The following is a 72,089-nucleotide window of genomic DNA, read 5'->3' as shown; positions in this document are numbered from 1 at the left end:
TCCAAAGTCCCAGTATCACAGTTCTCTGACTTAACCTTCAGCCTTGCATTCCCCACAGGCCTTGTCTCCTGAAGGTTCCTGTAAGACACCACTGTTCAAATGCTCCTATCTAGGCTGAGCAAGCAACACTAGCAGGTTTCTTCTTCCCTTGCCTAATCCTCAGCTACCTTCCACAAAGCTTCTGTATGTACCCTCTCAGGCTCGGTTGATTTCTGAAGGCTACATTCCTGTACTCTATTTTTAATAGCTCTGCTTTTGTCTTGATCCCCATTTACCACCTCACTGCTTCATGTTCAGATTCTCCCTTTCTATCCAGTCCCAGAGTGACACATAGATAACATTTCATGGAAATTCAATTAGTTTTGACTGCTTGGAACACCATGTTGGAAGTATTATGTGGCTCTATCTGGGCTTGGTGGGAGAGTACTATGACTGATTAGTACAGTATATCATAAGAGAGTGGATTGATGGGGAATTGTTAATGACAGTATATGGTCTGTATATTTGTTGGCTGGGATGAGCCACTTTGGATAAATGTTTTGAGAGCACATTTGGCTTTAATTTTGGTTTATTTGAGATTGAGATTTGGTTTATTTGAGATTTGGTTTATTTGAGACTTTTAGATCAATTCCAAGCTTCACCCTCAGCCTAACTTGTCTCACTCACTTTGGGACAGCCTGTAAGAAAGTATTCTTGAATACTGACTATGCTCTCAGGACTCCATGATGTAGTCAGTACTAGGACTTTGGGCTTCTGTCTAGGAAACAGAAGTTGGGAGAACAGGGAGGAAGTGCAGGATGCAGACAGTAGGAAAGTTCAACCACTCTGTATTTTCTGGCTTGTGTGTGCCCAGTCCAGTGTCAGGACATGACTGATAGGATAAAGAGAACACAAAGATGCTGCCTTATGCAAACTCTTGGTCTACATGCCTGGGCTCAAATACCTGTTGGACCATTATCAGAGCTCATCATTCCAGCAATACGTTTTTTTTTTTCCTTTATCAGCATCTTAGAGGGAAGGAAACTCCTAAGAAATAATTTATTTTACATTTTTCACAATCAAGCCTGACAATCCCGCCCCAATTTTCAAATAAGCACTTCATATTCCTCAGGAAAATCCTTTTTTTCCCCAAGTGTCCAGAAAAAGATATGGATTTCTTCTTGCCCTGTCTATTATGGCCATCCCCAAGGAGCCCTGATAGTTATCTAAATTAAACATTGTATTTACCTGTGAATAACAGAAAACAGTAGTTTTTATTATGGGTTTTATTTTTCTCACATAGTGATAAGTCCATTGTAGGTGACTCCTTGATTTTCTGAGAAATCTAATATGCTCTGGTCTTCCACTCAGCCTGGACTGCCACATTTGGTTGTGAAAATTTTCACTCTCCACTGATGCCCAGTGATGCCCAGTGAAGTGGTAAGTGAAAGCTGAAATTGACCCTGAATTTGTGTGGAGGTAATACCTTTTTCTCTTTCTCACAAACATGCTATACGGTTTGGCTATGGTTAGCCATATCGTCTCAAGACAATAAAATGACTACTCTACTTCCTGTATCATATACATTTAAAGATAAGAAGAAATGAAAAGGCAGAGAGTGAAAGAAATATATAATATGAGTCATCCTGACTTAGCATTCCTAGAAGCCCGATCTGGAGCCTTGCATCTCAATGACCTGAACTCTGTTACAAGCCCACTCCTAATTGCATACCAGGCTGGGAAATCTATGTCTTTTTTCAACTGGAATAACTGTCACACAAGAACTCAGAGTATTCTTACTAAGAAAGAAATGTTGAATAATGCACAGATGGAATGTATTATTCACAATAATCATGAGTCAATAATTTTTTAAAAATTGGGGGGAGTTACTATTACCAGATACTGTTCTACACAATGAGGATACAGCAGTGACTAGGACAAGAATGTTCTCTATTTTAGATGACCCACCTAAGCTCTATGAACCTAACTTTTCTTACTTAAGAGTGATGATAATACCTAACTTGCATGATTGTTGTAAATATTACAGATACAATAGACAAAAGGCCTAACACATAGCATATGCTCAACAAACTATAGCCATATATATGTATACATATATATATATATATAACGAATAAATGTCTTAGTACCATTTGTTCAGTAATCTATACATTCCCTATTGATATGGAAACTGCCTAATTCCACACTAAATCACAATATATTATCTTTTTTACCCAGTTTTATTGAGATGTAATTGACATAAAACATTGCATTAAGATTAAGGTATATAGCATAATGATTTGATAAATGAATATATAGCAAAATGATAACCACAATAACTTTGGTTAATATTTATTATCTCACATAGATACATTTTTTTCTTGTGATGAGAACTTTTTATATCTACTCTTAGAAACTTCCAAATATACAATGCAGCATTGTTGACTATAGCCACTATGCTGCGTATATCCCTGTAACTTTATCTCATAACTGTAATGTGTGCATTTTCACTTCCTTCATCCATTTTCCTCACCCCCATCCTCAACTCTGGCAACCATCAATCGGTTCTCTGTTTCTATGCGTTTAGGTTTTTTAGTCCCATATATAAGTGAGATCATGAAAAATTTGTCTTTGTTTGACTTATTTCACTTAGCATAATGCCTTCAAGATCCTTCATGTTATCACAAGTGGCAAGATTTCCTTCTTTTTATGGCTGAATAATCTTTCATTCTCTATATATACACCACATTTTCTTTATCCATTCATCTGTCAATGGACACTTAGGTTATTTCCATGTCTTGGCTACAATAAATAATAAGGCAATAAACATGGGGGTGCAAATATCTCAAGATAGTGATTTTATTTCCTTCAAATATACACCCAGAAGTGGAATTGCTGTATCATATAATAGCTCTATTTTTAATTTTTGAGAAACCTCTATACTTTATTTCCACTGTGGATATACCAATTTATGGTCCTACAAACAGTGCCATATAGTTTTTTTTTGCATCCTCACCAACACTTGTTATCGCTTGTTTTTTTGATAATAGCCATTCTAACAGGTGTGAGGTGATATTTCATTGTAGTTTTGATTTTCATTTTCCTGATACTTAGTGAGGTTGAGTACCTTTTCATGTACCTCTTGGCAATTTGAATACCTTATTTGGAGAAATGACTATTCAGGCCCTAGGCCCATCATTGAATAGATGATGATGATGATGATGATGATGATGATGATGATGATGATTTTGCTATTATATGAATTCCATATGAATTTTGGATATTAACCCTTTATCACATATTTGGTTTGCAAATATTTCTCCCATTCCATAGGTTGCCTCTTCATTCTGTTGATTGTTTCTTTTGCTGTGCAAAAAAAAAAAGAAAAATCTTTTCACTTTGATGTAGCCATGCTTATTTATTTTTGCTTTTATTGCTTGTACATATATAATTGAATCATTTTTCTTTACATCTGAAATAACATAGTGTCATATGCAAAAAATCACTGCCAAGACCAATGTCAAGGATATTTTCCCCTATTTTTTTCTAGGAGTTCTATAATTTCAGGTTGTACGTATAAGCCCTTAATCCATTTTGGGATAATTTTTGAGTGGTGTAAACTAGTTTCATTCATTCATGTTTAAATATCCAATTTTCTCTAGACCATTTATTGAAGAAGCTATCTTCTGCATTAAATATTATTGGATTCCTTGTCAAATATTAGTTGAACATATATGCACAGGTTTATGTCTGGGCTCTTGATTATTTTCCATTGTTATATGTGCTTATGCCAATACTATATTTTTAAAATTACTATAGCTTTGTAATATAGTTTAAAATTAGGAAGTGTGATGCTTCCTGCTTTGTTCTTCTTTTCAGTATTGATTTGACTGTTCAGGATCTTCTGTGGTTCCATACAAATTTTTGGATTATTTTTTCTATTTCTATAAAAATTTCACTGGAATCTTGATAGGGATTCCATTGAATCTGTAGATGACTTTGGGTAACATAGATATTTTAACAATATTAATTCTCAAAGCCATGAATATGAGACATCTTTTGCTTCAGTTGTGTCTCATTCAATTTCTTTCATCAATGTCTTATAGTTTTCAGTGTAGAGATCTTTCACCTCCATGGTTAAATTTATTCCTAAATACGTTTATTGTTTTTGATGCTATTGTAAATGGGATTGTTTTCTTTATTCTTTTTCTGATATTTCCTGTTAATGTAAAGAAACACTGCTCATTTTTATGTTGATTTTATATCCTGCAACTTTACTGAAATTCATTGATTATATCTAAAAGTTTTTGGTGGAATCTTTAAATTTTCTGTATATAAAATAGTAAAATAGTGTCATCTTCAAACAAAGACAATTTTACTTCTTCCTCTTTGATTCAGATGCCTCTTATTTCATTTTCTTGTCTAGTTGCTCTGGCTAGGACATCCAGTACTATGTGGAATAGGAGTGGTGAGAGTAGACATCCGTGTCTTATTCCTGAATTTTTAAAAATAAAAGTTTTCAATCTTTCATCTTAAGTATGATGCTAACTTTGGGTTTGTCATATATGATCTTTATATGTTGAGGTAATTCCTTTTTTTAATAGAACTATAGTTGATTTACAATATTATGTTATTTCAGATGTAAAGAAAATGATTCAATTATATATGTACATATATATTTTTCAGATTATTTTCCATTATAGGTTATTACAAGAAATTGAATATAATTCCCTGTGCTATACAGTAAAACTTTGTTGCATATCTATTTCATGTATAGTAGTTTGTATCTCTTAATCCCATACTCCTCATTTGTCCCTCCCCCAATTCCCTTTCCCCTTGATAAACAAGTTTTTTTTCCTATGTTTGTGAGTATGTTTTTGTTTTGCATATACATTCATATGTATTATTTTTTAGAGACCATATACAAGTGATATCATATAATATTTCTCTTTCTCTGTCTGACTTACTTCATTAAGTATAATATCGTCTATGTGAATCCATGATGCTGAAAATGGCAATATCTCATTCTTTTTTTATGGTTGAGTAATATTCCATTGTCTATATATACCACAAGTTAAACCAGTCATCTCTTGATGGGCACTTAAGTTGTTTCCTTGTCTTGGCTATTGTAAATTGTGTTGCTATGAATATTGGGGTGCATGTATCTTTTCATTTAGAGATTTTATTTTCTTTCCAAATATATACCCAGGAATGGGATTGCTCAATCATATAGTGGCTCTATTTTTAGTTTTAAGGAACTGCCATACCTTTTTCAAAAGTAGCTGCACCAATTTACATTTCCAGCAACAGTGGACAAGGGTTCCCTTTACAACATCTCCAGCATTTATTAGTTGCAGATTTTCTGATGATAGCCATTCTGACAGGTGTGAGGTGATACCTCATTGTGGTTTTGAGTTCCATTTCTCTAATAATTAGCAATTCTGAGCATGTTTTCATGTGCTTGTTGGCCATCTGTAAGTCTTCTTTGGAAAAATGTCTATGTAGGTCTTCTGCACATTTTTTGATTGGGTTGATCTCTTTTCTTTGATAATGAGTTGTATGAGCTGTTTATATATTTTAGATATTAAGTTCTTGTCAATAGCATAAATTGCAAATATTTTCTCCCATTCCATAGGTTGTCTTTTCATTTTGTTGATGGTCTTCTTTGCTGTGCAAAAGGCTGTAAGTTTAATTAGGTCCCATTTGTTTATTTTTGCTTTTATTTCTTTTGCCTTGGGAGATTGATCTAAGAAAATGTTGCTGTGATTTATGTCAGAAAATACTTTGCCTATGTTCTCTTTTGGACGTTTTATGGTGTCATGTCTTATATTTAGGTCTTTAAACCATTTTGAGGGTATTTTTGTATATGGTGTGAAGGAATGTTCTAATTTCATTGATATACATGTAGCTGTTCAGCTTTCCCAACACCACTTGTTGAAGAGAACTGACTTTTCTCCATTGTATATTCTTGCCTCCTTTGTCATAGATTAATTGACCATGAGTGTGTGGATTTGTTTCTGGGCTCTCTATTGTGTTTCATTGATCTATACATCTGTTTTTGTGCTAATACCATGCTGTTTTGATTACCGTAGCATTGTAGTATTGTCTGAAGTTTGGGAGATTTATGCCTCTGGCTTTGTTCTTTTCCCTCAGAAGAGTTTAGGCAATTCTGGGTCTTTTGTGGTTCCATATAAATTTTAGGATTATCTTTTCTAGTTTTGTAGAAAATGTCATGGGAAATTGATAGGGACTGCATTAAATCTGTAGGTTGCTTTGGATGGTATTGCCATTATAAAAATAATAACTCATACAACACAAGGACATGGATATATTTTCATTTCTTTAAATCATCTTCACTTTCCTTGATCCATGTTTATAGCTTTCAGTGGATAGGTCTTTCACCTCCTTGGTTAAGTTCATTCCTAGGTATTTTATATTCTGTCATGATCTTAAACAGGATATTTTCTTTCCTTTCTGATATTTCATTTTAATATGAAGAAATGCAGCATATTTCTGTATATTAATCTTGTATCCTGTTACATTGTCAAATTCACGTATTAGTTCTAATAATTTTGTGTGGATCCTTAGGGTCCTCTGTATAGCATATCATATCATCTGCAAATGGTGACAGTTTTAATTCTTCCTTTCCAATTTGGATACATTTTATTTCTTTTTCTTGTTTGCCTGCTGTGGCTAGGACTTCCAATACTATGTTGAATATATGTGGTGAGACTGGGCATCCTTGTCTTGTTCCTGAATTTGGCAGAAAGCCTTTCATCTTTTCACCACTGAGTATTATGTTGGCTGTGGGTTTGTCATATGTGACTTTAATTATGTTGAGATATGTTCGCTCTATATCCACTTTGGTGAGAGTTTTTGTAATAAATGGATGCTGAATTGTGTCAAATGCATTTCCTGCATCTACTGAAATGATCATGTGATTTTCGTCTTTCCTCTTGTTAATGTGGTGTATCACATTAATTGATCTCATATGTTGAATCATCTTTATGACACTGGATTGAATCTCACTTGATCATGGTGTATGATCCTTATTATGTATTGTTGAATTCAGCTTGCTAGTATTTTGAGGATTTTTGCCTCTATATTCATCAAAGATATTGGCCTGTAATTTTCTTTTTTTTCAGTGTCTTTGTCTGGTTTTGGTATCAGGTTGATGGTGGCTTCACAGAATGAACTTGAGAGTGTTCTCATCTCTTCAATTTTTGGAACAGTTTGAACAGGATAGGTATAAGTTCTTTTTTGTGTGTTTGGTTGAATTCCCCAGTGAAGTTATCTTGTCCTGGATTTTTGTTTGGAGGGAGTTTTAAAACTACAGACTCTATTTTACTTCGAGTAATTGATCTGTTTCAATTATCTGTTACTTCTTCACTCAGTCTTGACAGTTTGTATATTTCTAGAAACTTGTCCATTTCTTCTAGGTGGTCCAATTTGTTGGCATATAACCATTTATAGTATTCTTTTATGATTCTTTGTATTCTGTGGTATCGGTTGGTTGTTATTTCTCCTCTTTCATTTCTTATTTTATTTATTTGGGTCTTCTCACTTTTCTTCTTGGTGAGCCTAGCTAGAGATTTACCAATTTTGTTTATCTTTTCAAAAACCCAGCTCTTCTTTATATTGATCTTTTCTATTTTATTTATTTCCTCTCTGATCTTTATTATTTCCTTCCTTCTGATGACTTTGGGTTTTCTTTGTTCTACTTTTCCCTATTTCTTTAGGTAGTAGGTTAGGTTGGTTATTTGAGATTTTTCTTCTTTTTGAGGTAGGTCTGTATGGCTATAAACTTTTATCTTAGAACTGCTTATGCTGTATCCCATAGATTTTATAAGGTTGTGTTTTCATTTTCGTTTGTGTTGAGATATTTTCTGATTTCTTCTTTGATTTTGTCATTGACCCATTGCTTTCTAATAGTAGGCTGTTTTGTCTCCATGTGTTCATTCTTTTCCCATTTTCCTTTCTGTGGCTTATTTCTAGGTTCATACCATGTGTCCAGAAAAAATGCTTGAAATAATTTCTGTCCTCTTAAATTTGTTAAGGCTAATTTTTGTGTGTGACCTAGTTTGTGGTCTATCCTGGAGAACATCCCATGTGCTCTTCAAAACATTGTGTATTCTGGGTTTTTTTTTCAGATATAGTGTCTGGTAGGTATCAGTGAAGTCCAACTGCTCTACTGAGTCAGTTAGGATCTCTGTTGCCTTATTGATTTTCTGTTTGCATGATCTTTTCATTGATGTCAGTGGATTGTTAAAATCTCCAAATATTATTGTCCATTTCTCCCTTTAGATCTGTTAGTGTATGTTTTATACATTTAGGTGTTCCTATTTTGAGTGTATTATTTGGGTATTAATGAGTGTAATATCTTCTCCTTGTATTGATCTATTTACCATTATATAATGCCTGTCTTTTTCTTCCTTTATGGCATTTGTTTTAAAGTCTATTTTGTCTGATATGAGTATTGCTATCTCCACTTTTTTGTCCATTCTATTTGCATGAAATATCTTTTTCCATCCCCTCACTTTCAGTCTGTGTGTGTCTTTCTCCCTGAAGTGAGTCTCTTGTAGGCAGCATATTGTAGGTTCTTTTTTTTAAATCCAATCTGCCACTCTGTATCTTTTGATCAGAGCAGTTAGTTCATTGACATTTCAAGTAATCACTGATAAGTATGTACTTATTGCCATTTTAATCCTTGTTTTCTAGTTGTTTTTGTAGTTCTTCTTTGTTCATTTCTTCTTCTTTTTGTTTTTCCCTGTGTAGTTTGTTGATTTTCTTTTGTAGTATGCTTGAGTTCCTTTCTTTTTGATTTTTGTGAATCTATTTTATGTCTGTGACTCATGGTTACCATGGAGTTCAAGTATATTAACCCATAACTATATCTACTTGCTTTAAACTGATAGTCATACAAATTCAAACACATTCTAAATGACCTATATTTTTATACTCCACTCCCTCATATTTTGTGATTTTCATGTCATATTTCATTTTCATGCTTATCTTTTGCAGTTAATTGTAATTATAATCACTTTTACAATTTTATTATTTTTTTAAGTCTATGTACTGGCTTTTAAAGTGATCTTCAATCTTTTTACGTATTTGCCTTTCCTATTGCGATTTTCCCTTTCCTATAGATTCCTGCTTCTTTTCTATTTAGAGAAGACCCATTAATATTTCTTGTAGAGTAGGTTTAGTATTGCCAAATTCTTTTTGTTTTTGCTTGTCTGAAAAATTCTTTATCTTTCCTTCTATTCTAAATTACAATCTTGCTGGATAGAGTATCGTAGGTTGCAGGTTTTTCCCTTTAATTGTTTGAATATATCATGCCACTCCCTTCTGGCCTGCAAATTTTTCACAGAGAAATCAGCTGATAGCCTATGGGGATTCCCTCATAATTGATTCTTTTTGTTTTCTCTTGCTGCCTTTAGAATCATCTTTTTACCTTTTGCCATTTTAATTATATCTTGGTGTAGGTCTCTTTTGCTTCATTGTGTTTGGGACCCTCCCTCTGTGCTTCCTGTACCTGGATATCTGTTTCCCACTTTAGGTTTCTGAAGTTTTCAGACATAATGTTTTCAAATACATTTTGATCCCCTTCTCTCTCTCTTATCCTCCTGGAACCCCTATTACGCATAGGTTGGTATGCTTTATATTATCCCATAGATCTCATATGCTGCTTTCATTTTTTTTTCATTTGTCTTTCTGTCTGCTATTCTGATTGGGTGATTTCCATTTTTCTATCTTTCAGACCACTTATTCATTCTGTGCCATTAATCTGCTATTCAGTGTTTCTAGATTGGTTTTTATCTCAGCAATTGAATTGTCTATTTTTTATTGGTTCATCTTTATAATTTCTAATTCCTTGTTACAGTAATCTGTACTTCTATCAATAATCATTCTTAATTAAGTTAACATTTTTAATACCTCATTTTTTAATTTGTTATTTATTTTTTGTGGTGTGCGGGCCTCTCACTGTTGTGGCCTCTCACTGTTGTGGCCTCTCCCGTTGCAGAGCACAGGCTCTGGACGCGCAGGCCCAGCAGCCATGGCTCATGGGCCCAGCTGCTCTGCAGCATGTGGGATCTTCCCAGACCGGGGCATGAACCCGTGTCCCCTGCATCAGCAGGTGGACTCTCAACCACTGTGCCACCAGGGAACCCCCAATACTTCATTTTTGAACTCAGAGTCTAGGAGAATGGTGAGGTCTGTTTCATTATTTTTTTCTTTCAGGGGATTTCTTTTGTCCTTGTAATTGGGAGTAGTTCCTCTGCCTTTTCCATTTTACTTAAATTTCTCTGTCTCTGTGATGTTATGAATAAAAGTTATCTACTGTGGTCTTAAAGGGGCGTTTTTGTGTTGGGGTGCCCCTGTGTATACTGTCTATGTCCAATGTTTTTGGTTTGAGATCCTGTTCTGATATGGATGTCAGCCACGTCTTTCCTCAGAGTGTGCTGGCAGTTATCCCATTGATAGGGAGTGTGGTTGGTGTTGTAGTATCTAGACCTGTGCTGGATATGAGGTGGGGCTGTTTCTTTGCTCCATGGCTGTCACCAACCTGTCAGGGGTGGGTCTGCTCCCTAGTTGTTGGAGTAGAAGTCTTGAAGGTCGTGTTTGATCAGGCTTCATTGCCCTTGAGTGTGTGCCCTGCCCCAAAGATGTGATTGCTGAAGCAAGTGAAGCCTGTGGGGTCACAACAAACCTACACACCACCTGTGTAGGGATTCACATTTCTGCTCAGAAGCAGCTCAAGGTTATATCCTTTTCTCTCTTTTATTCTTCCCAGATGTAGTGCAAGGCTGTGGTGTGGAGTAGGCTGGGGCTGGGAGTCAGGGTATTGTACCTGCAGGAATTGAGGTGGCTGTGTTTCTGTCTGAGATCTGGGCTGCCTTTTGGAAGACTTCTCTCAGGACCTGTCTGTCCCAGATCTAGCACTAAGCTGCAGTGTAGAGTGGGCAGAGTTGGGGCACTCTCGCTGGGAAATGAACCACTGCATACTCCTGGCTGAGGACTGTCTGCCCAAGATTTAGCATTTAGATGCCACGTGTTCTTGTAGTGCAGCCTGCTGTGAGTACTAACAACGTCTCCTGTGGCTAAACCCTCTGCCACCATGTGTGTGCTGGCAATGGGCACCGCAACTCCATCTGGATCACACCCAGGGCCTTCTGGACTGTCCTGCATAGATAGATCAAGTTCTCTCCTATGGCCTGTCTGCCTGATATTCAGCTCGTAGCCTCTACATATTCTTGTGGCGCCACCCAGTGCACATGGTGACAATGGTTTATGCAGCTCCTTTTGGATCACACACCAGGTGACCCAGTCTGTCTCTGTGTAGCTAGACAGAACCTTTACCCTGATCTCATGCCAGGCTGTGGTGTGGAATGAGTGGGTCCAGGATGTTAGTCTCTTCATGTTGAGAAGTGCAGCAAGGCAGAAGGTGTCAGTGCAAGGCTCTCTCTGTCCTGATTGTTAGCATGTCAACATGCGTGTACTCTTCAAGAGTAGATTCTAGGCTTCTTCAGCCCTTATCTCTGTCTCAGCAGATTTTCCAGCAGGCTAAGGGGTATGTCTCCTCCATGCAGGACCCCAGGACTGGAATTTCCAGATTATGAGTTGATCTGCTCATTCCCCAGGATGAGGCTCCACCTGTGTGGACCTTCTCTCCCTTACAGATCCCTCCCAGGGGCACATGTCCTGACTGATGCTTTTTTTTCCATCTTACCCTGTTATGTGGTGATCTTTTTTGTAGTGTTGGTTGTATAGGAGCTCTTCTGTCAGTTTCCACTCAGTTTTCTGTGAGAATTGTTCCATAAATAGATGTATTTTTGATGTGTTTCTGGGGGGAGGTGAGCTCCACATTCTCCTACTCTACCATCTTCATCCCCCCAAAGGTAATTATTTTTAAACCGAGTTTGTTGAGAGTTTTTTTTTTAATTATGAATGAATGTTGAATTTTGTCAAATGGTCTTTCTGCATCTATTGAAATGATAATTTGATTTTTATCTTTTATTCTATAAATGTGATATATCACATTTATTGCTTTGGTTATGTTGAACCATCTTTGCATCCTAGGTATGAATACCACTTGATCAAGCAGTATGACCCTTTTAATGTGCTGTTGAATTCAGTTTATTAGTATTTTGTTGGTGATTTTTTACATCTATATTATCAGGGATATTAGCATACCTTTCTCATATTGTCTCTTCTGCTTTGGTGTAAGGGTAATGCTGGCCTTGTAAAATGAGTTTTGGAGAGTTTTCTCATTTTCAATATTTTGGAAGAGTTTAAGAAGAATTGGCATTAATTTTTATTTGAATGTCTATTAAAATTCACAAGTGAAGCCACCTATTCCTAAGGTTTTCTATGTTGGGAGGTTTTTGTTTACTGATTCAATATTATTAATATTTGTTGGTCTGTTTAGAGTTTTAATCTCCTTACTCATTACTGTTCTGTTCAGAGATTTTATTTCTTCACTAATCAGTTTTGGAATCTTGCATGTTTCCAGGAATTTATCCATTTCTTCTAGGTTTTCCATTTTGCTGGTAAATGATATTCCAAAGTAATTTCTTATGATTCTTTGAATTTCTGTGTTTTCAGTTGTAATAACTTCTCTTTCATTTCTGCTTTTATTTATTAAATTGCTCTCTTTTTCTTAGTCTAGCTAAAGGTTTTCAAATATGTTTATTTTTTTCAAAAAAAGCCTTTACTTTTGGTGATGTTTAGTATTGTTTTCCTTCTCTATTTTATTTACTTCTGCCCTAAGTTTGCTATTTTATTACTTCTGCTAGCTCTGGGCTAAGTTCCTTATTTTTCTAGTTCTTGAAGTGTAAAGTTAGATTGTTTATTTGAAATCTTTCTTTTCTCTTGATGTATGCAATTATTGCTATAAAATTTCCTCTTCCGGTATCTCCTGGAGGCGAGCTTGTACACACCACTTGTGCCTTGTTTTTTATACCTGGTGCTATGGTTTTTGTGTCTGCCACGCAATGGGACTCCCCTGTTTGCTGCTCTGGTGGCCAACAGGGCTAGTTTGTGGGCCCCATGGGAATACAGCAAATGGAGAGGCAGTTCTTGTCTGGCTACCACCCACAGGGCACAGCACAAACAGCAGAGTGAAACACAACACTGTTTTTCTGTGAAAGAGACATATTTGCTGGCCGTGGAGTTTTGACCTGAAGGGAAGGCTACTGGTTTGGTATACATCTAGGGACCTACTAAGGTGCTTTCTGGGGACAGAGGCCAGTGGATGCCATATTTGCTTATCCCTCTTCCTTGCTTCAAGTCACTGGTATCTTCCAGAAAGGAACTTCTGAATTTATCTGCCACCCTAATTTTTGCAGCTCCTGCCCAGGGGACAACTCTATATCTTCTGGATCTGGTGGCCAGCAGGGATTATGCTCACAGTCCCACAACACTGTGCATATTTCCATACTTTAAAAGCAGCTGCCTGGGGGTCTGGATTCCAGTCTTCCTGAATCTCAGTGTTGACTCAGATCCTCCCTATTGGGACATTGACTGGTCTTGGCACATCCTAAACTACTGGCAGCCACTAAAAATAAAGTAGTCTGCTTGTATAATCATGAAGGTTTGAGAGACAACGCAAGGCTTGGGCAGGGTTGAACAATAACGTTCATCTCCAACATAAAGCCACTCCTTCAAGACTGGGAGCAGTGGGTGTTTTATTCAATTCATGGAAACCAAGACAGAAGGTCAAGGAAAAAGGAGAAACAGACAGATGATTTCCAAACTAAAAATAAATATGAAACCTCAGAAAAATAACTTGATGAAAGATAGGTAATTTACCTGACTAAGAGTTTAAAATAATGGTCATAAAGATGTTACTGAGCTCAGGAAGAAAAATGGATGAACAAAGTGAGAATTTCAACAGAGACAGAAGATATAAGAAAATACCAACTAGAAGTCACAGAGCTGAAGAATATAACTGAACTTAAAAATACAATAGAGGGGTTCAACAGCAGGCCAGATGAAGCAGAAGAAAGAATCAGTTAACTCCAAGACAGGGCAGTACTCACCCAATCAGAGTAGCAAAAAGAAGCAAAAAGAAGCAAGAATGAATAGAGCTTAAGGGGCTTTTGGGATAACATCCCCATTATATGGGTCCTAGAATGAGAAGAGAGAGAGAGAAAGAGGCAGAAAACATATTTGGAGAAATAATGGTTGAAAACTTTCTTAACATGAGGAAAGAAACAGATATACAGATCCAGGAAGTCCAGAGAGTTCCAAATAAGATGAAACCAGAGACCTACACACAGACATATTATAATTAAAGTGTCAAAAGTTAAACACAAGGAGATAATCTTAAAAGCAGCAAGAGCAAAGAGAGGTAGTGACAGTGAGAGGCCGGTGCACTGCAATGAAGAGTGGCCCATGCTCGCCACAACTAGAGAAAGCCCTCACACAGAAACAAAACAAAACATCGAAATGTTGGATTCATTGGAGGAGGCTCTCAATCCTACTCTGTGATCCTAGGATGTCTGACAACTACTCTGGGTGTGGATGGAATGAGATTGGGAAGGGTGGGTCCTCAGAGTAGATTATCTTAGAATCAGGGGACACATATATGAGACTACCCAACATGAGCTACCCAGGACAGGGGCAGGATGGGCACAGTGAGGATGGGAAGTAAGGAGTGACTGCACCTGGACAATGGGGAGCCCTTGGGTCCACCCTTCCCCCATATTCTAACCCTAACTCACTTCCAGAGTCTATGGCATGAGCTCAGGTGGACAGACCACATGTGGAATGGGACAGTCACAGAGCTCAGGGTCAGAAAAGAACGTTCGTGGGACTTAATCCTTCCCCTCAAACCCCTTCCTGGAGAAGGTGGGCATGATTGCTGCCCAGGCCTCTGACTGTATTCCTAGGATGTACCCAGTGCCCCACACAGCCTGTACCAGGCTTATGTTCTAGCTTCTCTTGCTCTGGCACTGCTCCCCACTGAGCTGAGGCTGTTACCAATGAGTGTGTGTGCACTTCGAGGAAACAGAGCTAGCTTAGTACTTGGGCCTGCCTCTGACCAGTAGAGAGAGTCATTCCAGGTCATGGGTCCCTGCAGACACTCTTGAGAGAGTGAAGCTAACTACAAGCTGGAGACCGCCATCACAGGAACTCGCTTCCCAGTGCACACTATGGAGGGTATGGGACCAGCTCAGTGGTATGGCACCAACCCCTCCGGCCTGAACCCCTCTGGCTCAGAACCCAATCCCTCCAGCCTCTAACCACAGTGTGCCCACTGGGGAAAAAGTGAAACCAGCACAGAAATACTGCCCCAAGCCCTCAGGACCCGGCTATATCCCAGACCAATGTGGAGACTGCCATCACACCGGGGAGAAACTCAACTTCCTCAGGGCTCTTACTCTAGCCCCTCAGGACCCAATCCCACACTTGAAAGGGCAGTGATGGCCATTAAGCATAGAAGAAGCCCCAGCTCACACCTTGTTCTGGCTCTAGCCCCTTCAACTCCAGACCTGTTTCCCACCCGGGCAGTGACTGCCACCACACCCTAGGAGAAGATGCAGTGCATGCTCACTTGATATCTAGCTCTCCCTCCAGAGCCACTGGGCACATGCAGACTGAACAGGGATGGTCCCACACAAGAACACACCCACAAGACTGGGATAGATAACTGTCTCACCTAATTTCATAGAGACAGAGAAAGTTTTTTAAAAAATGAGTAGACAGGGGAACATGTTTCAAATTAAAGACAAGAAAAAATGCTGAAAAAAACCCTAAGGAAACTGATAAATAATTTAACTGATGGAGAGTTCAAAGCAATTGTAATATGAATGCTAACTGAACTGGGGAAAAGAATAGATGAACACAGTGAGAATTTTAAACAAAGAACTAGAAAATATAAAAAGGACCAGTCAGAGCCGAATATAATAACTGAAATTATAAATACACTAGAGGGAATTAACAGCAGATTAGGTGACAGAGAAGAACACATAAGCAGTCTGGAAAGTAGAATAATGGAAGTCATTCAATCATAAGTGCAAAAAAAATTTTTTTAAATGAGAATAGTTTAAGGGACCTGTGGGACAACATCAAGCATGCTCACAATTGCATTATAGGGGTCCCAGAGGAGAAGAGAGAGAGAAAGGGGTTGAAAATGTATTTAATGAAATTATGGCTAAAAGCTTCCCTAATCTGAAGAAAGAAACACAGAGGAAGCACAGAGAGTCCCAAACAAAATGAACCCATACACACCCACATCAAGACATATAATTAAAAGGGCAAAAGTTAAAGAGAGAATTCTAAAGGTAGCAAGAGGAAAACAAGAGTCACATACAAGGGAAGCCCCATAAGCCTATCAGCTAATTTTTCTGCATACACTTTGCATGTCAGAAGGGAGTGGCATGATAAGATTTAAAGTGCTGAGAGGGAAAACCCTACAACCTAGGATACTTTACCCAGCAAGGTTATCATTCAGAATTGAAGGAGAGATAAAGGCTTCTCAGACAAGCAAAAATTAAAAGAGTTCATCAATACTAAACCAACCTTACAAGAAGGGTTAAAAGGTCTTCTTGAAGTAAAAAAACAAACAAACACTGGCTACAACAGGAAATAAGAAATGAAAGGACGGGGAAAATATACTGGTGAAGCAATTATATCATAAAGGCTGGGTATTTGCCAGTTAAATAAGCTAGTACAAAGGTTAAAAGACAAAAATTGTAAAATCAACTGTAACTACAATAAACAGTTAAATGATAGACATGAAGATGTGAAATATGACATCAAAAATACAAAATGCTGGGAGATAAGTAAAAAATGTGGAGCTTTCAGAATGTGTTTGAACTTATATGACTATTGGTTTATATCAAAGAGTTATAGGTAAACATAAATGAACTCCATGGTAATCATAAATCAAAGACCTACTATAGTTATACCAAAACTAGAGAGAAAGGAACACAAACATAACACTGAAGAAAATCATCAAACCACAAGAGAGACACTAAAAGAAGAAAGCATCCTCCTGACTTCAAACTGCAAGTTGCAGAACAATGGCCTCAGATACACATTACTAAATGTTTTTAAATCCCAAATGAATCCTACCTAATATGTGATAACCTTTGGGTGTATGTTTCAATGTCTGAAAGACAGTTTTCACTAGATGTTAAAGTTGTGGGATAGCTTCTAACAGGACCCAATAGGTTTATAGAACAAATTTATGACCTTGGATCTCCCCAGATTGGTTAGGAAGGTGTACAATTGGTTTCCTTTAGGCTCAATGTCACCTACAGGTAGCCTTGAAAACAGCCGCTGTCATCCTGCTTTCAATGTGGGCATGTTGGGTTCAATCAGTTTTCCAATGGTATGATTATTTGGCTGAAATATTTATTCCTTCACTTGGAATAGAAGATATCATTACTCATATAGAGGCTTTAACAAAATTCACCCAGCAAGCCTTAAATGATAGTAACCAAGACGTGTGCTTGCTCAGTTCAGAAATTTCCATGATGAGAAAAGCAGTCCTACAGAATTACATGGCCCTCAATATTCTAACAGCTTCCCAAGGGGGAGCTTATGTTGTAATACATAGTGAATGTTTTGCTTTTATACCTGGTGAGTCTTCTAATGCAACCCCCGCTTATGATGCGTATGAAAAATTGGATTTCCACTCTGAATGATCGTCTTCCCAGTTTAAGGGAAATGTTAGGAAAATGGTATGGTTCAAGAGGATATTGGCTTAAATCTTTACTAATGATATTGTTGCTCCTATTTCCAACTTTGATTACAGTTTGTGTAACTTATAAAGTTTTAGTTTCTTGTTTTTTTGCACTGTGTATCACCTGCTCTTACTAAGATAATGATATCTAAACAACTGGAAACTATTGATCACATCTATAGTTCTCTATAAAATAATGGACATGCACAATGCACATGCAATGTAAAATTGGTGCAAGTCCTATTGGACAATGTGGAATTGGCCGTTAGTCCTTGCCAGACATCTTACTAGTACCACCCCCTAAAAGGAAAGAAAGAACCGGGCTATTAGGACCCAGCATCGAGGGACATGATGGACCCAAGGCACGTAAAGAACCACCCTAGCATTTAGGGACCAAATACTTGATCACCTAATGCCTTCTATTGAAAGATTAATGAACAAAAGTGGAATTAATGAAACAAAATTATTTTCAGGCAGGACAAGAAACATTTTAAGCATAAAATTCTCTCTCTGCCCATTTGAGCCACTACCCCCTCCCCTTTAGTGTGATTTGTGCATCACATTATACATTAACTAGATCCCCTTAAAAGATACAGGAATGCCCACACACCAAAAAAAGAGAAAAAAATGAAAGAAAGAAAGAAAGAAAGAAAGAAAGAAAGAAAGAAAGAAAGAAGGAAGGAAAGAAAGAAGGAAGGAAAGAAAGAAAAGAAATTTCCTCCTGGAATCAGCAAGGTAACTCCTTAAGACATAACTTTCCTTTCTCAATCCTGTAATGCCTCATTAATACCCACTACTCGCCTTGTTGGACTATGTAAACTATTAATATGCTACTTTGTCTCAAAAACTTATATAACGGTTCTACCTCCAATAGGTGGAACAGTCCTCAGAGTTTTCTGAAGATTGTCTCCCAGGTTATAGTCCTCAGGTTGGCTCAAATAAAAATTTCCACTTTTCTTCGACTGACTATTGATTAATTTTTTTGGACAACACAATGAAACCAAAAGATGGTTTTTTAAAAAGATAACAAATCACAAACCTTAGGCAGACTGACCAAGAAAACAAAAAGATTCCTAAGGAATCACTAAAATCAGGGCTGAAAAGGGAGACATCACCATTGAGCCTATTGAATTTAAAAAAAACATAAGAAAATAGTATGAAAAATTTTATACCAACAAATTAGACACATATATGCAATGAAAACATTTGTAGAGAGACACAAACTTCAAAACAGACTCAATAATAGACAATCAATTAAATTAATAATTAAAAATATTCCCACAATGATGCTCCTGTCCAGATGGCATCACTGCTGAATGCTATCAAACATTTCAGATGGAAATAATAGCAACACTCCAGAAATTCTTCCAGAAAATAGAAGAGGAATGAACACTTTCAAAATAGCTCTAGTAGGCCAATATTACTGTAGTGTGAGCCTCTGACAGTTTTTTTTTTCTTAATTGTAATGCAAGTGCCTGACATTAAGCTTTTGATTGCTGAGGCACCACTTCAAAGACAGCTATATCAAAAAGAACAAATTGCCAACTACACGACTAGGTAAAGAGCCAGGCCACCACACCCCTGAAGTTTCCTTTGTTTCATAGATCTCTGATTGACTTAGATAACTGACCCTTTGGCTGCTTGTTTTTCCCTTCTTGTGCTTTAATTCCCATTCTGTGTTAAATTCACCAATAAAGAGTGAATCTGAGAAACCCTAGGCCCCTCACTCTTGACCCCGATACATACATAACCCCAGGTCCCAGCTCTCTTTCTCCACCCACAACCTTTCTGTGTGGTCCAAGGCATGCCATGTACCCTCCATGACCTGTGAGTAATAAACTTCGTCCTTTCAAAGTCTCCTAAAGATTATTGCTGAGGTGCATCTTGCAATTATAATAAGAACCACAAGGGCTAGTTCAACCACAACATTGGTTCTGAAAGGGGAAATATCTGTGGGGGCTCGCCTTGGAGTACAGATAAGTGCATCCAGGTATTTCTAGCTGACAGTATCACTATCAATTGGCTGAGACCAGCACAATTACCCTGATGCCCAAAACACACAAAGACATCCAAAATAAAGAAAATTGCATACCAATCTTTCTCATGAATATAGATGAAATAACCCTCGAGAAAATATTAACAAACTGAATTCAGAAACATATAAAAAGGATTATAGACCATAACCAAGTGGGATTTATTCTAGAAATACAAGGTTGGTTTAACATCTAAAAATCAATTTATGTAATACACTATTTTAAAAGAAGAAAGCACTGAAACATTATCATATTAACTGACACAGAAAGAGCATGTGACAAAATTCCACCACCTTTCATGATAAAAACAATAAAAAAAACTAGGAATAGAAAGAAATTTCTTCAGCATCATAAAGGATATCTATGAAAAACCTACAGCTAACATCATATTTAGTAGTGAAAGACTGCATACTTTCTCCCTAAAGTCAGCAACAAAGACATGCTCACTACTTTTATTCATTATTGCACTGGAAGTTTGAGCCAGTTCAAACAGGGAAGAAGAAGAACTAAAAGTCATCCAGATAGGAAATAAAAAGGGAGTTTTTTTTATTCTCAGATGACATGATTTCATATGCAGACAATCCTAAGGAATCCACAAAAACGGATCTAACGGTAGAACTAATAAAGAAGTTCAACAGATCACAGAATACAAGAGTAATATATAAAACAAATTTTATTGCTAAATACATGTAGCAAATAATCCAAAAATGAAATTAAGGAACACTTAATTCTAGTTACAATAGCATCAAAAAGAATGAAATGCTTAGGCATATATTTAACAAACCAAATGTAATACTTATGCACTGAGAAACACAAATTGATGTTTGTTGAGAGAAACTAAAGATGATCTAAATAACTGGAAAGGCATTGCATGTTCATGGTTGTAAGACTCAATATTTATATGGTAATTCTCCCCAAATTGACATATAGATTCAATTCAATCTCTATCGAAATTTCAGCAGGCTTTCTTTGTAGAAATTCACAGGCTGATCCAGAAAATTCATATGGAAATGAAAATCAAAACAAAACAGAACAAAACAGAATATCCAAAACTACTTCAATAAAGAACAAACTTGGAAGATTCCACTTTGTGATTTCAAAACTTCCGATAAAAATACAGATAGGGCCTCCCTGGTGGCGCAGTGGTTGAGAGTCCGCCTGCCGATGCAGGGGATACGGGTTCGTGCCCCGGTCTGGGAGGATCCCATATGCCGCGGAGCGGCTGGCCCGTGAGCCATGGCCGCTGGGCCTGCGCGTCTGGAGCCTGTGCTCCGCAACGGGAGAGGCCACAACTGTGAGAGGCCTGCATAGCGCAATAAAAAAAAAATACAGATAATCAAGTTAGTGTGATACTGACATAGAGATAGATCAATGGAACAGAATTGAGAGTTTAGAAATAACGAACTCTCCTTAGATTTATGGTCAATGATTTTCAATGCAATGGGGAAAGGATAGTCTTTTCAACATGTGGTGCTGGTACAACTGGATATCATGCAAAAATACAAACTGAGAACCTTACTTCACAGCACACACAAAACTTAATGCAAAATGGATCAGAGACTTAAAAGTAAAACCTACAACTATAAATCTGTTAAAAGAAACCCTAGGAGAAAAATATTTGTACGCATGAGCTAGGCAATGATTTCTTAGATACAACACCAAAAGCATGATCCATAAAAGAAAAACTTGATAAATTGGACTTCGTCAAAATTTAAAACATTTATGCTTCAGAAGGCACTATTCAGAAAATGAAAAGACAAGGTACAGACTGGGAGAAAATATTTGAAAGTCACAGATCTACCAAAGAACTTGTATGCAGAATAAAGAAGAAGAATAATAAATAAATAAGAAAATGACCCCATTAAAAAATTGGGTAAAAGATTTGTATAGACATTTAACCAAAGAAGGTATAGAAATGGTTAATAAGCATATGAAAGGATGTTCAGAACCACTAGTCAGTAGGGAAATATAAATCAAAACCATAATGAGATACCATGTTGCAAAAACAATAGGATGGCTATAATCCAAAATACAGATAATAACAAATATTTGGACTTGGAGAAACTTGAATCCTCATACACTTCTGGTGATAATGTAAAATAGTTGAATCTTTTTGGAAAATATTCTGGTGTTTTCTTAAAAAGTTAAACATAGAGTTACCATATGATCCAGAATGTCCATTCCTAGGGATCTACTGAAGAGAACTGCAAACATATGTTCACACAAAAACTCATGAACTCAAAATGTATATGAATATGCTTAACAGCATTTAGTTTGGGAATATTATCCACAACATTCCCAAACTAAACATAACCCAAATGCCCATAAACTGATGAATGTATAAATAGAATGTGGTATACCCATACCATGGAATATTATTTGGCAATAAAAATGAATGAAGTACTGATACATGCTACAACATGGGTGAACCTTGAAAACATTATATTAAGTGAAAGAAGCCAGACAAAATGTACTATATATTGTGTGATTCCATTTATACAAAATTTACTAAATAGGCAAATCATAGAGACAGAAAGTAGTTTATTACTTGCCTATAGGGCTGGGGGTGGGTTGGGGGGGTTCAGGGTGTTGGGTAAGGGATACAGGGCGTCTTCTTGGGCTAACAAACATATCCTAAAATTGATTGTGATAGATGCACAACTGTGAATATACAAAAAGCCATTGAATAAGGCATTTTATTTTTTAATTCATTTTTATTGCAAAAACACATAATAGGAAACCTACCTTATTAACAATTTTTTTAGTGTACAGTGTTGTTAACTATATGAACATTGTTGTAATCAGATCTCTGGAATTCTTCATCTTGCATGACTGCAAATCTATACTCATTGAACAACAACTCCCCATTTCCCCCTCCCCCAAGCCCTTGGCAACCAGGATTCTACTTTCTGCTTCTACGAGTTTGACTACTTTAGGTACCCCATATAAGTGGAAACATGCAGTATTTGTCCTTTGTGATTGGCTTACTTCACTTAGTATAATATCCTCAAAGTTCATCCATACTACAGCATATAGCAAGATTTCCTTCTTTTTAAAGGCTGAATAATATTCTGTTATATGTATACATTATATATACCACCCTTTATCCATTCACCTGTTGATAGATATTTAGGTTGTCTTCACCTCTTGGCTATTGTGAATAATGGTACAATGAACATGGGAGTGCAATAATCTATGCAAGATCCTGATTTCAATTATTTTGTAATGTAAATGTAAATATACGGAAGTGAGAATGCTGGATCATATGGGAGTTCTAGTTTTATTTTTTTAGGAACTTCCATACTGTTTTCCATGGTGGGTGCACGATTTTACACTCCCACCAGCAATCCACAAGGGATTCATTTTCTTCACTACCTTGCCAACACTTGCTATTTTAAGTTTTTTTTTTTAATACTGGCCATGTTAACAGTTGTGAGGTGATAACTCATTGTGGTTTTGAATTGCATTTCCCTGTTGACTAGTGATGTTGAGCATTTTTCTTATACCTGTAGGTCATTTATGTGTCTTCTTTGGAGAAATATCTAATCAATTCCTTGGTCCATTTTTAAATTGTGTTATTTGGGTTTTGTCTGTTTCTTTGTTTTTGAAAGCATAAGCCACAGACTGGGAAACAATATTTGCAAAGCACACATGTTAAAAAACTTGTATCCGAAAGAGATAAAGAACATTCGATATTCAGTAATGAGAAATCAAACAACACAATAAACAATGAGCAAAAAAAAATCGAACTGACATTTTGCTTACTGGATGGTCAGTAAGCTATTGAGAAGATGTTTGACCTCATTAGTCATTAGGGAAATAACTAAAGCCAGAATGAAATACGACAACATAGCTCTAAGCATGGCTGAAATAAAAACAAAATACAGACAATACCAAGTGCTAGACAGACTGAGGAACAGCTAGAACTCTCCTGCATTGTTGGTGAGAATGCAAAAAATGGTATAGACTCTCTGGAAACAGTAAAAAATACACTAACGATTCAATCCAGCAAGTTAACTCCTAGATATTTACCCAAGAGAAATGAAAACTTATATTCACAAAAAATCTGTATGCAAATGTTCATGGCACTTTTCTTAGATGCTTGGGTGACTGCACACTGGCACTGGACACAGACATATCTAGGACTACTGGGCACAGTTTCTGAGCTGACATGGATCCCGGAAGCCCAAAGTGTCATAATGGGGCCCCATTAGAGAGGGGCTTATGAGGTTCTGGCAGTAAAAGGAGTTGGGGATAGAGATCAGTTCACGGTGAGCTGACTGGGTCCCTGGACAAACACAGTGGTCATTTCTCCAGTCCCCAAGCTGATAATGCTTAGTGATACACTTGGCAGTTGGAGCAATGACCTACACATTGGGTCATTGGTCTGTGGAGTAAGAGCTATTACGGTGGGGAAAGCCAAGAGGAACCTCTGACACTGGCTCCCACCCCAGGCCAAGAATGTAAGTCAAAACCAGTATTGGATCCTGGTAAGCGTAGGGGGTTAAAGCAGAGATTAGTGACATCATTGGAGACATATGGGATGTATGGGAAGAGGAGGTAGGAGAGCCACAGGGACGAAGAGAGTGGAGAAGGTGAGAAGAAGTTCTGGGAGTCTCTCTATGGGGGAGGGAGGAAGGGAATGGAAATGGTGAGAGGGAAGATGGAGGCTTCCACTGGATCCACTGGTAATGTTTCATAGGATGCTGGTGGAAGCAGGAGATTTTGCTATATCCTTCCTTATCCATTTTAACATATTTGAAATAGCACACCATGCCTTAAAAAGTCACTGGGAGAAGTGGAAGAGGGCGGTATCCACAAACAGGCAGGCACCATCAGGGGCAGGCTCAAGGAGGAGAATTGCAGATTTACAGTGCACCACATCTCCCCTGCTCTGTAACTTCTCTAGCATGGCCAGCTTCTCAGGTGCAGAAACTCAGGCCCAGAAAACTGGGCCTTTGAGTTCCATAGGCAAGAGGGGTTCAGACACGCCAGGACTCTCCAGGAGGTCAGCCAGAGCAGGATGCAGGAGAGAGAGGTGACTGAAGACAGAGGAGTATGAACGGGTAAGAGCAGAAGGAAGGTATGGGAGGAATGGAGGGGTGTCAGAGTAGGAGATGGGTGGCAGACAAGGGAAATTCTGACACCCAAGGGCCGTATAGAAACCAAGTGAGGGACCCCTACCCAGACATCAGTACTGCTCAGCTCAGGGAAGCTGAGAACTGACAGTTCCAAGAAAAATTGAGAGACACCTGGCTATCCACACCCACTGCCATCACAACTGGTAGGCCTTGGATGTGCATACATAAAAACTTTAAAACATACTTCTACATATACTAAAGTAAATTCTCATATATTACATAGGATTGACTGGTGTGTGTGTGTGTGTGCCCACGCACGCAAGTGATTTAACTTACAAATGTGAATCCAAAGTCATCGGTCTGCAACTTGCAGTTTGAAGTCAGGAGGATGCTTTCAGAAGCTGTGAGAATGGCCTGATGCATTCCGTTGGACTGCCACGCTTTATGCTACTGGATGCTAAGCCACGTTGCATTCATCCATTTCCTTACTGATGGGAATTTGGAGTGTTCCCAGTTTTTCCCAACACCAACACCCTTGTGCATGGGCTCCTGTACACTACAGGTACCAGCGTGTCTAGGGAAGAAGTACCAGGCGGGGGACTTGCCAGAACATAGAGGAAATACCTATTTTTTTTTTCCTTTTTAAGATCTTGGGCTCAAAGCAAGGACTCTGGAGTCAGATTGATTGGTTTCAACCCTGCCGCTGATCCCCACGAGCCGAATGACCTTGGGCCAGTGGCTGAACCTCTCAGTGCCTGTTTGCTCACCGGTAAGAGGCCAGTAATAGCTGGTACTAGAGTTCTAGGCGTGTCATGTGGATGCATTACTATTTATGCCCAGCGCTTAGAAGAGTGCCAGGCGCAGAGTCCCTGCTGGCACTAAGTTGCTTTCAATGGATTCTGCCAAATTACCTCCCAAATGGGTCTCTTGCACCACCGCCACAGGGGTTTGCTCCTCACCTCTCCCACCCTCGGAATGGTTAAGCTCTTTGAAGGTTGTCAACCTAGTGTGTGAAACCCGATTCGTGGTTTTAGTTCACATCTCCAGGATCAGCGGTGGCGAGCATCTTTTGGGGTGTAACTGGCCACTGCGATTTCCTCTTCTTTGAATTTGCCTCAGAGAGGGGGAAGGGCTGATGGAGCGAGACCAACCCCAATCTGTCCGCCAACCCCAGTCTGTCCGCTCAACCCGCCTGCCAATAACGTTTGCTGAGCCACATTTGATGCAGCAGTTGAGACAGAGACCATACAGAATGAAAATACAATCCCTTTGCTCTCTGGCCGACCCCTGATCACTGACTGTGGGACTCCTATGCCCATTCTCCTGTTGGGTCGTAAGGCTTGCGGTGGAAGGGAGACTGGCAAATGCTTTCGGCGCGTGCTAGGCGTCCAGTGCCTCCATCTTGACATTTCATCCTCACCACCCCTGGAGCCTGGCGCCCTCACTCCCCTATCCCCTGTATAGATGGGAAATGGAGGCTCAGAGCTGTGACTCTAACCGGAAAGGGGAGGCGGGACGGGAGGAGGCGGGCCGAGAGACTTGACAGAGGGAGGCACTCCCACCATCCCCTTCACCAGCCAACTGCTCGGACCGCCCACGGGCTTGGGGGCAAAGCAGAGGCCCTCGACCCCATTGGTTAGGCCTCAAGGGGACAGGAGAACAAGGCGCCCGCTGGTTGGTGGGGGCCGGACCAATGAGGGGGCCGCGTCGCGGGCGTGGGAGGCGCGCTGAAAGTCGCGCAGCGTGTCGTCTGAGGCGAGCTCGTGCGCGGCGCCTGAGGTGGTTGACGCTGCTCACTGAGCGCCGCCCGCCTCGTCTGCCGTGACGGCGACCGCGACTCGGGCCATCAACTGTCGCCCCGGTTCCGCGGCCGCCCGGGTCGCGACATGAGCTCCCCAGATGAGGTGTCTGTGTGGGGAACGGGTTTCGGCCCAGAGGGCGGGGAGCGAGCCGGCGTCCGCCCGGCGGGCCGCGCAGTTCCGCGGGGACCCGACCGCGGCCCCGAGCCCAGGAAGCCGCCGAGCGGCGGTGGCGGGAGCGGCTGCCCGGATCCCAAGGGCTTCCAGTCAGAGCGGGAGATGCTAGAAGCGGGAGGGCCGGTGCTGTGTGGCCGCGAAGGCCGACCTGGCTCCCCGGCTGACGACATGAGGGACCTCCTGGACCTGGCCGAGGAGTCTGCGGCGGGCACCACGCAGCAGCTGTACGACTGGGACGTGCTGGGCTTCCGCAGATACCCGTTGGCGGAGCGCTGCGCCTCCTTCGAAGTGTCCGCCGGCCTCGAGGCGGGTCCCGGCGGTCCAGGAGCGACCGCCCAGAGCTGTGGGGAAGCGCCGCCGGCTCTGGCCGGCCCTCTCCACCTCGGTGGGCCTGAAGCGGGCCAGGCCTGGGGGAAGTCTAAGAGAGCCACTATGCATAGGTTGAACGTGGCTGCGGATCGCCAGCGCTTCTCCGAGGAAGCCCTGGGCCTGCTGCTATCCGACTCCGAGTCCTCAGATGAGTTCAGTGACACAGAGCTGATGACGGTGAGTACTTACCCCGGAGGAGGAGGCCAGGCCGAGCCCAGCAGACCCGAGGATCCCGGGGACACTCCCAGTCACTCGAATTTCCAAGTCAGGGAGAATTTCCTTCACGTGACAGGCTCTTCCCTGTCCTCGGCTCTGCGAGGACTCTCTTCGGTTGTGGAAAGGCAGGGCGTGGGAGAGCAGGGCATCTCTTCCCCTAAGAAAATGCAGAGCGTGCTCTGGGGGAACGGGGGCAGCAAGCCCAGCTACCCGGGAGCTGCTGCTGCTGCTGCTACGGCAGGTGGCCTGCCGCAGGTCACTCCTAGGAAGAAGGGGACCCAGGAGAAGAAATCCCTCGGGGGAGCCTCCACACTTGCCCTGGGGAAAAACTTCCCTTCCTGGGGGCAGCGAATCTGGGCACCTCCGCTGGAACCGGCCACCTTCCCCCCAGTCTCTGGTATTCCGCTGCTTGGGAGATCCAAGAGGTATACCTTGGTCCCTTCCGGAACCAAACAGGCCAAGCACACCAGCGCTGGGAAGAAATCGGTGGTCACGTGGACAAGGGAGTCTGAGGCTGTGGCGGGAGAAGATAAGGACCCAAATAGAGACCCAGCCCCAAAGGGCCAAGTGAGTAGGCCAGGCTCCTCCTGTCTCCCCACTCTTCCCCGCCCCCACCGCACCCAGAGCACACGTCTTCACCCATGCTGCCTCTGTCCACCCCTCAGGGGTCGTCATTGGGTGCCCCTCGGTCACTGGGTCATTATGATGCCTGATCGGGCTCCTTTTACTAGGGACAAACAGTAAGGTAGCGCTTCGGGTGTGCTGGGCCTGGTTCTGCACCCTTGGCCTGTTTCCAGCGTCCTCTGAGAGACTGGGGCTGGGATGGAAGGGAGGGTTGGTAGCTGAATTGGGTCGGGGGATCCCTTAAAAGCTTCCCCGAAAAGCCTGAGTATTCAGACTCACCAGCTTCCTGAATCCTATCTCCTAGGTGTTCCCCAGACCTTCCTTGCAGGGACCCTGGGCTTACTCAGTGCCCCACTGTTGTCCCTAGATCAGCTCTGCCTGCTGGCCTGGGGCTGACGGAGGGAGAAAGTGCTAATGAGATCAGCCTTTCAATTCCCTTCCCAATTCCCTGCCTCACCCCGGCCCAAATCACACAACTCTCTCTCTCTCTCTCTCTCTCTCTCTCTCTCTCTCTCTCTCCTCTCTCTCTCTCTCTCTCTCTCACACACACACACACACACACTTCCTTAGTCCAAATCAGTGAAAAATTTTTGTTTCAGCTGCCAGCTCACAGGCCAGGGACATCTTATCCGCGCATGCATCGTGGAAAAGGCAGCAGTGGCGAGGTCGACACCAGAGGCCCCCAAGATCCAGGAAAGTCAGAGCCCTTGGCCCTGAACCAGGGAGAAGTCATGCCCAGGGGTCCTGCCCCCTCAGGTGAGTGTCGTGGGTTTGATAGGAGGGGAGGGGAGGGGGTGGAGGGCAGAAAGCTCTGGCTCTGTCTCTGTTGGGGGCACAGCCTTTGTCTCAGGCAGCTTCTCCCACAGGAGACGGGGTGCTGGCAGGGCTGGCCTTGAGCCACATCATCCTGTGTGTGGGGTTTGTGCGGTGGGGCTGATCGGTGGCAGTGCCACAAACAGCTCCTCCGGGTGTAGCCTTACAGGGGAACAGCCTTTTCTGTTAAGTCCTTTTCGCCCACATTGCTCTCCCACGTGCTGGCTGTGGCTGCAGCTCTGGGAGGGGCGAATCCAGAGCCACATAGCTTGGGGACCACAATGGCGAAATGGCTGCCCCCGGGTAACAGCGGAGGCAGGCCCAGAGAGAAGGTTCGGGCTTCTGGGCAGAGCAGGGGCGGCTGGTCGCCAGCAGAGGGTGGTGCCGCCTCACCTCACGGTAGACCCCACTTGGCCCTTTCCACCTCACTGGGAGCCTGGGAAGCTGGATTGTGTGTCCTTTCCCTCTCAGGTGACTGGGAGCCACTGGACCATCCCCCAAGACCGGAAACGCCGCAGCAGCCACTGGGAATGCCGGGCTGTCCTTGGGTAATGCTTCCTCTGGCTCCTGGAAATGCAGGCCCAAACTCGAGGGTGGGATCTGGGTCCAAGTTCAGCTGACATGTGTGGGGCCACCCCTCCCCTGCCGCCATCACGTACCCCATGGAGGGAGCCCACCTGCTTTCCACTGAGGAGCCCTTGCCATTCTAGCCACCCGGCTTTGGGGTGCAGGGCCCGGTGGAGAGGAGAAGGTGGAGGAGAGAGGAGGCCAGATTATACTAATCATTTCCTCCTGTGTCTGCTGGCCTAGTGTCTCGTGCTACAGAGAGAAGTAGACGACCTTAAGAAGAAACTTGGTATGAGGAACCAGGGACAGAGAGCGGTGTCTTAGTTCAGAACCCGGGTGGGCACCTGGGGTGGAGCTGGGCTGCAGGTGCAGTCGGCCTCGCAGGGACCAGCATCACTGTGGGGAGGAGAACCTAGCAGGCCTGGCCCTGGAGCCGGCTGTGCATGTACAACTGGGCGTGTGTACAAGTAGCAAAGTACTGTCTGGACTGCATGCACACTTTGCCAACCAGACCCGTCCTAGGGAATCTCCTTCTGATAGGACTTTTAGAGATGCCTCGTTGATTTTCCCTTGAACTGCTGCTTGGTGTGGCTTCTAAGGTTCTTGTTGGATTGTTTGTGTGTGTGACGAGATCTGACTGGTTGTGGCACGGCCCACAGCATCAGAGCTGCTGGCACACTTTGTTTCCCTTTAGGAACCAGTTCCACATTCAATTTGGGTGGTGGGGAGTGATCTGGCCCAGAGCTCTTTGCATCGGGTCTGGAGGGGGTTTCAGGTTTCAGGGCTAGGCGGTTCCTCACGGGGATAGGGGGACGGGCTTCCATATCCCTCTCTCTGGAGTGCCTACTAATGCCTGTCCCTGTTGCAGACACCATGAAGGACATGGCTCTCAGGATCCTGACACTTTGAAGTGAGTGTTACACACACCGTACCCCTTCCCACAGTCCTGGCTGTTGAGCAGGGCTGGGGGCTGGCCCTGGCTTGAGGCTCTTCCCTGACTCTGCTGTTTTACAGGTTGAGCCCAGCGTCTTCCTGCAGGAGGGGCAGCTGGTACCTTTGGATCCCGGGAGCTGTGGCCAAGCTCGTTCCCTCCTGTTCTGCCTCAGCTAGGGCTTCCTCTACCCTTGTTTTGCCCCCTCCCCAGTTTCACAGCAGTTTCGAAATAAAGTACCTCTCATGTTATGTGTTCTGCCTTCTCTCTGGAGGGGTAGGGGTAGGGTTAGGGGGCCGGGGCACGGCACTGCTCCACAGCAGAGCCTTTTCCAGAACAGTATCTTTCACATCCTGTGGTGGGGACTCTGGAGCAGCCTCTGCTACCATCCCTGCAGTCAAGTCAGCGGAGTGCCCCAGGTCTGGGTCCTGTGTGTGCTCTCCCTGGCCACATTGACACGTCATCCCTTGCCCCCAAAGGCCCTCTTCTAATTCTCTCCAAACCACCCTCCTCCTTTGGGGTCTGGTGGTTCCCATTCATCTCTGCCATTACCCCTCCCCATCAGCAGGAACTCATGACCCCCTTCCAGAGCTTGAATCTGGAAGCATTCACATCCTCCCTGCCCTAGCCAGCTGACCACCCTCCTCCAGCCTGGTCGTCTCTATACCCTTGAGTGGAAATTGGCCTGTCAGGTTCTATGGCAAGTATGGTTAGTAGGTCTGTGTTCTTGCATGGTCCCTGTCAAATACTCTTCCACCAGCCCCATGACACAGATTTTCCTGGAAATTATATTTATGTGTCCCAAAGAGACCACCCAACATGAGCTACCCGGGACAGGGGCAGGGTGGGCGCAGTGAGGATGGGAAGTAAGGAGTGACTGCGCCTGGACAATGGGGAGCACTTGAGTCCACCCTTCCCCCATATTCTCACAGTGACTCGCTTCCAGAGTCCATGGCATGAGCTCAGGTGGACAGACCATATGTGGGATGGGGCAGTCGCAGACCTCAGGGTCAGAAAAGAACATTCGTGGGACTTAATCCACTCAAACCCCTCCCTGGAGAAGGTGGGCTTGATTGCTGCCCAGGCCTCTGGCTGGATTCCTACGATGTACCCAGTGCCCCCCCCAGTCCAGCCTGTACCAGGCTTATGTTCTAGCCCCTCTTGCTTCGGCACTGCTCCCCACTGAGCTGAGGCCATTACCAATGAGTGTGTGTGCACTTCGAGGAAACAGAGCCAGCCTAGACTTTGGACCCGCCTCTAACCTGTAGAGACAGTCATTCCAGGTCTTGTGTCCCTGCAGACACTCTGGAGAGTGTGAAGCTAAGTACAGGCTGGAGACCGCCATCACAGGAACTCTCTTCCCAGTGCACACTATGGAGGGTATGGGACCAGCTCAGTGGTATGGCACCATCCCTTCCAGCCTGAACTGCTCTGGCTCAGAGCCCACTCCCTCTAGCCTCTAACCACAGTGTGCACACTGGGGGAAAAGTGAAACCAGAAGAGAAATACTGCCCCAAGCCCTCAGGACCCAGCTATATCCCAGACCAATGTGGAGACTGCCATCACACCTGGGAGAAACCCAACTTCCTCAGGGCTCTTAACTCTGGCCCTTCAGGTCCCAACCCCACACCTGAAAGGGCAGTGAGGGCCATTGAGCAGAGAAGAAACCCCAGCTCACACCTTATTCTGGCTCTAGCCCCTTCAACTCCAGACCTGTTTCCCACCCGGGCAGTGACTGCCACCACACCCTAGGGGAAGATGCAGCCCATGCTCACTTGATATCTAGCTCTCCCTCCAGAGCCACTGGGCACATGCAGACTGAACAGGGATGGTCCCACACAAGAACACACCCACAAGACTGGGATAGATAACTGTCTCACCTAATTTCATAGAGACAGAGAAAGTTTTAAAAAGATGAGTAGACAGGGGAACATGTTTCAAATTAAAGACAAGAAAAAATGCTGAAAAAAACCCTAAGGAAACTGATAAATAACTTAACTGATGAAGAGTTCATAGCAGTAGTAATATGAATGCTAACTGAACTGGGGCAAAGAATAGATGAACACAGTGAGAATTTTTAACAAAGAACTAGAAAATATAAAAAGGACAAGTCAGAGCCGAATATAATAACTGAAATTACAAATACACTAGAGGGAAATAACAGCAGATTAGGTGACAGAGAAGAACACATAAGCAGTCTGGAAAGTAGAATAATGGAAATCACTCAATCATAAGTGCAAAAAACAATTTTCTTAATGAGAATAATTTAAGGGACCTGTGGGACAACATCAAGCATACTCACATTTGCATTATAGGGGTCCCAGAGGAGAAGAGAGAGAGAAAGGGGTTGAAAACTGTATTTGATGAAATTATGGCTGAAAACTTCCCTAATCTGAAGAAAGAAACACAGAGGAAGCACAGAGAGTCCCAAACAAAATGAACCCATACACACCCACATCAAGAAATATAATTAAAAGGGCAAAAGTTAAAGAGAGAATTCTAAAGGTAGCAAGAGAAAAACAAGAGTCACATACAAGGGAAGCCCCATAAGCCTATCAGCTAATTTTTCTGCATATACTTTGCATGTCAGAAGGGAGTGGCATGATAAGATTTAAAGTGCTGAGAGGGAAAACCCTACAACCTAGGATACTTTACCCAGCAAGGTTATCATTCAGAATTGAAGGAGAGATAAAGGCTTCTCAGACAAGCAAAAATTAAAAGAGTTCATCAATACTAAACCAACCTTACAAGAAGGGTTAAAAGGTCTTCTTGAAGTAAAAAAACAAACAAACACTGACTACAACAGGAAATAAGAAATGAAAGGATGGGGAAAATATACTGGTGAAGCAATTATATCATAAAGGCTGGGTATTTACCAGTTAAATAAGCTAGTACAAAGGTTAAAAGACAAAAATTGTAAAATCAACTGTAACTACAATAAAAAGTTAAACGATAGACATGAAGATGTGAAATATGACATAAAAAACACAAAATGTTGGGAGGTGAGTAAAAAATGTAGAGCTTTCAGAATGTGTTTGAACTTAATGACTATTGGCTTAAATCAAATAGTTATAGGTCAACATAAATGAACTCCATGGTAACCATAAATCAAAGACCTACTGTAGTTATACCAAAACTAGAGAGAAAGGAACACAAACATAACACTGAAGAAAATCATCAAACCACAAGAGAGACACTAAAAGAAGAAAGCATCCTCCTGACTTCAAACTGCAAGTTGCAGAACGATGGCCTCAAGATACACATTAGTCAATGTTTTTCAATCCCAAATGAATCGTACCTAATATTTGATAACCTTTGGGTGTATGTTTCAATGTCTGAAAGACAGTTTTCACTAGATGTTAAAGTTGTGGGATAGCTTCTAACAGGACCCAATAGGTTTATAGAACAAATTTATGACCTTGGATCTCCCCAGATTGGTTAGGAAGGTGTACAATTGGTTTCCTTTAGGCTCAATGTCACCTACAGGTAGCCTTGAAAACAGCTGCTGTCATCCTGCTTTCAATGTGGGCATGTTGGGTTCAATCAGTTTTCCAATGGTATGATTATTTGGCTGCAATATTTATTCCTTCACTTGGAATAGAAGATATCATTACTCATATAGAGGCTTTAACAAAATTCACCCAGCAAGCCTTAAATGATAGTAACCAAGCTGTGTGTTTGCTCAGTTCAGAAATCTCCATGATGAGAAAAGCAGTCCTACAGAATTGCATGGCCCTCAATATTCTAACAGCTTCCCAAGGGGGAGCTTGTGTTGTAATACATAGTGAATGTTTTGTTTTTATACCTGATGAGTCTTCTAATGTAACCCCCGCTTATGATGCGTATGAAAAATTGGATTTCCACTCTGAATGATCGTCTTCCCAGTTTAAGGGAAATGCTAGGAAAATGGTATGGTTCAAGAGGATATTGGCTTAAATCTTTACTAATGATATTGTTGCTCCTATTTCCAACGTTGATTACAGTTTGTGTAACTTATAAAGTTTTAGTTTCTTGTTTTTTGCACTGTGTATCACCTGCTCCTACTAAGATAATGATATCTAAACAACTGGAAACTATTGATCACATCTATAGTTCTCTATAAAATAATGGACATGCACAATGCACATGCAATGTAAAATTGGTGCAAGTCCTATTGGACAATGTGGAATTGGCCGTTAGTCCCTGCCAGACATCTTACTAGTACCACCCCCTAAAAGGAAAGAAAGAACTGGGCTATTAGGACCCAGCATCGAGGGACATGATGGACCCAAGGCACGTAAAGAACCACCCTAGCATTTAGGGACCAAATACTTGATCACCTAATTATTTCTATTGAAAGATTAATGACCAAAAGTGGAATTAATGAAACAAAATTATTTTCAGGCAGGACAAGAAACATTTTAAGCATAAAATTCTCTCTCTGCCCATTTGAGCCACTACCCCCTCCCCTTTAGTGTGATTTGTGCATCACATTATACATTAACTAGATCCCCTTAAAAGATACAGGAATGCCCACACACCAAAAAAAGAGAAAAAAATGAAAGAAAGAAAGAAAGAAAGAAAGAAAGAAAGAAAGAAAGAAGGAAGGAAAGAAAGAAGGAAGGAAAGAAAGAAAAGAAATTTCCTCCTGGAATCAGCAAGGTAACTCCTTAAGACATAACTTTCCTTTCTCAATCCTGTAATGCCTCATTAATACCCACTACTCGCCTTGTTGGACTATGTAAACTATTAATATGCTACTTTGTCTCAAAAACTTATATAACGGTTCTACCTCCAATAGGTGGAACAGTCCTCAGAGTTTTCTGAAGATTGTCTCCCAGGTTATAGTCCTCAGGTTGGCTCAAATAAAAATTTCCACTTTTCTTCGACTGACTATTGATTAATTTTTTTGGACAACACAATGAAACCAAAAGATGGTTTTTTAAAAAGATAACAAATCACAAACCTTAGGCAGACTGACCAAGAAAACAAAAAGATTCCTAAGGAATCACTAAAATCAGGGCTGAAAAGGGAGACATCACCATTGAGCCTATTGAATTTAAAAAAAACATAAGAAAATAGTATGAAAAATTTTATACCAACAAATTAGACACATATATGCAATGAAAACATTTGTAGAGAGACACAAACTTCAAAACAGACTCAATAATAGACAATCAATTAAATTAATAATTAAAAATATTCCCACAATGATGCTCCTGTCCAGATGGCATCACTGCTGAATGCTATCAAACATTTCAGATGGAAATAATAGCAACACTCCAGAAATTCTTCCAGAAAATAGAAGAGGAATGAACACTTTCAAAATAGCTCTAGTAGGCCAATATTACTGTAGTGTGAGCCTCTGACAGTTTTTTTTTTCTTAATTGTAATGCAAGTGCCTGACATTAAGCTTTTGATTGCTGAGGCACCACTTCAAAGACAGCTATATCAAAAAGAACAAATTGCCAACTACACGACTAGGTAAAGAGCCAGGCCACCACACCCCTGAAGTTTCCTTTGTTTCATAGATCTCTGATTGACTTAGATAACTGACCCTTTGGCTGCTTGTTTTTCCCTTCTTGTGCTTTAATTCCCATTCTGTGTTAAATTCACCAATAAAGAGTGAATCTGAGAAACCCTAGGCCCCTCACTCTTGACCCCGATACATACATAACCCCAGGTCCCAGCTCTCTTTCTCCACCCACAACCTTTCTGTGTGGTCCAAGGCATGCCATGTACCCTCCATGACCTGTGAGTAATAAACTTCGTCCTTTCAAAGTCTCCTAAAGATTATTGCTGAGGTGCATCTTGCAATTATAATAAGAACCACAAGGGCTAGTTCAACCACAACATTGGTTCTGAAAGGGGAAATATCTGTGGGGGCTCGCCTTGGAGTACAGATAAGTGCCTCCAGGTATTTCTAGCTGACAGTATCACTATCAATTGGCTGAGACCAGCACAATTACCCTGATGCCCAAAACACACAAAGACATCCAAAATAAAGAAAATTGCATACCAATCTTTCTCATGAATATAGATGAAATAACCCTCGAGAAAATATTAACAAACTGAATTCAGAAACATATAAAAAGGATTATAGACCATAACCAAGTGGGATTTATTCTAGAAATACAAGGTTGGTTTAACATCTAAAAATCAATTTATGTAATACACTATTTTAAAAGAAGAAAGCACTGAAACATTATCATATTAACTGACACAGAAAGAGCATGTGACAAAATTCCACCACCTTTCATGATAAAAACAATAAAAAAAACTAGGAATAGAAAGAAATTTCTTCAGCGTCATAAAGGATATCTATGAAAAACCTACAGCTAACATCATATTTAGTAGTGAAAGACTGCATACTTTCTCCCTAAAGTCAGCAACAAAGACATGCTCACTACTTTTATTCATTATTGCACTGGAAGTTTGAGCCAGTTCAAACAGGGAAGAAGAAGAACTAAAAGTCATCCAGATAGGAAATAAAAAGGGAGTTTTTTTATTCTCAGATGACATGATTTCATATGCAGACAATCCTAAGGAATCCACAAAAACGGATCTAACGGTAGAACTAATAAAGAAGTTCAACAGATCACAGAATACAAGAGTAATATATAAAACAAATTTTATTGCTAAATACATGTAGCAAATAATCCAAAAATGAAATTAAGGAACACTTAATTCTAGTTACAATAGCATCAAAAAGAATGAAATGCTTAGGCATATATTTAACAAACCAAATGTAATACTTATGCACTGAGAAACACAAATTGATGTTTGTTGAGAGAAACTAAAGATGATCTAAATAACTGGAAAGGCATTGCATGTTCATGGTTGTAAGACTCAATATTTATATGGTAATTCTCCCCAAATTGACATATAGATTCAATTCAATCTCTATCGAAATTTCAGCAGGCTTTCTTTGTAGAAATTCACAGGCTGATCCAGAAAATTCATATGGAAATGAAAATCAAAACAAAACAGAACAAAACAGAATATCCAAAACTACTTCAATAAAGAACAAACTTGGAAGATTCCACTTTGTGATTTCAAAACTTCCGATAAAAATACAGATAGGGCCTCCCTGGTGGCGCAGTGGTTGAGAGTCCGCCTGCCGATGCAGGGGATACGGGTTCGTGCCCCGGTCTGGGAGGATCCCATATGCTGCGGAGCGGCTGGCCCGTGAGCCATGGCCGCTGGGCCTGCGCGTCTGGAGCCTGTGCTCCGCAACGGGAGAGGCCACAACTGTGAGAGGCCTGCATAGCGCAATAAAAAAAAAAATACAGATAATCAAGTTAGTGTGATACTGACATAGAGATAGATCAATGGAACAGAATTGAGAGTTTAGAAATAACGAACTCTCCTTAGATTTATGGTCAATGATTTTCAATGCAATGGGGAAAGGATAGTCTTTTCAACATGTGGTGCTGGTACAACTGGATATCATGCAAAAATACAAACTGAGAACCTTACTTCACAGCACACACAAAACTTAATGCAAAATGGATCAGAGACTTAAAAGTAAAACCTACAACTATAAATCTGTTAAAAGAAACCCTAGGAGAAAAATATTTGTACGCATGAGCTAGGCAATGATTTTTTAGATACAACACCAAAAGCATGATCCATAAAAGAAAAACTTGATAAATTGGACTTCGTCAAAATTTAAAACATTTATGCTTCAGAAGGCACTATTCAGAAAATGAAAAGACAAGGTACAGACTGGGAGAAAATATTTGAAAGTCACAGATCTACCAAAGAACTTGTATGCAGAATAAAGAAGAAGAATAATAAATAAATAAGAAAATGACCCCATTAAAAAATTGGGTAAAAGATTTGTATAGACATTTAACCAAAGAAGGTATAGAAATGGTTAATAAGCATATGAAAGGATGTTCAGAACCACTAGTCAGTAGGGAAATATAAATCAAAACCATAATGAGATACCATGTTGCAAAAACAATAGGATGGCTATAATCCAAAATACAGATAATAACAAATATTTGGACTTGGAGAAACTTGAATCCTCATACACTTCTGGTGATAATGTAAAATAGTTGAATCTTTTTGGAAAATATTCTGGTGTTTTCTTAAAAAGTTAAACATAGAGTTACCATATGATCCAGAATGTCCATTCCTAGGGATCTACTGAAGAGAACTGCAAACATATGTTCACACAAAAACTCATGAACTCAAAATGTATATGAATATGCTTAACAGCATTTAGTTTGGGAATATTATCCACAACATTCCCAAACTAAACATAACCCAAATGCCCATAAACTGATGAATGTATAAATAGAATGTGGTATACCCATACCATGGAATATTATTTGGCAATAAAAATGAATGAAGTACTGATACATGCTACAACATGGGTGAACCTTGAAAACATTATATTAAGTGAAAGAAGCCAGACAAAATGTACTATATATTGTGTGATTCCATTTATACAAAATTTACTAAATAGGCAAATCATAGAGACAGAAAGTAGTTTATTACTTGCCTATAGGGCTGGGGGTGGGTTGGGGGGGTTCAGGGTGTTGGGTAAGGGATACAGGGCGTCTTCTTGGGCTAACAAACATATCCTAAAATTGATTGTGATAGATGCACAACTGTGAATATACAAAAAGCCATTGAATAAGGCATTTTATTTTTTAATTCATTTTTATTGCAAAAACACATAATAGGAAACCTACCTTATTAACAATTTTTTTAATGTACAGTGTTGTTAACTATATGAACATTGTTGTAATCAGATCTCCGGAATTCTTCATCTTGCATGACTGCAAATCTATACTCATTGAACAACAACTCCCCATTTCCCCCTCCCCCAAGCCCTTGGCAACCAGGATTCTACTTTCTGCTTCTACGAGTTTGACTACTTTAGGTACCCCATATAAGTGGAAACATGCAGTATTTGTCCTTTGTGATTGGCTTACTTCACTTAGTATAATATCCTCAAAGTTCATCCATACTACAGCATATAGCAAGATTTCCTTCTTTTTAAAGGCTGAATAATATTCTGTTATATGTATACATTATATATACCACCCTTTATCCATTCACCTGTTGATAGATATTTAGGTTGTCTTCACCTCTTGGCTATTGTGAATAATGGTACAATGAACATGGGAGTGCAATAATCTATGCAAGATCCTGATTTCAATTATTTTGTAATGTAAATGTAAATATACGGAAGTGAGAATGCTGGATCATATGGGAGTTCTAGTTTTATTTTTTTAGGAACTTCCATACTGTTTTCCATGGTGGGTGCACGATTTTACACTCCCACCAGCAATCCACAAGGGATTCATTTTCTTCACTACCTTGCCAACACTTGCTATTTTAAGTTTTTTTTTTTTAATACTGGCCATGTTAACAGTTGTGAGGTGATAACTCATTGTGGTTTTGAATTGCATTTCCCTGTTGACTAGTGATGTTGAGCATTTTTCTTATACCTGTAGGTCATTTATGTGTCTTCTTTGGAGAAATATCTAATCAATTCCTTGGTCCATTTTTAAATTGTGTTATTTGGGTTTTGTCTGTTTCTTTGTTTTTGAAAGCATAAGCCACAGACTGGGAAACAATATTTGCAAAGCACACATGTTAAAAAACTTGTATCCGAAAGAGATAAAGAACATTCGATATTCAGTAATGAGAAATCAAACAACACAATAAACAATGAGCAAAAAAAAATCGAACTGACATTTTGCTTACTGGATGGTCAGTAAGCTATTGAGAAGATGTTTGACCTCATTAGTCATTAGGGAAATAACTAAAGCCAGAATGAAATACGACAACATAGCTCTAAGCATGGCTGAAATAAAAACAAAATACAGACAATACCAAGTGCTAGACAGACTGAGGAACAGCTAGAACTCTCCTGCATTGTTGGTGAGAATGCAAAAAAATGGTATAGACTCTCTGGAAACAGTAAAAAATACACTAACGATTCAATCCAGCAAGTTAACTCCTAGATATTTACCCAAGAGAAATGAAAACTTATATTCACAAAAAATCTGTATGCAAATGTTCATGGCACTTTTCTTAGATGCTTGGGTGACTGCACACTGGCACTGGACACAGACATATCTAGGACTACTGGGCACAGTTTCTGAGCTGACATGGATCCCGGAAGCCCAAAGTGTCATAATGGGGCCCCATTAGAGAGGGGCTTATGAGGTTCTGGCAGTAAAAGGAGTTGGGGATAGAGATCAGTTCACGGTGAGCTGACTGGGTCCCTGGACAAACACAGTGGTCATTTCTCCAGTCCCCAAGCTGATAATGCTTAGTGATACACTTGGCAGTTGGAGCAATGACCTACACATTGGGTCATTGGTCTGTGGAGTAAGAGCTATTACGGTGGGGAAAGCCAAGAGGAACCTCTGACACTGGCTCCCACCCCAGGCCAAGAATGTAAGTCAAAACCAGTATTGGATCCTGGTAAGCGTAGGGGGTTAAAGCAGAGATTAGTGACATCATTGGAGACATATGGGATGTATGGGAAGAGGAGGTAGGAGAGCCACAGGGACGAAGAGAGTGGAGAAGGTGAGAAGAAGTTCTGGGAGTCTCTCTATGGGGGAGGGAGGAAGGGAATGGAAATGGTGAGAGGGAAGATGGAGGCTTCCACTGGATCCACTGGTAATGTTTCATAGGATGCTGGTGGAAGCAGGAGATTTTGCTATATCCTTCCTTATCCATTTTAACATATTTGAAATAGCACACCATGCCTTAAAAAGTCACTGGGAGAAGTGGAAGAGGGCGGTATCCACAAACAGGCAGGCACCATCAGGGGCAGGCTCAAGGAGGAGAATTGCAGATTTACAGTGCACCACATCTCCCCTGCTCTGTAACTTCTCTAGCATGGCCAGCTTCTCAGGTGCAGAAACTCAGGCCCAGAAAACTGGGCCTTTGAGTTCCATAGGCAAGAGGGGTTCAGACACGCCAGGACTCTCCAGGAGGTCAGCCAGAGCAGGATGCAGGAGAGAGAGGTGACTGAAGACAGAGGAGTATGAACGGGTAAGAGCAGAAGGAAGGTATGGGAGGAATGGAGGGGTGTCAGAGTAGGAGATGGGTGGCAGACAAGGGAAATTCTGACACCCAAGGGCCGTATAGAAACCAAGTGAGGGACCCCTACCCAGACATCAGTACTGCTCAGCTCAGGGAAGCTGAGAACTGACAGTTCCAAGAAAAATTGAGAGACACCTGGCTATCCACACCCACTGCCATCACAACTGGTAGGCCTTGGATGTGCATACATAAAAACTTTAAAACATACTTCTACATATACTAAAGTAAATTCTCATATATTACATAGGATTGACTGGTGTGTGTGTGTGTGTGCCCACGCACGCAAGTGATTTAACTTACAAATGTGAATCCAAAGTCATCGGTCTGCAACTTGCAGTTTGAAGTCAGGAGGATGCTTTCAGAAGCTGTGAGAATGGCCTGATGCATTCCGTTGGACTGCCACGCTTTATGCTACTGGATGCTAAGCCACGTTGCATTCATCCATTTCCTTACTGATGGGAATTTGGAGTGTTCCCAGTTTTTCCCAACACCAACACCCTTGTGCATGGGCTCCTGTACACTACAGGTACCAGCGTGTCTAGGGAAGAAGTACCAGGCGGGGGACTTGCCAGAACATAGAGGAAATACCTATTTTTTTTTTCCTTTTTAAGATCTTGGGCTCAAAGCAAGGACTCTGGAGTCAGATTGATTGGTTTCAACCCTGCCGCTGATCCCCACGAGCCGAATGACCTTGGGCCAGTGGCTGAACCTCTCAGTGCCTGTTTGCTCACCGGTAAGAGGCCAGTAATAGCTGGTACTAGAGTTCTAGGCGTGTCATGTGGATGCATTACTATTTATGCCCAGCGCTTAGAAGAGTGCCAGGCGCAGAGTCCCTGCTGGCACTAAGTTGCTTTCAATGGATTCTGCCAAATTACCTCCCAAATGGGTCTCTTGCACCACCGCCACAGGGGTTTGCTCCTCACCTCTCCCACCCTCGGAATGGTTAAGCTCTTTGAAGGTTGTCAACCTAGTGTGTGAAACCCGATTCGTGGTTTTAGTTCACATCTCCAGGATCAGCGGTGGCGAGCATCTTTTGGGGTGTAACTGGCCACTGCGATTTCCTCTTCTTTGAATTTGCCTCAGAGAGGGGGAAGGGCTGATGGAGCGAGACCAACCCCAATCTGTCCGCCAACCCCAGTCTGTCCGCTCAACCCGCCTGCCAATAACGTTTGCTGAGCCACATTTGATGCAGCAGTTGAGACAGAGACCATACAGAATGAAAATACAATCCCTTTGCTCTCTGGCCGACCCCTGATCACTGACTGTGGGACTCCTATGCCCATTCTCCTGTTGGGTCGTAAGGCTTGCGGTGGAAGGGAGACTGGCAAATGCTTTCGGCGCGTGCTAGGCGTCCAGTGCCTCCATCTTGACATTTCATCCTCACCACCCCTGGAGCCTGGCGCCCTCACTCCCCTATCCCCTGTATAGATGGGAAATGGAGGCTCAGAGCTGTGACTCTAACCGGAAAGGGGAGGCGGGACGGGAGGAGGCGGGCCGAGAGACTTGACAGAGGGAGGCACTCCCACCATCCCCTTCACCAGCCAACTGCTCGGACCGCCCACGGGCTTGGGGGCAAAGCAGAGGCCCTCGACCCCATTGGTTAGGCCTCAAGGGGACAGGAGAACAAGGCGCCCGCTGGTTGGTGGGGGCCGGACCAATGAGGGGGCCGCGTCGCGGGCGTGGGAGGCGCGCTGAAAGTCGCGCAGCGTGTCGTCTGAGGCGAGCTCGTGCGCGGCGCCTGAGGTGGTTGACGCTGCTCACTGAGCGCCGCCCGCCTCGTCTGCCGTGACGGCGACCGCGACTCGGGCCATCAACTGTCGCCCCGGTTCCGCGGCCGCCCGGGTCGCGACATGAGCTCCCCAGATGAGGTGTCTGTGTGGGGAACGGGTTTCGGCCCAGAGGGCGGGGAGCGAGCCGGCGTCCGCCCGGCGGGCCGCGCAGTTCCGCGGGGACCCGACCGCGGCCCCGAGCCCAGGAAGCCGCCGAGCGGCGGTGGCGGGAGCGGCTGCCCGGATCCCAAGGGCTTCCAGTCAGAGCGGGAGATGCTAGAAGCGGGAGGGCCGGTGCTGTGTGGCCGCGAAGGCCGACCTGGCTCCCCGGCTGACGACATGAGGGACCTCCTGGACCTGGCCGAGGAGTCTGCGGCGGGCACCACGCAGCAGCTGTACGACTGGGACGTGCTGGGCTTCCGCAGATACCCGTTGGCGGAGCGCTGCGCCTCCTTCGAAGTGTCCGCCGGCCTCGAGGCGGGTCCCGGCGGTCCAGGAGCGACCGCCCAGAGCTGTGGGGAAGCGCCGCCGGCTCTGGCCGGCCCTCTCCACCTCGGTGGGCCTGAAGCGGGCCAGGCCTGGGGGAAGTCTAAGAGAGCCACTATGCATAGGTTGAACGTGGCTGCGGATCGCCAGCGCTTCTCCGAGGAAGCCCTGGGCCTGCTGCTATCCGACTCCGAGTCCTCAGATGAGTTCAGTGACACAGAGCTGATGACGGTGAGTACTTACCCCGGAGGAGGAGGCCAGGCCGAGCCCAGCAGACCCGAGGATCCCGGGGACACTCCCAGTCACTCGAATTTCCAAGTCAGGGAGAATTTCCTTCACGTGACAGGCTCTTCCCTGTCCTCGGCTCTGCGAGGACTCTCTTCGGTTGTGGAAAGGCAGGGCGTGGGAGAGCAGGGCATCTCTTCCCCTAAGAAAATGCAGAGCGTGCTCTGGGGGAACGGGGGCAGCAAGCCCAGCTACCCGGGAGCTGCTGCTGCTGCTGCTACGGCAGGTGGCCTGCCGCAGGTCACTCCTAGGAAGAAGGGGACCCAGGAGAAGAAATCCCTCGGGGGAGCCTCCACACTTGCCCTGGGGAAAAACTTCCCTTCCTGGGGGCAGCGAATCTGGGCACCTCCGCTGGAACCGGCCACCTTCCCCCCAGTCTCTGGTATTCCGCTGCTTGGGAGATCCAAGAGGTATACCTTGGTCCCTTCCGGAACCAAACAGGCCAAGCACACCAGCGCTGGGAAGAAATCGGTGGTCACGTGGACAAGGGAGTCTGAGGCTGTGGCGGGAGAAGATAAGGACCCAAATAGAGACCCAGCCCCAAAGGGCCAAGTGAGTAGGCCAGGCTCCTCCTGTCTCCCCACTCTTCCCCGCCCCCACCGCACCCAGAGCACACGTCTTCACCCATGCTGCCTCTGTCCACCCCTCAGGGGTCGTCATTGGGTGCCCCTCGGTCACTGGGTCATTATGATGCCTGATCGGGCTCCTTTTACTAGGGACAAACAGTAAGGTAGCGCTTCGGGTGTGCTGGGCCTGGTTCTGCACCCTTGGCCTGTTTCCAGCGTCCTCTGAGAGACTGGGGCTGGGATGGAAGGGAGGGTTGGTAGCTGAATTGGGTCGGGGGATCCCTTAAAAGCTTCCCCGAAAAGCCTGAGTATTCAGACTCACCAGCTTCCTGAATCCTATCTCCTAGGTGTTCCCCAGACCTTCCTTGCAGGGACCCTGGGCTTACTCAGTGCCCCACTGTTGTCCCTAGATCAGCTCTGCCTGCTGGCCTGGGGCTGACGGAGGGAGAAAGTGCTAATGAGATCAGCCTTTCAATTCCCTTCCCAATTCCCTGCCTCACCCCGGCCCAAATCACACAACTCTCTCTCTCTCTCTCTCTCTCTCTCTCTCTCTCTCTCTCCCTCTCTCTCTCTCTCTCTCTCTCACACACACACACACACACACTTCCTTAGTCCAAATCAGTGAAAAATTTTTGTTTCAGCTGCCAGCTCACAGGCCAGGGACATCTTATCCGCGCATGCATCGTGGAAAAGGCAGCAGTGGCGAGGTCGACACCAGAGGCCCCCAAGATCCAGGAAAGTCAGAGCCCTTGGCCCTGAACCAGGGAGAAGTCATGCCCAGGGGTCCTGCCCCCTCAGGTGAGTGTCGTGGGTTTGATAGGAGGGGAGGGGAGGGGGTGGAGGGCAGAAAGCTCTGGCTCTGTCTCTGTTGGGGGCACAGCCTTTGTCTCAGGCAGCTTCTCCCACAGGAGACGGGGTGCTGGCAGGGCTGGCCTTGAGCCACATCATCCTGTGTGTGGGGTTTGTGCGGTGGGGCTGATCGGTGGCAGTGCCACAAACAGCTCCTCCGGGTGTAGCCTTACAGGGGAACAGCCTTTTCTGTTAAGTCCTTTTCGCCCACATTGCTCTCCCACGTGCTGGCTGTGGCTGCAGCTCTGGGAGGGGCGAATCCAGAGCCACATAGCTTGGGGACCACAATGGCGAAATGGCTGCCCCCGGGTAACAGCGGAGGCAGGCCCAGAGAGAAGGTTCGGGCTTCTGGGCAGAGCAGGGGCGGCTGGTCGCCAGCAGAGGGTGGTGCCGCCTCACCTCACGGTAGACCCCACTTGGCCCTTTCCACCTCACTGGGAGCCTGGGAAGCTGGATTGTGTGTCCTTTCCCTCTCAGGTGACTGGGAGCCACTGGACCATCCCCCAAGACCGGAAACGCCGCAGCAGCCACTGGGAATGCCGGGCTGTCCTTGGGTAATGCTTCCTCTGGCTCCTGGAAATGCAGGCCCAAACTCGAGGGTGGGATCTGGGTCCAAGTTCAGCTGACATGTGTGGGGCCACCCCTCCCCTGCCGCCATCACGTACCCCATGGAGGGAGCCCACCTGCTTTCCACTGAGGAGCCCTTGCCATTCTAGCCACCCGGCTTTGGGGTGCAGGGCCCGGTGGAGAGGAGAAGGTGGAGGAGAGAGGAGGCCAGATTATACTAATCATTTCCTCCTGTGTCTGCTGGCCTAGTGTCTCGTGCTACAGAGAGAAGTAGACGACCTTAAGAAGAAACTTGGTATGAGGAACCAGGGACAGAGAGCGGTGTCTTAGTTCAGAACCCGGGTGGGCACCTGGGGTGGAGCTGGGCTGCAGGTGCAGTCGGCCTCGCAGGGACCAGCATCACTGTGGGGAGGAGAACCTAGCAGGCCTGGCCCTGGAGCCGGCTGTGCATGTACAACTGGGCGTGTGTACAAGTAGCAAAGTACTGTCTGGACTGCATGCACACTTTGCCAACCAGACCCGTCCTAGGGAATCTCCTTCTGATAGGACTTTTAGAGATGCCTCGTTGATTTTCCCTTGAACTGCTGCTTGGTGTGGCTTCTAAGGTTCTTGTTGGATTGTTTGTGTGTGTGACGAGATCTGACTGGTTGTGGCACGGCCCACAGCATCAGAGCTGCTGGCACACTTTGTTTCCCTTTAGGAACCAGTTCCACATTCAATTTGGGTGGTGGGGAGTGATCTGGCCCAGAGCTCTTTGCATCGGGTCTGGAGGGGGTTTCAGGTTTCAGGGCTAGGCGGTTCCTCACGGGGATAGGGGGACGGGCTTCCATATCCCTCTCTCTGGAGTGCCTACTAATGCCTGTCCCTGTTGCAGACACCATGAAGGACATGGCTCTCAGGATCCTGACACTTTGAAGTGAGTGTTACACACACCGTACCCCTTCCCACAGTCCTGGCTGTTGAGCAGGGCTGGGGGCTGGCCCTGGCTTGAGGCTCTTCCCTGACTCTGCTGTTTTACAGGTTGAGCCCAGCGTCTTCCTGCAGGAGGGGCAGCTGGTACCTTTGGATCCCGGGAGCTGTGGCCAAGCTCGTTCCCTCCTGTTCTGCCTCAGCTAGGGCTTCCTCTACCCTTGTTTTGCCCCCTCCCCAGTTTCACAGCAGTTTCGAAATAAAGTACCTCTCATGTTATGTGTTCTGCCTTCTCTCTGGAGGGGTAGGGGTAGGGTTAGGGGGCCGGGGCACGGCACTGCTCCACAGCAGAGCCTTTTCCAGAACAGTATCTTTCACATCCTGTGGTGGGGACTCTGGAGCAGCCTCTGCTACCATCCCTGCAGTCAAGTCAGCGGAGTGCCCCAGGTCTGGGTCCTGTGTGTGCTCTCCCTGGCCACATTGACACGTCATCCCTTGCCCCCAAAGGCCCTCTTCTAATTCTCTCCAAACCACCCTCCTCCTTTGGGGTCTGGTGGTTCCCATTCATCTCTGCCATTACCCCTCCCCATCAGCAGGAACTCATGACCCCCTTCCAGAGCTTGAATCTGGAAGCATTCACATCCTCCCTGCCCTAGCCAGCTGACCACCCTCCTCCAGCCTGGTCGTCTCTATACCCTTGAGTGGAAATTGGCCTGTCAGGTTCTATGGCAAGTATGGTTAGTAGGTCTGTGTTCTTGCATGGTCCCTGTCAAATACTCTTCCACCAGCCCCATGACACAGATTTTCCTGGAAATTATATTTATGTGTCCCAAAGAGACCACCCAACATGAGCTACCCGGGACAGGGGCAGGGTGGGCGCAGTGAGGATGGGAAGTAAGGAGTGACTGCGCCTGGACAATGGGGAGCACTTGAGTCCACCCTTCCCCCATATTCTCACAGTGACTCGCTTCCAGAGTCCATGGCATGAGCTCAGGTGGACAGACCATATGTGGGATGGGGCAGTCGCAGACCTCAGGGTCAGAAAAGAACATTCGTGGGACTTAATCCACTCAAACCCCTCCCTGGAGAAGGTGGGCTTGATTGCTGCCCAGGCCTCTGGCTGGATTCCTACGATGTACCCAGTGCCCCCCCCAGTCCAGCCTGTACCAGGCTTATGTTCTAGCCCCTCTTGCTTCGGCACTGCTCCCCACTGAGCTGAGGCCATTACCAATGAGTGTGTGTGCACTTCGAGGAAACAGAGCCAGCCTAGACTTTGGACCCGCCTCTAACCTGTAGAGACAGTCATTCCAGGTCTTGTGTCCCTGCAGACACTCTGGAGAGTGTGAAGCTAAGTACAGGCTGGAGACCGCCATCACAGGAACTCTCTTCCCAGTGCACACTATGGAGGGTATGGGACCAGCTCAGTGGTATGGCACCATCCCTTCCAGCCTGAACTGCTCTGGCTCAGAGCCCACTCCCTCTAGCCTCTAACCACAGTGTGCACACTGGGGGAAAAGTGAAACCAGAAGAGAAATACTGCCCCAAGCCCTCAGGACCCAGCTATATCCCAGACCAATGTGGAGACTGCCATCACACCTGGGAGAAACCCAACTTCCTCAGGGCTCTTAACTCTGGCCCTTCAGGTCCCAACCCCACACCTGAAAGGGCAGTGAGGGCCATTGAGCAGAGAAGAAACCCCAGCTCACACCTTATTCTGGCTCTAGCCCCTTCAACTCCAGACCTGTTTCCCACCCGGGCAGTGACTGCCACCACACCCTAGGGGAAGATGCAGCCCATGCTCACTTGATATCTAGCTCTCCCTCCAGAGCCACTGGGCACATGCAGACTGAACAGGGATGGTCCCACACAAGAACACACCCACAAGACTGGGATAGATAACTGTCTCACCTAATTTCATAGAGACAGAGAAAGTTTTAAAAAGATGAGTAGACAGGGGAACATGTTTCAAATTAAAGACAAGAAAAAATGCTGAAAAAAACCCTAAGGAAACTGATAAATAACTTAACTGATGAAGAGTTCATAGCAGTAGTAATATGAATGCTAACTGAACTGGGGCAAAGAATAGATGAACACAGTGAGAATTTTTAACAAAGAACTAGAAAATATAAAAAGGACAAGTCAGAGCCGAATATAATAACTGAAATTACAAATACACTAGAGGGAAATAACAGCAGATTAGGTGACAGAGAAGAACACATAAGCAGTCTGGAAAGTAGAATAATGGAAATCACTCAATCATAAGTGCAAAAAACAATTTTCTTAATGAGAATAATTTAAGGGACCTGTGGGACAACATCAAGCATACTCACATTTGCATTATAGGGGTCCCAGAGGAGAAGAGAGAGAGAAAGGGGTTGAAAACTGTATTTGATGAAATTATGGCTGAAAACTTCCCTAATCTGAAGAAAGAAACACAGAGGAAGCACAGAGAGTCCCAAACAAAATGAACCCATACACACCCACATCAAGAAATATAATTAAAAGGGCAAAAGTTAAAGAGAGAATTCTAAAGGTAGCAAGAGAAAAACAAGAGTCACATACAAGGGAAGCCCCATAAGCCTATCAGCTAATTTTTCTGCATATACTTTGCATGTCAGAAGGGAGTGGCATGATAAGATTTAAAGTGCTGAGAGGGAAAACCCTACAACCTAGGATACTTTACCCAGCAAGGTTATCATTCAGAATTGAAGGAGAGATAAAGGCTTCTCAGACAAGCAAAAATTAAAAGAGTTCATCAATACTAAACCAACCTTACAAGAAGGGTTAAAAGGTCTTCTTGAAGTAAAAAAACAAACAAACACTGACTACAACAGGAAATAAGAAATGAAAGGATGGGGAAAATATACTGGTGAAGCAATTATATCATAAAGGCTGGGTATTTACCAGTTAAATAAGCTAGTACAAAGGTTAAAAGACAAAAATTGTAAAATCAACTGTAACTACAATAAAAAGTTAAACGATAGACATGAAGATGTGAAATATGACATAAAAAACACAAAATGTTGGGAGGTGAGTAAAAAATGTAGAGCTTTCAGAATGTGTTTGAACTTAATGACTATTGGCTTAAATCAAATAGTTATAGGTCAACATAAATGAACTCCATGGTAACCATAAATCAAAGACCTACTGTAGTTATACCAAAACTAGAGAGAAAGGAACACAAACATAACACTGAAGAAAATCATCAAACCACAAGAGAGACACTAAAAGAAGAAAGCATCCTCCTGACTTCAAACTGCAAGTTGCAGAACGATGGCCTCAAGATACACATTAGTCAATGTTTTTCAATCCCAAATGAATCGTACCTAATATTTGATAACCTTTGGGTGTATGTTTCAATGTCTGAAAGACAGTTTTCACTAGATGTTAAAGTTGTGGGATAGCTTCTAACAGGACCCAATAGGTTTATAGAACAAATTTATGACCTTGGATCTCCCCAGATTGGTTAGGAAGGTGTACAATTGGTTTCCTTTAGGCTCAATGTCACCTACAGGTAGCCTTGAAAACAGCTGCTGTCATCCTGCTTTCAATGTGGGCATGTTGGGTTCAATCAGTTTTCCAATGGTATGATTATTTGGCTGCAATATTTATTCCTTCACTTGGAATAGAAGATATCATTACTCATATAGAGGCTTTAACAAAATTCACCCAGCAAGCCTTAAATGATAGTAACCAAGCTGTGTGTTTGCTCAGTTCAGAAATCTCCATGATGAGAAAAGCAGTCCTACAGAATTGCATGGCCCTCAATATTCTAACAGCTTCCCAAGGGGGAGCTTGTGTTGTAATACATAGTGAATGTTTTGTTTTTATACCTGATGAGTCTTCTAATGTAACCCCCGCTTATGATGCGTATGAAAAATTGGATTTCCACTCTGAATGATCGTCTTCCCAGTTTAAGGGAAATGCTAGGAAAATGGTATGGTTCAAGAGGATATTGGCTTAAATCTTTACTAATGATATTGTTGCTCCTATTTCCAACGTTGATTACAGTTTGTGTAACTTATAAAGTTTTAGTTTCTTGTTTTTTGCACTGTGTATCACCTGCTCCTACTAAGATAATGATATCTAAACAACTGGAAACTATTGATCACATCTATAGTTCTCTATAAAATAATGGACATGCACAATGCACATGCAATGTAAAATTGGTGCAAGTCCTATTGGACAATGTGGAATTGGCCGTTAGTCCCTGCCAGACATCTTACTAGTACCACCCCCTAAAAGGAAAGAAAGAACTGGGCTATTAGGACCCAGCATCGAGGGACATGATGGACCCAAGGCACGTAAAGAACCACCCTAGCATTTAGGGACCAAATACTTGATCACCTAATTATTTCTATTGAAAGATTAATGACCAAAAGTGGAATTAATGAAACAAAATTATTTTCAGGCAGGACAAGAAACATTTTAAGCATAAAATTCTCTCTCTGCCCATTTGAGCCACTACCCCCTCCCCTTTAGTGTGATTTGTGCATCACATTATACATTAACTAGATCCCCTTAAAAGATACAGGAATGCCCACACACCAAAAAAAGAGAAAAAAATGAAAGAAAGAAAGAAAGAAAGAAAGAAAGAAAGAAAGAAAGAAGGAAGGAAAGAAAGAAGGAAGGAAAGAAAGAAAAGAAATTTCCTCCTGGAATCAGCAAGGTAACTCCTTAAGACATAACTTTCCTTTCTCAATCCTGTAATGCCTCATTAATACCCACTACTCGCCTTGTTGGACTATGTAAACTATTAATATGCTACTTTGTCTCAAAAACTTATATAACGGTTCTACCTCCAATAGGTGGAACAGTCCTCAGAGTTTTCTGAAGATTGTCTCCCAGGTTATAGTCCTCAGGTTGGCTCAAATAAAAATTTCCACTTTTCTTCGACTGACTATTGATTAATTTTTTTGGACAACACAATGAAACCAAAAGATGGTTTTTTAAAAAGATAACAAATCACAAACCTTAGGCAGACTGACCAAGAAAACAAAAAGATTCCTAAGGAATCACTAAAATCAGGGCTGAAAAGGGAGACATCACCATTGAGCCTATTGAATTTAAAAAAAAACATAAGAAAATAGTATGAAAAATTTTATACCAACAAATTAGACACATATATGCAATGAAAACATTTGTAGAGAGACACAAACTTCAAAACAGACTCAATAATAGACAATCAATTAAATTAATAATTAAAAATATTCCCACAATGATGCTCCTGTCCAGATGGCATCACTGCTGAATGCTATCAAACATTTCAGATGGAAATAATAGCAACACTCCAGAAATTCTTCCAGAAAATAGAAGAGGAATGAACACTTTCAAAATAGCTCTAGTAGGCCAATATTACTGTAGTGTGAGCCTCTGACAGTTTTTTTTTTCTTAATTGTAATGCAAGTGCCTGACATTAAGCTTTTGATTGCTGAGGCACCACTTCAAAGACAGCTATATCAAAAAGAACAAATTGCCAACTACACGACTAGGTAAAGAGCCAGGCCACCACACCCCTGAAGTTTCCTTTGTTTCATAGATCTCTGATTGACTTAGATAACTGACCCTTTGGCTGCTTGTTTTTCCCTTCTTGTGCTTTAATTCCCATTCTGTGTTAAATTCACCAATAAAGAGTGAATCTGAGAAACCCTAGGCCCCTCACTCTTGACCCCGATACATACATAACCCCAGGTCCCAGCTCTCTTTCTCCACCCACAACCTTTCTGTGTGGTCCAAGGCATGCCATGTACCCTCCATGACCTGTGAGTAATAAACTTCGTCCTTTCAAAGTCTCCTAAAGATTATTGCTGAGGTGCATCTTGCAATTATAATAAGAACCACAAGGGCTAGTTCAACCACAACATTGGTTCTGAAAGGGGAAATATCTGTGGGGGCTCGCCTTGGAGTACAGATAAGTGCATCCAGGTATTTCTAGCTGACAGTATCACTATCAATTGGCTGAGACCAGCACAATTACCCTGATGCCCAAAACACACAAAGACATCCAAAATAAAGAAAATTGCATACCAATCTTTCTCATGAATATAGATGAAATAACCCTCGAGAAAATATTAACAAACTGAATTCAGAAACATATAAAAAGGATTATAGACCATAACCAAGTGGGATTTATTCTAGAAATACAAGGTTGGTTTAACATCTAAAAATCAATTTATGTAATACACTATTTTAAAAGAAGAAAGCACTGAAACATTATCATATTAACTGACACAGAAAGAGCATGTGACAAAATTCCACCACCTTTCATGATAAAAACAATAAAAAAAACTAGGAATAGAAAGAAATTTCTTCAGCGTCATAAAGGATATCTATGAAAAACCTACAGCTAACATCATATTTAGTAGTGAAAGACTGCATACTTTCTCCCTAAAGTCAGCAACAAAGACATGCTCACTACTTTTATTCATTATTGCACTGGAAGTTTGAGCCAGTTCAAACAGGGAAGAAGAAGAACTAAAAGTCATCCAGATAGGAAATAAAAAGGGAGTTTTTTTATTCTCAGATGACATGATTTCATATGCAGACAATCCTAAGGAATCCACAAAAACGGATCTAACGGTAGAACTAATAAAGAAGTTCAACAGATCACAGAATACAAGAGTAATATATAAAACAAATTTTATTGCTAAATACATGTAGCAAATAATCCAAAAATGAAATTAAGGAACACTTAATTCTAGTTACAATAGCATCAAAAAGAATGAAATGCTTAGGCATATATTTAACAAACCAAATGTAATACTTATGCACTGAGAAACACAAATTGATGTTTGTTGAGAGAAACTAAAGATGATCTAAATAACTGGAAAGGCATTGCATGTTCATGGTTGTAAGACTCAATATTTATATGGTAATTCTCCCCAAATTGACATATAGATTCAATTCAATCTCTATCGAAATTTCAGCAGGCTTTCTTTGTAGAAATTCACAGGCTGATCCAGAAAATTCATATGGAAATGAAAATCAAAACAAAACAGAACAAAACAGAATATCCAAAACTACTTCAATAAAGAACAAACTTGGAAGATTCCACTTTGTGATTTCAAAACTTCCGATAAAAATACAGATAGGGCCTCCCTGGTGGCGCAGTGGTTGAGAGTCCGCCTGCCGATGCAGGGGATACGGGTTCGTGCCCCGGTCTGGGAGGATCCCATATGCTGCGGAGCGGCTGGCCCGTGAGCCATGGCCGCTGGGCCTGCGCGTCTGGAGCCTGTGCTCCGCAACGGGAGAGGCCACAACTGTGAGAGGCCTGCATAGCGCAATAAAAAAAAAAATACAGATAATCAAGTTAGTGTGATACTGACATAGAGATAGATCAATGGAACAGAATTGAGAGTTTAGAAATAACGAACTCTCCTTAGATTTATGGTCAATGATTTTCAATGCAATGGGGAAAGGATAGTCTTTTCAACATGTGGTGCTGGTACAACTGGATATCATGCAAAAATACAAACTGAGAACCTTACTTCACAGCACACACAAAACTTAATGCAAAATGGATCAGAGACTTAAAAGTAAAACCTACAACTATAAATCTGTTAAAAGAAACCCTAGGAGAAAAATATTTGTACGCATGAGCTAGGCAATGATTTTTTAGATACAACACCAAAAGCATGATCCATAAAAGAAAAACTTGATAAATTGGACTTCGTCAAAATTTAAAACATTTATGCTTCAGAAGGCACTATTCAGAAAATGAAAAGACAAGGTACAGACTGGGAGAAAATATTTGAAAGTCACAGATCTACCAAAGAACTTGTATGCAGAATAAAGAAGAATAATAATAAATAAATAAGAAAATGACCCCATTAAAAAATTGGGTAAAAGATTTGTATAGACATTTAACCAAAGAAGGTATAGAAATGGTTAATAAGCATATGAAAGGATGTTCAGAACCACTAGTCAGTAGGGAAATATAAATCAAAACCATAATGAGATACCATGTTGCAAAAACAATAGGATGGCTATAATCCAAAATACAGATAATAACAAATATTTGGACTTGGAGAAACTTGAATCCTCATACACTTCTGGTGATAATGTAAAATAGTTGAATCTTTTTGGAAAATATTCTGGTGTTTTCTTAAAAAGTTAAACATAGAGTTACCATATGATCCAGAATGTCCATTCCTAGGGATCTACTGAAGAGAACTGCAAACATATGTTCACACAAAAACTCATGAACTCAAAATGTATATGAATATGCTTAACAGCATTTAGTTTGGGAATATTATCCACAACATTCCCAAACTAAACATAACCCAAATGCCCATAAACTGATGAATGTATAAATAGAATGTGGTATACCCATACCATGGAATATTATTTGGCAATAAAAATGAATGAAGTACTGATACATGCTACAACATGGGTGAACCTTGAAAACATTATATTAAGTGAAAGAAGCCAGACAAAATGTACTATATATTGTGTGATTCCATTTATACAAAATTTACTAAATAGGCAAATCATAGAGACAGAAAGTAGTTTATTACTTGCCTATAGGGCTGGGGGTGGGTTGGGGGGTTCAGGGTGTTGGGTAAGGGATACAGGGCGTCTTCTTGGGCTAACAAACATATCCTAAAATTGATTGTGATAGATGCACAACTGTGAATATACAAAAAGCCATTGAATAAGGCATTTTATTTTTTAATTCATTTTTATTGCAAAAACACATAATAGGAAACCTACCTTATTAACAATTTTTTTAATGTACAGTGTTGTTAACTATATGAACATTGTTGTAATCAGATCTCCGGAATTCTTCATCTTGCATGACTGCAAATCTATACTCATTGAACAACAACTCCCCATTTCCCCCTCCCCCAAGCCCTTGGCAACCAGGATTCTACTTTCTGCTTCTACGAGTTTGACTACTTTAGGTACCCCATATAAGTGGAAACATGCAGTATTTGTCCTTTGTGATTGGCTTACTTCACTTAGTATAATATCCTCAAAGTTCATCCATACTACAGCATATAGCAAGATTTCCTTCTTTTTAAAGGCTGAATAATATTCTGTTATATGTATACATTATATATACCACCCTTTATCCATTCACCTGTTGATAGATATTTAGGTTGTCTTCACCTCTTGGCTATTGTGAATAATGGTACAATGAACATGGGAGTGCAATAATCTATGCAAGATCCTGATTTCAATTATTTTGTAATGTAAATGTAAATATACGGAAGTGAGAATGCTGGATCATATGGGAGTTCTAGTTTTATTTTTTTAGGAACTTCCATACTGTTTTCCATGGTGGGTGCACGATTTTACACTCCCACCAGCAATCCACAAGGGATTCATTTTCTTCACTACCTTGCCAACACTTGCTATTTTAAGTTTTTTTTTTTTAATACTGGCCATGTTAACAGTTGTGAGGTGATAACTCATTGTGGTTTTGAATTGCATTTCCCTGTTGACTAGTGATGTTGAGCATTTTTCTTATACCTGTAGGTCATTTATGTGTCTTCTTTGGAGAAATATCTAATCAATTCCTTGGTCCATTTTTAAATTGTGTTATTTGGGTTTTGTCTGTTTCTTTGTTTTTGAAAGCATAAGCCACAGACTGGGAAACAATATTTGCAAAGCACACATGTTAAAAAACTTGTATCCGAAAGAGATAAAGAACATTCGATATTCAGTAATGAGAAATCAAACAACACAATAAACAATGAGCAAAAAAAAATCGAACTGACATTTTGCTTACTGGATGGTCAGTAAGCTATTGAGAAGATGTTTGACCTCATTAGTCATTAGGGAAATAACTAAAGCCAGAATGAAATACGACAACATAGCTCTAAGCATGGCTGAAATAAAAACAAAATACAGACAATACCAAGTGCTAGACAGACTGAGGAACAGCTAGAACTCTCCTGCATTGTTGGTGAGAATGCAAAAAAATGGTATAGACTCTCTGGAAACAGTAAAAAATACACTAACGATTCAATCCAGCAAGTTAACTCCTAGATATTTACCCAAGAGAAATGAAAACTTATATTCACAAAAAATCTGTATGCAAATGTTCATGGCACTTTTCTTAGATGCTTGGGTGACTGCACACTGGCACTGGACACAGACATATCTAGGACTACTGGGCACAGTTTCTGAGCTGACATGGATCCCGGAAGCCCAAAGTGTCATAATGGGGCCCCATTAGAGAGGGGCTTATGAGGTTCTGGCAGTAAAAGGAGTTGGGGATAGAGATCAGTTCACGGTGAGCTGACTGGGTCCCTGGACAAACACAGTGGTCATTTCTCCAGTCCCCAAGCTGATAATGCTTAGTGATACACTTGGCAGTTGGAGCAATGACCTACACATTGGGTCATTGGTCTGTGGAGTAAGAGCTATTACGGTGGGGAAAGCCAAGAGGAACCTCTGACACTGGCTCCCACCCCAGGCCAAGAATGTAAGTCAAAACCAGTATTGGATCCTGGTAAGCGTAGGGGGTTAAAGCAGAGATTAGTGACATCATTGGAGACATATGGGATGTATGGGAAGAGGAGGTAGGAGAGCCACAGGGACGAAGAGAGTGGAGAAGGTGAGAAGAAGTTCTGGGAGTCTCTCTATGGGGGAGGGAGGAAGGGAATGGAAATGGTGAGAGGGAAGATGGAGGCTTCCACTGGATCCACTGGTAATGTTTCATAGGATGCTGGTGGAAGCAGGAGATTTTGCTATATCCTTCCTTATCCATTTTAACATATTTGAAATAGCACACCATGCCTTAAAAAGTCACTGGGAGAAGTGGAAGAGGGCGGTATCCACAAACAGGCAGGCACCATCAGGGGCAGGCTCAAGGAGGAGAATTGCAGATTTACAGTGCACCACATCTCCCCTGCTCTGTAACTTCTCTAGCATGGCCAGCTTCTCAGGTGCAGAAACTCAGGCCCAGAAAACTGGGCCTTTGAGTTCCATAGGCAAGAGGGGTTCAGACACGCCAGGACTCTCCAGGAGGTCAGCCAGAGCAGGATGCAGGAGAGAGAGGTGACTGAAGACAGAGGAGTATGAACGGGTAAGAGCAGAAGGAAGGTATGGGAGGAATGGAGGGGTGTCAGAGTAGGAGATGGGTGGCAGACAAGGGAAATTCTGACACCCAAGGGCCGTATAGAAACCAAGTGAGGGACCCCTACCCAGACATCAGTACTGCTCAGCTCAGGGAAGCTGAGAACTGACAGTTCCAAGAAAAATTGAGAGACACCTGGCTATCCACACCCACTGCCATCACAACTGGTAGGCCTTGGATGTGCATACATAAAAACTTTAAAACATACTTCTACATATACTAAAGTAAATTCTCATATATTACATAGGATTGACTGGTGTGTGTGTGTGTGCCCACGCACGCAAGTGATTTAACTTACAAATGTGAATCCAAAGTCATCGGTCTGCAACTTGCAGTTTGAAGTCAGGAGGATGCTTTCAGAAGCTGTGAGAATGGCCTGATGCATTCCGTTGGACTGCCACGCTTTATGCTACTGGATGCTAAGCCACGTTGCATTCATCCATTTCCTTACTGATGGGAATTTGGAGTGTTCCCAGTTTTTCCCAACACCAACACCCTTGTGCATGGGCTCCTGTACACTACAGGTACCAGCGTGTCTAGGGAAGAAGTACCAGGCGGGGGACTTGCCAGAACATAGAGGAAATACCTATTTTTTTTTTCCTTTTTAAGATCTTGGGCTCAAAGCAAGGACTCTGGAGTCAGATTGATTGGTTTCAACCCTGCCGCTGATCCCCACGAGCCGAATGACCTTGGGCCAGTGGCTGAACCTCTCAGTGCCTGTTTGCTCACCGGTAAGAGGCCAGTAATAGCTGGTACTAGAGTTCTAGGCGTGTCATGTGGATGCATTACTATTTATGCCCAGCGCTTAGAAGAGTGCCAGGCGCAGAGTCCCTGCTGGCACTAAGTTGCTTTCAATGGATTCTGCCAAATTACCTCCCAAATGGGTCTCTTGCACCACCGCCACAGGGGTTTGCTCCTCACCTCTCCCACCCTCGGAATGGTTAAGCTCTTTGAAGGTTGTCAACCTAGTGTGTGAAACCCGATTCGTGGTTTTAGTTCACATCTCCAGGATCAGCGGTGGCGAGCATCTTTTGGGGTGTAACTGGCCACTGCGATTTCCTCTTCTTTGAATTTGCCTCAGAGAGGGGGAAGGGCTGATGGAGCGAGACCAACCCCAATCTGTCCGCCAACCCCAGTCTGTCCGCTCAACCCGCCTGCCAATAACGTTTGCTGAGCCACATTTGATGCAGCAGTTGAGACAGAGACCATACAGAATGAAAATACAATCCCTTTGCTCTCTGGCCGACCCCTGATCACTGACTGTGGGACTCCTATGCCCATTCTCCTGTTGGGTCGTAAGGCTTGCGGTGGAAGGGAGACTGGCAAATGCTTTCGGCGCGTGCTAGGCGTCCAGTGCCTCCATCTTGACATTTCATCCTCACCACCCCTGGAGCCTGGCGCCCTCACTCCCCTATCCCCTGTATAGATGGGAAACGGAGGCTCAGAGCTGTGACTCTAACCGGAAAGGGGAGGCGGGACGGGAGGAGGCGGGCCGAGAGACTTGACAGAGGGAGGCACTCCCACCATCCCCTTCACCAGCCAACTGCTCGGACCGCCCACGGGCTTGGGGGCAAAGCAGAGGCCCTCGACCCCATTGGTTAGGCCTCAAGGGGACAGGAGAAAAAGGCGCCCGCTGGTTGGCGGGGGCCGGACCAATGAGGTGGCCGCGGCATGGGCGTGGGAGGCGCGCTGAAAGTCGCGCAGCGTGTCGTCTGAGGCGAGCTCGTGCGCGGCGCCTGAGGTGGTTGACGCTGCTCACTGAGCGCCGCCCGCCTCGTCTGCCGTGACGGCGACCGCGACTCGGGCCATCAACTGTCGCCCCGGTTCCGCGGCCGCCCGGGTCGCGACATGAGCTCCCCAGATGAGGTGTCTGTGTGGGGAACGGGTTTCGGCCCAGAGGGCGGGGAGCGAGCCGGCGTCCGCCCGGCGGGCCGCGCAGTTCCGCGGGGACCCGACCGCGGCCCCGAGCCCAGGAAGCCGCCGAGCGGCGGTGGCGGGAGCGGCTGCCCGGATCCCAAGGGCTTCCAGTCAGAGCGGGAGATGCTAGAAGCGGGAGGGCCGGTGCTGTGTGGCCGCGAAGGCCGACCTGGCTCCCCGGCTGACGACATGAGGGACCTCCTGGACCTGGCCGAGGAGTCTGCGGCGGGCACCACGCAGCAGCTGTACGACTGGGACGTGCTGGGCTTCCGCAGATACCCGTTGGCGGAGCGCTGCGCCTCCTTCGAAGTGTCCGCCGGCCTCGAGGCGGGTCCCGGCGGTCCAGGAGCGACCGCCCAGAGCTGTGGGGAAGCGCCGCCGGCTCTGGCCGGCCCTCTCCACCTCGGTGGGCCTGAAGCGGGCCAGGCCTGGGGGAAGTCTAAGAGAGCCACTATGCATAGGTTGAACGTGGCTGCGGATCGCCAGCGCTTCTCCGAGGAAGCCCTGGGCCTGCTGCTATCCGACTCCGAGTCCTCAGATGAGTTCAGTGACACAGAGCTGATGACGGTGAGTACTTACCCCGGAGGAGGAGGCCAGGCCGAGCCCAGCAGACCCGAGGATCCCGGGGACACTCCCAGTCACTCGAATTTCCAAGTCAGGGAGAATTTCCTTCACGTGACAGGCTCTTCCCTGTCCTCGGCTCTGCGAGGACTCTCTTCGGTTGTGGAAAGGCAGGGCGTGGGAGAGCAGGGCATCTCTTCCCCTAAGAAAATGCAGAGCGTGCTCTGGGGGAACGGGGGCAGCAAGCCCAGCTACCCGGGAGCTGCTGCTGCTGCTGCTACGGCAGGTGGCCTGCCGCAGGTCACTCCTAGGAAGAAGGGGACCCAGGAGAAGAAATCCCTCGGGGGAGCCTCCACACTTGCCCTGGGGAAAAACTTCCCTTCCTGGGGGCAGCGAATCTGGGCACCTCCGCTGGAACCGGCCACCTTCCCCCCAGTCTCTGGTATTCCGCTGCTTGGGAGATCCAAGAGGTATACCTTGGTCCCTTCCGGAACCAAACAGGCCAAGCACACCAGCGCTGGGAAGAAATCGGTGGTCACGTGGACAAGGGAGTCTGAGGCTGTGGCGGGAGAAGATAAGGACCCAAATAGAGACCCAGCCCCAAAGGGCCAAGTGAGTAGGCCAGGCTCCTCCTGTCTCCCCACTCTTCCCCGCCCCCACCGCACCCAGAGCACACGTCTTCACCCATGCTGCCTCTGTCCACCCCTCAGGGGTCGTCATTGGGTGCCCCTCGGTCACTGGGTCATTATGATGCCTGATCGGGCTCCTTTTACTAGGGACAAACAGTAAGGTAGCGCTTCGGGTGTGCTGGGCCTGGTTCTGCACCCTTGGCCTGTTTCCAGCGTCCTCTGAGAGACTGGGGCTGGGATGGAAGGGAGGGTTGGTAGCTGAATTGGGTCGGGGGATCCCTTAAAAGCTTCCCCGAAAAGCCTGAGTATTCAGACTCACCAGCTTCCTGAATCCTATCTCCTAGGTGTTCCCCAGACCTTCCTTGCAGGGACCCTGGGCTTACTCAGTGCCCCACTGTTGTCCCTAGATCAGCTCTGCCTGCTGGCCTGGGGCTGACGGAGGGAGAAAGTGCTAATGAGATCAGCCTTTCAATTCCCTTCCCAATTCCCTGCCTCACCCCGGCCCAAATCACACAACTCTCTCTCTCTCTCTCTCTCTCTCTCTCTCTCTCTCTCTCTCTCCCTCTCTCTCTCTCTCTCTCTCTCACACACACACACACACACTTCCTTAGTCCAAATCAGTGAAAAATTTTTGTTTCAGCTGCCAGCTCACAGGCCAGGGACATCTTATCCGCGCATGCATCGTGGAAAAGGCAGCAGTGGCGAGGTCGAAACCAGAGGCCCCCAAGATCCAGGAAAGTCAGAGCCCTTGGCCCTGAACCAGGGAGAAGTCATGCCCAGGGGTCCTGCCCCCTCAGGTGAGTGTCGTGGGTTTGATAGGAGGGGAGGGGAGGGGGTGGAGGGCAGAAAGCTCTGGCTCTGTCTCTGTTGGGGGCACAGCCTTTGTCTCAGGCAGCTTCTCCCACAGGAGACGGGGTGCTGGCAGGGCTGGCCTTGAGCCACATCATCCTGTGTGTGGGGTTTGTGCGGTGGGGCTGATCGGTGGCAGTGCCACAAACAGCTCCTCCGGGTGTAGCCTTACAGGGGAACAGCCTTTTCTGTTAAGTCCTTTTCGCCCACATTGCTCTCCCACGTGCTGGCTGTGGCTGCAGCTCTGGGAGGGGCGAATCCAGAGCCACATAGCTTGGGGACCACAATGGCGAAATGGCTGCCCCCGGGTAACAGCGGAGGCAGGCCCAGAGAGAAGGTTCGGGCTTCTGGGCAGAGCAGGGGCGGCTGGTCGCCAGCAGAGGGTGGTGCCGCCTCACCTCACGGTAGACCCCACTTGGCCCTTTCCACCTCACTGGGAGCCTGGGAAGCTGGATTGTGTGTCCTTTCCCTCTCAGGTGACTGGGAGCCGCTGGACCATCCCCCAAGACCGGAAACGCCGCAGCAGCCACTGGGAATGCCGGGCTGTCCTTGGGTAATGCTTCCTCTGGCTCCTGGAAATGCAGGCCCAAACTCGAGGGTGGGATCTGGGTCCAAGTTCAGCTGACATGTGTGGGGCCACCCCTCCCCTGCCGCCATCACGTACCCCATGGAGGGAGCCCACCTGCTTTCCACTGAGGAGCCCTTGCCATTCTAGCCACCCGGCTTTGGGGTGCAGGGCCCGGTGGAGAGGAGAAGGTGGAGGAGAGAGGAGGCCAGATTATACTAATCATTTCCTCCTGTGTCTGCTGGCCTAGTGTCTCGTGCTACAGAGAGAAGTAGACGACCTTAAGAAGAAACTTGGTATGAGGAACCAGGGACAGAGAGCGGTGTCTTAGTTCAGAACCCGGGTGGGCACCTGGGGTGGAGCTGGGCTGCAGGTGCAGTCGGCCTCGCAGGGACCAGCATCACTGTGGGGAGGAGAACCTAGCAGGCCTGGCCCTGGAGCCGGCTGTGCATGTACAACTGGGCGTGTGTACAAGTAGCAAAGTACTGTCTGGACTGCATGCACACTTTGCCAACCAGACCCGTCCTAGGGAATCTCCTTCTGATAGGACTTTTAGAGATGCCTCGTTGATTTTCCCTTGAACTGCTGCTTGGTGTGGCTTCTAAGGTTCTTGTTGGATTGTTTGTGTGTGTGACGAGATCTGACTGGTTGTGGCACGGCCCACAGCATCAGAGCTGCTGGCACACTTTGTTTCCCTTTAGGAACCAGTTCCACATTCAATTTGGGTGGTGGGGAGTGATCTGGCCCAGAGCTCTTTGCATCGGGTCTGGAGGGGGTTTCAGGTTTCAGGGCTAGGCGGTTCCTCACGGGGATAGGGGGACGGGCTTCCATATCCCTCTCTCTGGAGTGCCTACTAATGCCTGTCCCTGTTGCAGACACCATGAAGGACATGGCTCTCAGGATCCTGACACTTTGAAGTGAGTGTTACACACACCGTACCCCTTCCCACAGTCCTGGCTGTTGAGCAGGGCTGGGGGCTGGCCCTGGCTTGAGGCTCTTCCCTGACTCTGCTGTTTTACAGGTTGAGCCCAGCGTCTTCCTGCAGGAGGGGCAGCTGGTACCTTTGGATCCCGGGAGCTGTGGCCAAGCTCGTTCCCTCCTGTTCTGCCTCAGCTAGGGCTTCCTCTACCCTTGTTTTGCCCCCTCCCCAGTTTCACAGCAGTTTCGAAATAAAGTACCTCTCATGTTATGTGTTCTGCCTTCTCTCTGGAGGGGTAGGGGTAGGGTTAGGGGGCCGGGGCACGGCACTGCTCCACAGCAGAGCCTTTTCCAGAACAGTATCTTTCACATCCTGTGGTGGGGACTCTGGAGCAGCCTCTGCTACCATCCCTGCAGTCAAGTCAGCGGAGTGCCCCAGGTCTGGGTCCTGTGTGTGCTCTCCCTGGCCACATTGACACGTCATCCCTTGCCCCCAAAGGCCCTCTTCTAATTCTCTCCAAACCACCCTCCTCCTTTGGGGTCTGGTGGTTCCCATTCATCTCTGCCATTACCCCTCCCCATCAGCAGGAACTCATGACCCCCTTCCAGAGCTTGAATCTGGAAGCATTCACATCCTCCCTGCCCTAGCCAGCTGACCACCCTCCTCCAGCCTGGTCGTCTCTATACCCTTGAGTGGAAATTGGCCTGTCAGGTTCTATGGCAAGTATGGTTAGTAGGTCTGTGTTCTTGCATGGTCCCTGTCAAATACTCTTCCACCAGCCCCATGACACAGATTTTCCTGGAAATTATATTTATGTGTCCCAAAGAGACCACCCAACATGAGCTACCCGGGACAGGGGCAGGGTGGGCGCAGTGAGGATGGGAAGTAAGGAGTGACTGCGCCTGGACAATGGGGAGCACTTGAGTCCACCCTTCCCCCATATTCTCACAGTGACTCGCTTCCAGAGTCCATGGCATGAGCTCAGGTGGACAGACCATATGTGGGATGGGGCAGTCGCAGACCTCAGGGTCAGAAAAGAACATTCGTGGGACTTAATCCACTCAAACCCCTCCCTGGAGAAGGTGGGCTTGATTGCTGCCCAGGCCTCTGGCTGGATTCCTACGATGTACCCAGTGCCCCCCCCAGTCCAGCCTGTACCAGGCTTATGTTCTAGCCCCTCTTGCTTCGGCACTGCTCCCCACTGAGCTGAGGCCATTACCAATGAGTGTGTGTGCACTTCGAGGAAACAGAGCCAGCCTAGACTTTGGACCCGCCTCTAACCTGTAGAGACAGTCATTCCAGGTCTTGTGTCCCTGCAGACACTCTGGAGAGTGTGAAGCTAAGTACAGGCTGGAGACCGCCATCACAGGAACTCTCTTCCCAGTGCACACTATGGAGGGTATGGGACCAGCTCAGTGGTATGGCACCATCCCTTCCAGCCTGAACTGCTCTGGCTCAGAGCCCACTCCCTCTAGCCTCTAACCACAGTGTGCACACTGGGGGAAAAGTGAAACCAGAAGAGAAATACTGCCCCAAGCCCTCAGGACCCAGCTATATCCCAGACCAATGTGGAGACTGCCATCACACCTGGGAGAAACCCAACTTCCTCAGGGCTCTTAACTCTGGCCCTTCAGGTCCCAACCCCACACCTGAAAGGGCAGTGAGGGCCATTGAGCAGAGAAGAAACCCCAGCTCACACCTTATTCTGGCTCTAGCCCCTTCAACTCCAGACCTGTTTCCCACCCGGGCAGTGACTGCCACCACACCCTAGGGGAAGATGCAGCCCATGCTCACTTGATATCTAGCTCTCCCTCCAGAGCCACTGGGCACATGCAGACTGAACAGGGATGGTCCCACACAAGAACACACCCACAAGACTGGGATAGATAACTGTCTCACCTAATTTCATAGAGACAGAGAAAGTTTTAAAAAGATGAGTAGACAGGGGAACATGTTTCAAATTAAAGACAAGAAAAAATGCTGAAAAAAACCCTAAGGAAACTGATAAATAACTTAACTGATGAAGAGTTCATAGCAGTAGTAATATGAATGCTAACTGAACTGGGGCAAAGAATAGATGAACACAGTGAGAATTTTTAACAAAGAACTAGAAAATATAAAAAGGACAAGTCAGAGCCGAATATAATAACTGAAATTACAAATACACTAGAGGGAAATAACAGCAGATTAGGTGACAGAGAAGAACACATAAGCAGTCTGGAAAGTAGAATAATGGAAATCACTCAATCATAAGTGCAAAAAACAATTTTCTTAATGAGAATAATTTAAGGGACCTGTGGGACAACATCAAGCATACTCACATTTGCATTATAGGGGTCCCAGAGGAGAAGAGAGAGAGAAAGGGGTTGAAAACTGTATTTGATGAAATTATGGCTGAAAACTTCCCTAATCTGAAGAAAGAAACACAGAGGAAGCACAGAGAGTCCCAAACAAAATGAACCCATACACACCCACATCAAGAAATATAATTAAAAGGGCAAAAGTTAAAGAGAGAATTCTAAAGGTAGCAAGAGAAAAACAAGAGTCACATACAAGGGAAGCCCCATAAGCCTATCAGCTAATTTTTCTGCATATACTTTGCATGTCAGAAGGGAGTGGCATGATAAGATTTAAAGTGCTGAGAGGGAAAACCCTACAACCTAGGATACTTTACCCAGCAAGGTTATCATTCAGAATTGAAGGAGAGATAAAGGCTTCTCAGACAAGCAAAAATTAAAAGAGTTCATCAATACTAAACCAACCTTACAAGAAGGGTTAAAAGGTCTTCTTGAAGTAAAAAAACAAACAAACACTGACTACAACAGGAAATAAGAAATGAAAGGATGGGGAAAATATACTGGTGAAGCAATTATATCATAAAGGCTGGGTATTTACCAGTTAAATAAGCTAGTACAAAGGTTAAAAGACAAAAATTGTAAAATCAACTGTAACTACAATAAAAAGTTAAACGATAGACATGAAGATGTGAAATATGACATAAAAAACACAAAATGTTGGGAGGTGAGTAAAAAATGTAGAGCTTTCAGAATGTGTTTGAACTTAATGACTATTGGCTTAAATCAAATAGTTATAGGTCAACATAAATGAACTCCATGGTAACCATAAATCAAAGACCTACTGTAGTTATACCAAAACTAGAGAGAAAGGAACACAAACATAACACTGAAGAAAATCATCAAACCACAAGAGAGACACTAAAAGAAGAAAGCATCCTCCTGACTTCAAACTGCAAGTTGCAGAACGATGGCCTCAAGATACACATTAGTCAATGTTTTTCAATCCCAAATGAATCGTACCTAATATTTGATAACCTTTGGGTGTATGTTTCAATGTCTGAAAGACAGTTTTCACTAGATGTTAAAGTTGTGGGATAGCTTCTAACAGGACCCAATAGGTTTATAGAACAAATTTATGACCTTGGATCTCCCCAGATTGGTTAGGAAGGTGTACAATTGGTTTCCTTTAGGCTCAATGTCACCTACAGGTAGCCTTGAAAACAGCTGCTGTCATCCTGCTTTCAATGTGGGCATGTTGGGTTCAATCAGTTTTCCAATGGTATGATTATTTGGCTGCAATATTTATTCCTTCACTTGGAATAGAAGATATCATTACTCATATAGAGGCTTTAACAAAATTCACCCAGCAAGCCTTAAATGATAGTAACCAAGCTGTGTGTTTGTTCAGTTCAGAAATCTCCATGATGAGAAAAGCAGTCCTACAGAATTGCATGGCCCTCAATATTCTAACAGCTTCCCAAGGGGGAGCTTGTGTTGTAATACATAGTGAATGTTTTGTTTTTATACCTGATGAGTCTTCTAATGTAACCCCCGCTTATGATGCGTATGAAAAATTGGATTTCCACTCTGAATGATCGTCTTCCCAGTTTAAGGGAAATGCTAGGAAAATGGTATGGTTCAAGAGGATATTGGCTTAAATCTTTACTAATGATATTGTTGCTCCTATTTCCAACGTTGATTACAGTTTGTGTAACTTATAAAGTTTTAGTTTCTTGTTTTTTGCACTGTGTATCACCTGCTCCTACTAAGATAATGATATCTAAACAACTGGAAACTATTGATCACATCTATAGTTCTCTATAAAATAATGGACATGCACAATGCACATGCAATGTAAAATTGGTGCAAGTCCTATTGGACAATGTGGAATTGGCCGTTAGTCCCTGCCAGACATCTTACTAGTACCACCCCCTAAAAGGAAAGAAAGAACTGGGCTATTAGGACCCAGCATCGAGGGACATGATGGACCCAAGGCACGTAAAGAACCACCCTAGCATTTAGGGACCAAATACTTGATCACCTAATTATTTCTATTGAAAGATTAATGACCAAAAGTGGAATTAATGAAACAAAATTATTTTCAGGCAGGACAAGAAACATTTTAAACATAAAATTCTCTCTCTGCCCATTTGAGCCACTACCCCCTCCCCTTTAGTGTGATTTGTGCATCACATTATACATTAACTAGATCCCCTTAAAAGATACAGGAATGCCCACACACCAAAAAAAGAGAAAAAAATGAAAGAAAGAAAGAAAGAAAGAAAGAAAGAAAGAAAGAAAGAAAGAAAGAAAGAAAGAAAGAAGGAAGGAAAGAAAGAAGGAAGGAAAGAAAGAAAAGAAATTTCCTCCTGGAATCAGCAAGGTAACTCCTTAAGACATAACTTTCCTTTCTCAATCCTGTAATGCCTCATTAATACCCACTACTCGCCTTGTTGGACTATGTAAACTATTAATATGCTACTTTGTCTCAAAAACTTATATAACGGTTCTACCTCCAATAGGTGGAACAGTCCTCAGAGTTTTCTGAAGATTGTCTCCCAGGTTATAGTCCTCAGGTTGGCTCAAATAAAAATTTCCACTTTTCTTCGACTGACTATTGATTAATTTTTTTGGACAACACAATGAAACCAAAAGATGGTTTTTTAAAAAGATAACAAATCACAAACCTTAGGCAGACTGACCAAGAAAACAAAAAGATTCCTAAGGAATCACTAAAATCAGGGCTGAAAAGGGAGACATCACCATTGAGCCTATTGAATTTAAAAAAAACATAAGAAAATAGTATGAAAAATTTTATACCAACAAATTAGACACATATATGCAATGAAAACATTTGTAGAGAGACACAAACTTCAAAACAGACTCAATAATAGACAATCAATTAAATTAATAATTAAAAATATTCCCACAATGATGCTCCTGTCCAGATGGCATCACTGCTGAATGCTATCAAACATTTCAGATGGAAATAATAGCAACACTCCAGAAATTCTTCCAGAAAATAGAAGAGGAATGAACACTTTCAAAATAGCTCTAGTAGGCCAATATTACTGTAGTGTGAGCCTCTGACAGTTTTTTTTTTCTTAATTGTAATGCAAGTGCCTGACATTAAGCTTTTGATTGCTGAGGCACCACTTCAAAGACAGCTATATCAAAAAGAACAAATTGCCAACTACACGACTAGGTAAAGAGCCAGGCCACCACACCCCTGAAGTTTCCTTTGTTTCATAGATCTCTGATTGACTTAGATAACTGACCCTTTGGCTGCTTGTTTTTCCCTTCTTGTGCTTTAATTCCCATTCTGTGTTAAATTCACCAATAAAGAGTGAATCTGAGAAACCCTAGGCCCCTCACTCTTGACCCCGATACATACATAACCCCAGGTCCCAGCTCTCTTTCTCCACCCACAACCTTTCTGTGTGGTCCAAGGCATGCCATGTACCCTCCATGACCTGTGAGTAATAAACTTCGTCCTTTCAAAGTCTCCTAAAGATTATTGCTGAGGTGCATCTTGCAATTATAATAAGAACCACAAGGGCTAGTTCAACCACAACATTGGTTCTGAAAGGGGAAATATCTGTGGGGGCTCGCCTTGGAGTACAGATAAGTGCCTCCAGGTATTTCTAGCTGACAGTATCACTATCAATTGGCTGAGACCAGCACAATTACCCTGATGCCCAAAACACACAAAGACATCCAAAATAAAGAAAATTGCATACCAATCTTTCTCATGAATATAGATGAAATAACCCTCGAGAAAATATTAACAAACTGAATTCAGAAACATATAAAAAGGATTATAGACCATAACCAAGTGGGATTTATTCTAGAAATACAAGGTTGGTTTAACATCTAAAAATCAATTTATGTAATACACTATTTTAAAAGAAGAAAGCACTGAAACATTATCATATTAACTGACACAGAAAGAGCATGTGACAAAATTCCACCACCTTTCATGATAAAAACAATAAAAAAAACTAGGAATAGAAAGAAATTTCTTCAGCGTCATAAAGGATATCTATGAAAAACCTACAGCTAACATCATATTTAGTAGTGAAAGACTGCATACTTTCTCCCTAAAGTCAGCAACAAAGACATGCTCACTACTTTTATTCATTATTGCACTGGAAGTTTGAGCCAGTTCAAACAGGGAAGAAGAAGAACTAAAAGTCATCCAGATAGGAAATAAAAAGGGAGTTTTTTTATTCTCAGATGACATGATTTCATATGCAGACAATCCTAAGGAATCCACAAAAACGGATCTAACGGTAGAACTAATAAAGAAGTTCAACAGATCACAGAATACAAGAGTAATATATAAAACAAATTTTATTGCTAAATACATGTAGCAAATAATCCAAAAATGAAATTAAGGAACACTTAATTCTAGTTACAATAGCATCAAAAAGAATGAAATGCTTAGGCATATATTTAACAAACCAAATGTAATACTTATGCACTGAGAAACACAAATTGATGTTTGTTGAGAGAAACTAAAGATGATCTAAATAACTGGAAAGGCATTGCATGTTCATGGTTGTAAGACTCAATATTTATATGGTAATTCTCCCCAAATTGACATATAGATTCAATTCAATCTCTATCGAAATTTCAGCAGGCTTTCTTTGTAGAAATTCACAGGCTGATCCAGAAAATTCATATGGAAATGAAAATCAAAACAAAACAGAACAAAACAGAATATCCAAAACTACTTCAATAAAGAACAAACTTGGAAGATTCCACTTTGTGATTTCAAAACTTCCGATAAAAATACAGATAGGGCCTCCCTGGTGGCGCAGTGGTTGAGAGTCCGCCTGCCGATGCAGGGGATACGGGTTCGTGCCCCGGTCTGGGAGGATCCCATATGCTGCGGAGCGGCTGGCCCGTGAGCCATGGCCGCTGGGCCTGCGCGTCTGGAGCCTGTGCTCCGCAACGGGAGAGGCCACAACTGTGAGAGGCCTGCATAGCGCAATAAAAAAAAAAATACAGATAATCAAGTTAGTGTGATACTGACATAGAGATAGATCAATGGAACAGAATTGAGAGTTTAGAAATAACGAACTCTCCTTAGATTTATGGTCAATGATTTTCAATGCAATGGGGAAAGGATAGTCTTTTCAACATGTGGTGCTGGTACAACTGGATATCATGCAAAAATACAAACTGAGAACCTTACTTCACAGCACACACAAAACTTAATGCAAAATGGATCAGAGACTTAAAAGTAAAACCTACAACTATAAATCTGTTAAAAGAAACCCTAGGAGAAAAATATTTGTACGCATGAGCTAGGCAATGATTTTTTAGATACAACACCAAAAGCATGATCCATAAAAGAAAAACTTGATAAATTGGACTTCGTCAAAATTTAAAACATTTATGCTTCAGAAGGCACTATTCAGAAAATGAAAAGACAAGGTACAGACTGGGAGAAAATATTTGAAAGTCACAGATCTACCAAAGAACTTGTATGCAGAATAAAGAAGAAGAATAATAAATAAATAAGAAAATGACCCCATTAAAAAATTGGGTAAAAGATTTGTATAGACATTTAACCAAAGAAGGTATAGAAATGGTTAATAAGCATATGAAAGGATGTTCAGAACCACTAGTCAGTAGGGAAATATAAATCAAAACCATAATGAGATACCATGTTGCAAAAACAATAGGATGGCTATAATCCAAAATACAGATAATAACAAATATTTGGACTTGGAGAAACTTGAATCCTCATACACTTCTGGTGATAATGTAAAATAGTTGAATCTTTTTGGAAAATATTCTGGTGTTTTCTTAAAAAGTTAAACATAGAGTTACCATATGATCCAGAATGTCCATTCCTAGGGATCTACTGAAGAGAACTGCAAACATATGTTCACACAAAAACTCATGAACTCAAAATGTATATGAATATGCTTAACAGCATTTAGTTTGGGAATATTATCCACAACATTCCCAAACTAAACATAACCCAAATGCCCATAAACTGATGAATGTATAAATAGAATGTGGTATACCCATACCATGGAATATTATTTGGCAATAAAAATGAATGAAGTACTGATACATGCTACAACATGGGTGAACCTTGAAAACATTATATTAAGTGAAAGAAGCCAGACAAAATGTACTATATATTGTGTGATTCCATTTATACAAAATTTACTAAATAGGCAAATCATAGAGACAGAAAGTAGTTTATTACTTGCCTATAGGGCTGGGGGTGGGTTGGGGGGGTTCAGGGTGTTGGGTAAGGGATACAGGGCGTCTTCTTGGGCTAACAAACATATCCTAAAATTGATTGTGATAGATGCACAACTGTGAATATACAAAAAGCCATTGAATAAGGCATTTTATTTTTTAATTCATTTTTATTGCAAAAACACATAATAGGAAACCTACCTTATTAACAATTTTTTTAATGTACAGTGTTGTTAACTATATGAACATTGTTGTAATCAGATCTCCG

The 72,089-nt window shown here is 43.4% G+C and overlaps 3 protein-coding genes across 3 annotated transcripts; all 3 read left to right on the top strand.

Annotated features, from left to right (window-relative positions):
• Window positions 1–26,652: 26,652 nt before the first annotated feature.
• On the top strand, window positions 26,653–28,093 carry LOC309796185 (uncharacterized protein CXorf49 homolog; the record flags this gene model as incomplete). The annotated part of the gene is made up of 1 exon (XM_082609243.1): window positions 26,653–28,093. The coding sequence occupies exon 1, from the start codon at window positions 26,675–26,677 to the stop codon at window positions 28,091–28,093; it is 1,419 nt and encodes a 472-aa protein (XP_082465369.1). The 5' UTR covers window positions 26,653–26,674.
• A 15,077-nt stretch (window positions 28,094–43,170) lies between these two features.
• LOC309796184 (uncharacterized protein CXorf49 homolog) lies at window positions 43,171–44,611 on the top strand (the record flags this gene model as incomplete). Its single annotated transcript, XM_082609242.1, has 1 exon — window positions 43,171–44,611. Exon 1 carries the CDS (start codon window positions 43,193–43,195, stop codon window positions 44,609–44,611), a length of 1,419 nt encoding a protein of 472 aa, XP_082465368.1. The 5' UTR covers window positions 43,171–43,192.
• Window positions 44,612–59,685: 15,074 nt separating this feature from the next.
• LOC309796183 (uncharacterized protein CXorf49 homolog) lies at window positions 59,686–61,126 on the top strand (the record flags this gene model as incomplete). The annotated part of the gene is made up of 1 exon (XM_082609241.1): window positions 59,686–61,126. The coding sequence occupies exon 1, from the start codon at window positions 59,708–59,710 to the stop codon at window positions 61,124–61,126; it is 1,419 nt and encodes a 472-aa protein (XP_082465367.1). The 5' UTR covers window positions 59,686–59,707.
• Window positions 61,127–72,089: the final 10,963 nt, after the last annotated feature.

The sequence above is a fragment of the Mesoplodon mirus genome, assembly GCF_964341445.2.
Source record: "Mesoplodon mirus genome assembly, chromosome: X".
Lineage (NCBI taxonomy): Eukaryota > Metazoa > Chordata > Mammalia > Artiodactyla > Ziphiidae > Mesoplodon > Mesoplodon mirus.
Note: the sequence above shows the minus strand (reverse complement) of the source record. Positions and strands in the feature narration are given on the sequence as shown.